General features: G+C 43.8%; 1 protein-coding gene across 1 annotated transcript; it reads left to right on the top strand.

Annotated features, from left to right (window-relative positions):
* Positions 1 to 31,969: 31,969 nt before the first annotated feature.
* Positions 31,970 to 32,235, top strand: LOC121282221 (40S ribosomal protein S27-like). The gene has a single exon (XM_041195817.1). The coding sequence runs from the start codon at positions 31,981 to 31,983 to the stop codon at positions 32,233 to 32,235; it is 255 nt and encodes an 84-aa protein (XP_041051751.1). The 5' UTR covers positions 31,970 to 31,980.
* The last annotated feature ends 39,854 nt before the right edge of the window (positions 32,236 to 72,089 follow it).

Here is a 72,089-nt window from a genome sequence, read left to right as displayed (position 1 = left end):
GGAATACAAATCAAATTTATGCAGCCTGTGTAAATTTAACTATTTAAGTCCCGGTATCATTTTGGTGAATCTTGTACTCTTTCCAAATATTGGTGCCAAAGATGGGGTCTGACTGAGTCTCTGATGCCTAACCAAGGAAGCACCATTTTTGTATTCTAATATTACATGGGTCTTTTTGCTTGCATTTTAGCGCTGTGCACTTTCAGCGATTTGTGTACATGGGGACATAAATCGCTTTACTCCTCCATGGCTTGTAGTCCCTTCCCCATTATACATAATTTGTCATTCTTGGATTCAACGTGGATCTCTTCACACTTGCTCACATTGAACTCCATCTGTCATTATTTTGCACATTCACTTAGTCTGTTATGTCCCATAATAACTTTTTGCTCCCACCTACACAACTTACTGTGCCTCCTAACATTGTATCATCTGCAAACATACATATTAATTAGGAGCAGGAGTAGGCCAATTAGCTCCTCAAGCTGCCCTGCTATTCAATAAGATCATGGCTGTTCTGATTGTGTCCTCAATTTCATTTTCCTTCCTACCCCTATATCCTTTGACTACCTGTTTCAATAAAGAATCTCTCTAACTCAGCCTTAAAAGTATTCAATGACTCTGCCTCCATCAGCCTCTGGGGAATAGAGTTCCACAGGCTCACGACCCTCTGAGAACTCTCCTCATCTCCAACTTAAATGGGAGATCCCTTATTTTTAAACTGTGTCCCCTAGTTCTAGTCTCTTCCACAAGGGGAAACATCCTTTCAGCATCCACCCTGTCAAATCCCCTCAGGGTCCTATATGTTTCAATAAGATCACCTCTCATTCTTCTAAGCTCTAATGGATACAAGCCCAACCTATCCAACATTTCCTTGTAGGATAACCCCATCATCTCAGGAATCGGTTGACTGAAGCTTCTCTCAACTGCTTCCAATGTAATTATGTATTTTCTTAAATAAGGATACTAAAAATGTACACTGTGCTGTAGACTTGGATATATATCTCTATTCCTCCATCCAAATTCATTGATGTATATGATGAAAACCGTAGCCCTATTACGGATCTCTGTAAACACCACTTCTCACATTCCACCAATCGAAGAACATTTCTTTTACCATTAATATTTCCTCATCGCTGTAAGTGGCTGTCCTTTGATTCCAGGATGATGTCCACTGAAGGTCGCAAGTTTCTGCCATGGGTATTCATGTAATTGAACAGTTTGATTCTTGACACACAGATCTTTGGGCACATGGGACAGGATGTCGCATGAGGTAGTGCTTCCTTTTTGCCTTCTCTGCCACCACTCTGCCTCATCATTAAGATGTTTAGGCTCAAAGCAGGATGCAGCTTTATGGACAGGTTGTCACCAATTTGAATGATTGGTAGCAAACTACTCCCAGTTATTAATGTTAATGCTGCCACGCTTCAAGGAGAGCTTCAGGGTGTGTTTGAAGTGTTTCCTTCGCTGGAACGCTGGCCATTTGAAAGTTGAGGAAACAGGGCCTGGTGGGGGAATACACTTGTTGGCCATCCAGATACATGGTCTAGTCCATTGTAGTTGATTTTGCAGGAGTTTTGCCTGAATGCTTGTGGAGCTGGCTTGAAGACGAACTTTAACTTTGTTCGACGGTCTTTCTATTGAATCCAAAGGATGCGGCAAAGGCATTGCTGATGAAATTTCTCTAATGTTTTTTACGGGTCGCTGATACAATTGAGATCTCACTCTGCAGTATATGAGTGTTTTGGTGACAACTGCTCTGTACACTATGAGTTTTGTTGACTTGCAGAGGTCTTTGTTGTCAAACATTTGCTGCTATAGTTTGTAGGAAGCTGAGCTGTAGGAGGTGTTTGATCTCCTCATCAACAGGGGCATTTTGAGAGAGATGGCTGCCAAGGTATGAGAAGTTTTCAACATATTCCAGTTCCATGTCCAGATATAGGTTGAGATTTTTTTTTCCAATAATTTATTTAGATTTTTCTTTTCCCACCTATTTCCATTATTTTTTAATGTATTTACATCCATTGTTTTACCTCTACCTTTTAGCCTATTTCGATCCCTTCCCTTCATCCCACCCTAACCCCACTAGGGCTATCTGTACCTTGCTTGTCCTGCTTTCTACCCTTAATTAGCACATTCCTTAGATAATATCACCACCTTCAACACCTCTTTGTCCTTTTGTCTATGACATCTTTTAGCTATCTCCACCTATCACTGGCCCTCTATCCAGCTCTACCTGTCCCACCCTCACTACCTTTAAACCAGCTTATATTTACTTAGTTCTGTTAAAGAATCAAATGAACTCGAAACATTAACTGTGTTCCTCTCCGCAGATGCTGCCAGACCTGCTGAGTTTTTCCAGGTATTTTTATTTTTGTTTTGGATTTTCAGCATCCGCAGTTTTTTGCTTTTATCTTAGGTTGATATGAGTTATGTTTTGGCTACATTCAAGGAGAGGCTAAGTCCCTTGTATGCAGAATTGAAGAAAATGAAAGTGGTTTGCAAATCTGGTACAGATTGGGTAATAACACTGCAGTCATCGGCAAACTGTGGATCACATATGTCAATAGTGGTCAATTTAGTTTTGCCACAAAGGTGACTGAGGTTAAAGACACTTCCATCTAGATGGTATTTAATACTCACACCAGAGGGCAGTTGATCTTAGATGAGGTGAATAGGCCATGTCAAGTAGATTGTAACTAGTAGGAGAGCTATTGACTCCAGTCCAGATTATGATAGCATCTGTTTCAGATCTCCAACTCAAGACAGTTGCAGTCATATCATCGTGAAGTATTTTAGAATTGTGACGAGGTTTCTTGAACATCCAAATCTTTGGAGCACAATCTCCAGAGCCTCAGGATTTGCTGAGTCAAATGCCTTGGTCAGATCAATGAATGCAATGAAGAGTTCCTAGTGTTCTTGACATTTTTCCGGGGTTTGTCTGGCAACAAAGACCATGCCAGAGACCTCTGAAAGATCTAAAGTGACACTGTGGCTGGGATTTTCCAGCCCCGCTGTAGCGGGTTTCCTCATGGCGGGTGCGTTGAGCCATTCAAATCCCTATTGCTTTCGGCAAAGGATCGCGCTGGCGGGAGGAGCCAGAAAATCCCACCCTGTGTCTCTGGGAGGATTTCCTCAGCCATAGGAAGTAGGCGATTCAGGAGAATACGTTTCAGATTCTTCCCTGCTATGGAGAAGAGCGATAGTTGCAATAGTTTCCGCAGCATGATTTTCCTTTCTTCTTGAAGGTAATTTTAATCGTCACATTCCTGAAGTTTTGGGGGAGGAGTGTTCTTTTTCCTTCCAAATCCATGGGATGAGTGCATGGAGTCTTGATGTGAACATAAGTCCAGCAGCTTTGAAGACCTCAGCTGGAATACCATCGGGGCTGCAGGCTTTGTTGTTTCTCATCCATTTGATTGCTTGTTGCAGCTCTTCTATTGATGGTTGTTCACCTGTGGATTCTACCACAGGGTACAGGGGGATATCATGGAGAATATCAGCTGCCAGTATGGATTCATAGCTGAGGAATTGTTGAAAATGTTCTTTCCAGCATTGACAGATGGCAATGACATCCTTAAGAATAGAAACAACATCCTGTTGGACCTTGGTCTACCAGTCGCCCTGGTGACTTCAAAAATTCTTCACTTCATGATGGTCAGAATATTGTTGGATCTCTTGGGTTTTCTCTTCCCACTACATGTCCTTTAATTTCTGGGTTTGTCTTTGGGTGTCAGCCTTGAGCTGTTGGAATGTTGCTTTCTTGGCTTGCAACATTGGGTTGTTCTGCCAAGCAATGAAGGCTGCTCATTTTAGTAATTCTCCTACATGCCAATTCAGATCACAAGGTTATGTTCAATTCCATGCACTTTCATTTTTTATTATCTCTTGTACAGAATCTTGTTGAACATCTTCTGAAAGTCCCTGTAAACAACATCCAGAGACATCACCTCCACACCAAGCCAGAGACCTCTTCAAGAAATTCAACTTGATTCATCAGACATAACCTCCCTTTACATATGTTTTATTGTGCTCATTCTTGCCACTTTGTCCCTGAAGGCAAATTGCAGTAACTTGCCCTAAATTGATGTCAAACTGAGAGTTGGTTTTTTTCTCCTTTCCTTATAAATAATCAAGTGGAATTTGTAAATTTCAAACCATAATTGCAACTCCTGAATCTAGAGAGATTTGAAAATTATTATTAATCCCTTTGTAAGTGCCTCAACTATTTATTTTAATACACAGGGATGGAGACCTGTGTATCTTAAGTTCCATTATTTCCTCCATTACCATTTACGTATCCATAATAAATCAACCCCTTGAATTATTTTTTTAAGTTCCATCTTACTGCTGATATACCATCTTTTTGCTCCACTGTGAAAATGAATTCAAAGTACCCATAGACTCAAAAGTACAGAAGGAAGCCCTGCAGCCCATTGTGCATGTGCCAGCTCTTTGAAAGAGCTTTCCAAATAACAAGTATGCTATTTCTTTATTGTCTATTATAGTTTAACTTGTACCTGTTTTGAGTTGTCCCATATTCCCTTCCTGCCTTTCTCTCAATAAATTTTATAAGAACCTTTGCAGTTGGCTTTCTCATTACTTGCAAGATTTTAAATATTCTCTTTTTCAAATCTTATGACTTTCTTGGGTATTCTTTTTATTGTTTTTTACAGCTCTGAGTTGACTGGATCTCTTCTTTATCATGCATTTGTGTAAACTTTTCTCTTAGCGTGAAACTGTCAATTACCTTAGTTTCTTCACCATGTTTGTTTGGCTGTGCTAGAGCAGCCATTACTTCTAGGGATTATAATACAAACTTTCTATTATCAATTAAAATTAAAGTCTTTGCTCTTCAAATAGTTGTCTTAGCATTAAACATTCTATCAGAGCTGGATTTTCTTTCCATCCCAGTATAGAGTCAAATTAGTTTGTTGCTAGATGTTTGCTTACTCTCTTTAATTAGAAGAGTCCAGAAGAATAAATACATTTAAAGTGCAGTGTTAGAGCTTATACTAGGCAATGAAAAATCTATTAGTTGGCAACTAGGTGCAATTTAACCAATACTTTGTATCCTTTAGGCACCCTATGTTGTTACATTCATGACATATGTCCTTGCCTGAGGTTTCTTTCAGTTGAACCAAATTAATCCACCTCATACAGGCTTGTCCAAAACTGTGGCCCAACCCTCAAAAAAATGAAAATTCAGACCCTTCTTTGTGCCAGTAACTCTTACTTGATTTTTCATATTTGAACAATGCAGACCTGGACATTTATAAAAGTTGTTTTTAGTGTAATTACCTTGTTGCTGGACAAACTGTCAAGGAGGTTGTCAATGTCGCTGCTTTCAATGGAGAAGTTTTCAGGAAGAGAAGTCAGCTGTGCAATTATATCTTGCAATGGTACACCATTCTAACTCATACTGAGCAGCTGAAGTCAGGCAATGATGGGAAAAATACGTGTGTACTGAATGTAATAAGTTGTAGACACTGCAAATGCTTCTAAATTATATTAGAATCTGTTTGCTGAATGTAAAACTACAAAGAACTGCTGCAAGGGATAGAATTTCATGTGAGGGCTTTCATCAGGCAGCAGTTAGGCAGAGTGAACCCAACACTCACCCAGTGGAAGCAGTCCAAGACCTGACAATTTTTCATGGTTATGCTTCATTGAAATTCCAGAGTTGCATTGCTCACATATTTAGAGCAGCTTGTTAATCAAATAAAGATGAACATCCAATGTAACCACCATGGACCCAGCTGGTTCAGGTGAGTTAAAGAGTGCATCCCAAGGGGGTGGGGGGGGGGGGTGGGTGGGGGGCAGACATCACTTGGGTGATCTTTATTGGCCCAGGAAGAATACTGATGATCCTCCCACCTCATAAAAAGTATTCGCAAACCTTTTAAAACTTTTTCTAAATAGCCTGCAGAAGTCCCTTTAAGAGCTACTGATTGGGCCATTCAAAACCAAGTACCAATTAACCAAGCATGCCCATGTTCACCCTGCCCATATTTATATCATAGCATCCTCAGGGGTGAGTGTGGCCAAAGGTAAAAGGTCTGAAAATCTTTTGGGACAAGGAATTATGTAATTATAGCACTTTTTACAATCTGTAGAGAAATGTAATGTTTCTAGGCCACTTCAAATAAGTGGAATTTTTAGACTTCAAGTGGGTAGAAACAATAGTTTTCTCTTTATTTACCTTCTATTTCTATCAAGATTGAACCAATGCATTTGTATCAAAACACCAAAGTCACCTCAGTACTTGAGCATTCCATGCAGTTAGTGCATGTAATACAGGATGAAGTCCACAGACCATGGTCTTGCTGGACTATGTACATGTGATGCAAACAAAGTTGCACAAACTATTTTCCAACCTGACCTTGTTTTAACTTACCACCACCTTTTCATGTAGGTTTCAGCCAAGTGCTCCATATTCCCTGTGACAGAAGACTCAGTGAAGCTCCTCTTCTTTTCCACCTTCTCTCACACACATACACACATTGTAATCAGCTCCTCTGATCCCACCCTCTCCACACCTCCCCCCACCCTACCACACACACTGCCAAAAAACTATCATACTCTTCTTAATATTATTGTGGGATATTTTAAAGCAGGCTTATGTGTGTGTGGGTGTATCTTTCTGTGTGTGGGGCTAATTTAATTAAACTAGTGACCATTATCGACTGCAAGGTTTAAATTATCAAAAAAGTGAGGTGTAAAACGGGCATTTGAAATGGAGATAAGTAAAGCTAGGGTGAAGTCTCAGCAGAGACGGTGTGAATGAAATTTGCATTTTTAGATATGTGGAGAAGTGTTTGATTTCCAAAGGGACATTGAAGGTGTTTACAACTAGCAAGATAAGTAAGGCAAAGTGATTATGTTTATTTTTCCCAAAAGTACTTGCCATAATGATAACGTGAAAGATTTTTATATTCTGGGAAAAGTAACTTCTAAAGACAAGTTGAAACAATGGGATTTACAGATCAAAAAGGGAGAAATATACTTAAGAAGGATGGAAGGGTGTATGAGGTGTGGCCATGTGAGATCTTGAAAGGTGACTGTGTGAAACAGACTTGGGGGAAAGCCTCTAGCCACCCTGCAGAAGTTTGCTGTTCCAGTAACCAAGGTTGTGTTAAAAGCCTTTAGAAGTCCATTGTTCAGTGGGTGCTTGTGGTAAAATTGCTGGATGACTTTATAATTTTGGAATCTATTTGGACTGTTGCCTTAAAGGGGGTTGTAGTTGGGAGTCTGGTTAAGTGGAAATTTTGGGGACTGTTATAACTATGTAACTGTAATCTTGTGTGTGTTTAAGTGTGTTCTTCTTTTTGTTAACAAATGTTTTAATTTAATCTTTAAAATTTCTAAAAGGTGATAGTGGACTCATTACTTCTGACTTCAGTGCACAAGCCTTCTTGTAATAAATACAAATTGCAAAATCATTGTGGCCAAGTTTCCCTTGTAGATTTGGTCAGCGTGGCAAATACCACCTGCCATATCATAACAGCACACATACACATCCCAATCTCCACTCATTCACTCACTCAGCAGACCCCCAACGTCCAGATAATACATTGTTCCTTCCCTTTCACTGGGTTTTCTATAACCTATTGCTCGTCAATATGAAGAAATGCACAAACCAATTATTTATATAAATGTTAAAGAATGTCCGATATCCACTTGATTGACTCTGCTATCTGACTCTCTCCTCATTAAAAAACATGTTATTTGCAGTATTTCTGTTTTTCACTAATCTTGCAAAAGTTGAATGATTTCCTGAATGCACTTGGCCTTAAACTCTGTCCTTAAACTCTGTCCTTGTCGCCCTCGCAGGTGCAAGTGCACAGATTGTACCACATTGCTGTGTTTTGGCCATCCCTGTGTTTTATTTTTAGGTTGTCACAGTTTTCATTGTGAGGCCACATCACATAATACCACAATTGTGATGTGAACCTGGGTCATGTGCCTGCCAGCTGTTTGGGGCGCTTTAAGGTGGGTGATGAATAAGATCCAGACCTGAGATACAGACCTCACTTACTCATTCAGTAGCTCCTCTCCCAAAACCCCACACTAACAATTTAAGATAATCAATCAAGCTCATAACCTGGCTTATTTATGCTTGCTAGAAGCGGCAGACATTCATACACAAGGACAGGCTCGCTGCAAACAAAGGGAATATGTTCGAGCTTTGCACCTTTTTTGAATTAGCCAGGAGGTTGGTGAGCCTATAATTCCCTGTTGCTTTCTCTATGGCAATACCTTAGTCAATCAAAAGTCAGCTTATCAACCAGTCAGCACCCTTTATTCCTGTAGTATAAATTGTTGGGGTCGTTTGAAATTTGGGACTGAATTCTAAGATCCACCACATTCCCTGCCATCCTCTCACTGCTGGTTAAAACATTAGTCGGGAGCCTGCCCTGGGGAATAATGGCTTCCCCGGTGCCATTTAATGGTCAACTGGCCATTAACAGGATGGAGGTGAGACTTCCACCCCTCAGAGAGCTGCTGGCCAATTGGATGGTCAGCAGCTCTGTAATCCCAACAGCACCAGGCAGGAGTGTGACTACTGCTGGGACTACAATGGAGATTGTCACTGGGACGGAGATGTTTGCTGGGATGAGGCTGCGAGGCCAGATTTGAGAGGCCAGGAGGGGAGGGTAAAGGGGCAAGTGTGATCTTGGGGGAGCAGGATGCCTCCAATGAGCACAGGGGACCTGCAAAGGAGGTTCCCGTCTCCCCCCATCTTTGTCCGACACCAGCCCGCGCAGCTATAGCTACCAGGTGTCCCATTTGGCGAGGCTCTCCCTCTGCTGGGAGTACAATAGCACCAGGGGCAGGATGAGGCCATTAAGTGGCCATTAATTGCCTGTTTAAGAGCCTCAATAGGCCCAAGGTTAGAGTGCCTTCACCGCCCTGTCAGAGATGGCAGATAGGCAGGAGGAAGGCCATACACTGGATTTTAGGAGGCCCCTGCCTTCAAACTTGTTTTCGTTGGAGCAGAGAAGACTAAGGGGCGACCTAATTGAGGTGTACAAAATTATGAGGGACATGGACAGGGTGGATAGGGAGCAGCTGTTCCCCTTAGTTGAAGGGTCAGTCACGAGGGGACACAAGTTTAAGGTGAGGGGCAGGAGGTTTAGTGGGGATGTGAGGAAATCCTTTTTTACCCAGAGGGTGGTGATGGTTTGGAAGGCGCTGCCAGGGAGGGTGGTGGAGGCGGGTTGCCTCACATCCTTTAAAAAGTACCTGGATGAACACTTGGCATGTCATAACATTCAAGGCTATGGGCCAGGTGCTGGTAAATGGGATTAGGTAGGTAGGTCAGGTGTTTCGCACGTGTTGGTGCACACTTGATGGGCCAAAGGGCCTCTTCTGCACTGTGTGATTCTGTGAAACCCACCAGCAGGGTGTTTAAATTCCAGGTCATGGCATTCTTTGCATTTGATGAGTACAAGATGTAAAGATTCAATAACATGTCTCTCTCTTCAGCAATATTAATGTAAACTATTAACTTGGCATAGTAATTTGCAATCTACATATAGAATGAACTTAGTTTTACTTTTTTCACGACCACACACCCCTCCCCCCAAGATCTCCTTTATGCATTACAATAATCTTGACGATGCATTTATTTCTCTGGATACCAAAGGTATGACACAGACCCCTGGAATTCACTTTAATTCTCTTCAGTATTCCAGCTATCCTCCAAGGTATGAGTGTGTGGGTGTCCTTCTCTTAGCTTCTTGGCTATGCAATCCTCCACCTTTTCTTTACACATCTTACAACTGTGGGTGCCACAGCTCTTTGTTTGGGTTGCTAGCAGATACCCAACTGCCTTCCCACAGCTATTCAAGTTAATTCTGTTGGCTGCTTTCTGCCAAGATTCTGTGAGGACCACTGTAGATTTCTTCCACTAACTGCAAGCTAGAGCAAATCTTCCAGCTACTTTTTCCTCATGAAATCCAAACTGAGATATAGCCCCACCCACACTCCACGTGGTGAACAATGAAGTTAATGTGTTTAATATGAGACATGACTGATTATCATCTCCTGTGTGATGTCTAAATATGGTGAGATGCAATCGATGGCACAGAAAACTGCAACTGGCTGCGTTTGCCAGCAAATACTAAGATAAAAAAAAGAACCTTATGCCCCCATAACACATCTCTATGACAATAGGGCATGCTTTTGGGTATTTTCAAACAGAAATTTAAATTAATTATTTTACCTTCAATGCTACTCTTTGATTCTGTAACCCATATGAATAATTTGTCTTGCTAATGGAGTTTTATGACCCTTTCTCCAGACTCCCTGGATTAATGAAGAAACCCCATGTTTACAAAGCTGCTTTCATTCTTCTTTCAGCTTTATTGCTCTCTTTTGGGTTGTTGATGTTATATTTTGTTGATGTGAGGGCAGACCTTTGGCTCTATTATGTTAAGATAGAAGATCCTTTATTACTTATGGTGTTCACACTGTTAACTCTGACCTTGAAGATAAGCATAAGACCATAAGACATAGGAGCAGAAATTAGGCCATTCAGCCCATCGAGTCTGCTCTGCCATTCAATCATGGCTGATAAGTTTCTCAACCCTATTCTCCTGCCTTCTCCCCGTAACCTCTGATCCCCTTACCAATCAAAAACCTATCTATCTCGGTCTTAAATACACGTTACCTTTTTATTGTAATCAATGCCAAGCTTGTTTGAATTGCATTTACATCAGATTTATTATTAGTTTCTCAATTAGGGTTTTCCATTTATCTTACATTTAACACCTTAACCTAAAAGTTATATTCAAAAATATAAAAAACCATGAACCAAATTTTTTTGCAGCATGCTGCAGGTCTTTTAGATCCTATAGCAGATCACAAATCTCTATCCCTGAATTACAAGCTTACAATCAGAGACAGTAAAGCTGCTGGCAGCTTACCTGTACAATTAAAATTCTGCTGATTCCATTAATTACAGCAGGGTTAGGCCACTTGGGCTTCATGAGTGATGCCTCATCATTATTCCATTCATGTTTTTATCATAGCAGAAACTCTAGTCCAATGTGGCATAACTCAGTTATTCTGGAGTGCCTAGCACATATATCCCAAATGAATTTTTTAACGGTCACTATGTAGAAAATGTAGACTTGTAAGATTGGTAGCCAATTCCATTCAAGGAAATTAATTAAGAATGGTGAAATCATTAGTGTCCTTGACAACAGCATGCCCTATTTATGTATCCCTTGATGAGGTTTCACTGCCATACATTTATCATCATTGCTCTCTATTGAGTTGTCCGTAATACCACATAGCTTTACCAGTTGTGCAGGATGCAAAAGACAAAAGTGTAGCCCCAAAGCTTCTTTATTATGAGCTATTTCCCATGATTTCAAAATTGTCATTTATAAAATCCCAACCTTACATTGTGGGGCTATCTCTATACTAGTTGAGCCCCATTATAACAAAATGAAACACGTTTTTGGGAAATTTGGTTTTGAGGTCACGAAGCATCACTCAAGACTTTGGTTACTTTTGCTGCCCCTAAAGATAGTGACATTAATAGAATATGAGACAATTAACAATGCATAAGAGACCAAGACCCATATGGGAACATCTTAATTGGCAGTCAGTTCTCTTTATTGAGTCTAAAATTAGAAAGCTTAAGTGAGCTAGAGGTGTCGCCAGCATTTCTAGCATGCACACATCCATGCTGACGTTTCTGACATTGAATACCTGCTGCACTTTCATCACATAGAAACCTTCTTGTCAATATTAACATGTTTGTTGCAGGTGCAAAGATAGACATATGCGTACAGACGATGGTTGCAAATACAACAAAGAAGCCAGAAATTCCAAATAAAACATTCCTTTTCATTCTTTATTGGTACTGTCAGGTTTCGGAGAGCTGATACATGCTCAGAAGCAAAGTGGCAGTAACTTGACAAATGACATTAGGCATTACTGACTAATAAATGCTGAGAGTTGCTCTGCCAAGTGCCTAAAATGTGCTGCTGGCATAGAAGGAGAACACTGCTCACACTGCCAGGGCATATTTGGTGTTAGCATGATGCTATAAATCCTCTTATCTCATCACACAGCACTTGCGTATTAAATCAAAAATGCTGAGAACGGTGATTGTTAGTCCAATCCATGAAACGAGTGTTTTGCCCTTCTGGATCTTAGATGCCTATAAGATCAATCATCACCATCCAGTTTGAAATTGGCATAAAAGAAAGGATATAACATAAGCCATTTGATGCTCTGCCTCATTTGCTTCATGGCATAATAGAGTTAAGGCTTAAACCGAAGGTATAGGTTTTGAAATTTTTTCAACAGAGACAAATCTGCTGAAAAAGGTCATCAATTCATAAAAATATAGTTAACTATCCTGCAAATCCAATAAACACACATGAAATCCCTCAAAATTTACTCAGGATACCTTAGTATAGAAATTAGTTTTATGAATGCATTGCACTCTTTCATTCACAAATGGTGTATTATATGCACAGATACACATTCAGCAGAATACTTGACATCAAATCTACTCATGAATAGTTCACCAGCCACAATTTGAGAGTTTTTTCCTGTTCCTAATGCAAATTAGGAGCAATGCAGTCATGGAAGCGTTGATTCAGGTGTAGTACATCATGAGCCTACTGATCATAATGGCATCACATAGCTACTGCTCCAAAGCCAAGCCATCCATAATGATTGCTCTATACCAAGGGATCCTGAGTAAATTTTGAGGGATTTCATGTGTGTTTATTGGATTCGCAGGATAGTTAACTATATTTTTATGAATTGATGACCTTTTTCAGCAGATTTTGTCTCTGTTGAAAAAATTTCAAATATAGGCTGAAAAACAGTTTTGTTTTACTATATTTTGCATTCAGGATAATACTACTGAGTTGTACTCAGCTTATTTTCAAATTGTCCTGATAGTGATTTTAATGTCAAAAAGTGTCTGAATGAATTATTGTTTTAAGTTGGCTGTGTTAGTTTGCATTATAAATGATGAAAAGTTAAAAAGAGCTCATCATTATTCCAGGTTTTTCATTAGTAAAAGAAAAACCTACATGATGCTCTAATTTATATGTATTTAGCATTGGCTTTACTTACCTACAAATTGAGGTCAACTTTATTTTCAATGGGATTATTTGTAACTATAGGGCTCATGTCCACCTGGCAGAATCAAGAAGGTTATGTAAGCCCACTTATCTTCCCATTGCCACCTTGATCTTAACTCTATATTTGTGAATTTAACAGTCCTACAAGCTGAGGTTAGAAACGCACCTGCCAAAAGCCAGTGAGTGTTTGAAGATATCCAAATCGGAGTCCCATATGTAATTGCGGCTATGATGCTATTTTGAATGGGTGGGGCGGAAGTTCCCACCCCTGGCTAACTGGCACATTTAAACCTCATGGGATTGGCGTAAGCAGATAAATGACATGAATAGAAGAGCTTTTTAAAGGGGCATTCACTTGCAGTCATTTGGATTTTTTGGATCTCTGTTTTTCTGATTAGTGGATTGCCATGGCATTTCAGAGTTTCAAGATTGCTTCTTTTTGATTTGTTTGCTTTACGCACCTGGGATAGACTTTTTCAGTTCATCATGGCCATCATTATTGCTTCTTTATTCTGGATGAATGAACAGATGAAGATCAGCATTCAAAAGAACCAGGAAGAGCAACAGCTGAGCCTGTTAGAACAAGGCAGGAGAGAAGACCTAACCCAGCACAAAGGCTAAGAGTCACTTTCCTGGATATCTCAGAAGAGCAGTATATGACGAAGCTGTGCTTTATCAGGTAGGGCATTACTGATTTCTGCAGCTGGACCCAAGGTTTATGCTTTTCCAGCCAAAATTACCAGTGCCGTGAATATTTTCTCCTCAGGCTCATTCCGGACTTCTATGGGACAAATCACCCATATCTCCCAGTCTGCCATGCACAGCACTATTAAGCAGGTCACCAATGCTTCCTTATCCAGAGGCAATCAGCACATTACTTTCTCAATGGATACCAACAACCAGTATGAAAGAACTCTTTAATTTTTAGCAGTGACTGGCTTCACTTGTGAACGTTGCAGCTTTGACTGGAAGCATATGGCTATCAGGGCACCAGAAGATGAGGCAGTGCTTTTCTCAGCAGGAAGGGCTATCATTCTTTCCCTGTACAACTGGCGAATGCTAATTGCTGAAAGGTCATGCAGGTCTGTGCCAGATTTGCTGGAAGCTGCCATGATGCTTTGAGTTGAGAAATTCATTAATACCCCTACAAACCTACTCTTCCATAAAGGTCAGAAGGTGACTGCTAGGAGACATGGGGTTATGTGATGTCACCCTCACCATGTCTGTGTAGCAGAGGTACAATAGCCATGGAAATACCAGAAATATCACTGAACACAGCATTAGCATCTTTAAGGTAAGGCTGCAGTCTTTGATCAGCTTTGGGCTGCCTCAAATATGCCCTGGACAAACTGGATCATATCATAATAGTGTGCTACATGCTCTACAATATGACTATGCAACAAGAAGTGGAGTGGATGATGCTGTTGTGGTGCCTCCTCCAATAAGAAAGAACTGCGTGAAGGTGAGGAAGAACTGGATGAAGGAGGGATAGCACAGCACCTGGCAGCTAGAGATACCAAACAGCAGTTGATCTCTTAGTATATTTATTGAGCTGCTCGATGTGTTCACACAAAAAGCGACAAAAAATCCTTTTGCATTAACAGTCCTTGTTACATCCTTCAACAATCCCTTTGATCTGTATTAAAGAAGTCAACCATTCAACCAACATCTATATCAGTGACATTCAGACAATACAGACTAATAAGCTGCAATGAAACAAGATCATATACCAAATTCTCAAATGTGAAAAAGGGATTTATTGATTTTCAAACTATTCAACTAAAATCTCTTATCATGCAAATGATCAACTACAGTTGGGCAGGATTGTCCCCCCAGTGTACTGAGTGTGGTGGAAAAACGGCATTTTACCCAACGGCTCCAATAGCAGGTTTTCGCACCATATCATCCGCTTCCCGCTGCATTAATTATGCACATATGGGAAAATGCCAGATCGTGGGCGGGCAGCCTCTCATTCGCCCGCCCCGCCATGTGCTCACCGCTTCCTCATTCTGGATGCCATATTTAAGTGGTGCCCGTGCATAGCTTTCTCAATGTCTGCAGCCCAGGACTGCTCAATTGAAGACTTGGTTCCCAAAGGGAAGAAACATGCTGCTCAAAAGTTCGGTGACGCCTTACTGGAATGCCTGCTTGATGCAGTCGAGACCCGCTGCAATGTCCTCTGCCCCGTGGTGGCTGAAGGAGGTCCACCAACCTCACCACTCTGGCTTGGGAGGCGTTGGCAGTGCTGGTCAGTGCCAACACAGCACAGAAGAAGTCAGCCACCCAGTGCAGAAAGAGGATAAATAATCTCATCCATGCCAACAGAGTAAGTCAACTATTTCATTACTCTCAACTCACACATTCACAAGCCAGCACACATTCACAGGGGTTTCACACAGTGCCAGGTTAAGGGACATCACCACTCACTCGCACACACACCTTCACATCTCCATTTGGACTCATTTCCTCTGGAGATCGCATCCCCATCCCGTCCATGGTTCCACTCATCACCCCCACATGCCAGGCATCCTTTTCATCATGTGTCCTGCTCACACTCTCCATCTGTCTTTATGCAGGGTAAGCTTGCATACAATTGCAGGGAGGGGTCCCTGAGCCAGGGTTGGAATGCCAAAATTCAAGGTCCTCACTGGCTTCAAGAACCGAGCCATCAAGCTGTTTAGAGAGGATATGGACCGCGCCTGCAGTGATCGTGAGATCGGTGGCAAACACACACATGAGGATCTTGCACCAGTTCATCCCTCAGAAAATGATACTGAGAGTGCATTTTCCCATTTTAGACTTGCCTGCCATGCACTGATTATCTCTACCTCCTTTCATAGGCACCTCTGCCAAGCATACAAGGCCCACAACCAGGCAGGCCCTTAGCTCGAGCAAATGAGAGTCCTGAGGACAGCACTGTTGAAGACCCATCACCCATGCCCTCCACCAGCACAGAGGCACACTTCGATGGGACCTAGTTCTAGAGCAACCTTGGAGTCAAAATCTGGTGAGCACAGCACACAATCTTGTCCACAGCAGGCAGACATCCGAGGTCGCCTGCATTAGGAAGACTGTTGGAGGCCAGGAATCTGCGGAGTCCGAGTCAGATGATGAGCCTCCGGACTTAGTCCTTAATCAGTTTGTGGAGCTGCAGCAGCAATCACGGAAACATCAGGAAGGGATGTCAGCTGCAGTCCTCAGATTGCAATGGACAATGGATGAATCCATCCACCTTCAGTCTGAGGTGATAGCACCAGCATGCCAATGCACAGAGGTCAACACTGCAAGAGCAACACTCCATCGCTGTAACCATTGGTGACATCTATCAGTGGCTACTCAAGAGGAGGCGGGGCACCTAGATGTCACTCCAGCTGCCCCTTCTCCTCAAGGATTCAGCCTAGGGCTTTCAGTACCTAAAGGGATGAGGACCAGCAGCTGGACACAACAGGGTCATCCACCCAGGTGACTCAGGGACTGTCCAGTTGATTCCAATCCCCTCTTCCTTTGACCCAATTAGCTCCAGCTCCATAGGCTGAGGAGGGTGCACCTGGTCCACTGAAGGAAACCCAAAGCAGGCATGAGCCCTCTAAGTCTCGGCCCTCCAGAGGATGCCCGCCAAAGTCATCCCAGACAACAGGGCATAGCATTCAGCAGGCTGCCTCCACCTCCGCTGTGGATGTCAGGGGAGCGCCAAGACATAGGTAGACTTAGGAAAGTTAAAAGCATTTAGGGGCACTAAGATGGCACGGGTGTTCACAACATGTATATAACGTTCACAAATTTAAATAGAATCATACCCATTTCACATCTCCTCTTGTCTATGCCTCCTTTTTATGATGGGCTGTGTTGCTGTCAATCAGGTGTAATACCTGTCATGATAATAGTTGATTGTGGTTGTGGACTCCAGTATTAGCTACTATATGGTACTCTGTACTAGAATGGTGTCACCTGATCTGGGATTGAAAGTCAGATAGCACATATTGAAGCCTATCTTGATAGAATTCAGTTTCTGCAGAGATATGTGTTTATGTTAGGAAAATGTGTTATCAATAAAGATAGCTCAGCTACAATATTGACAGCCAGGGCGCATCATTGAAACAAAAAACAAGAGGTGGTGTCAGAAGCAAACTAAACACAACAATGGAGGTTATGAAACCACTAACACAGCTCAGTTTGGAGGGAAATCTTGCCGAAAACTGGAGGAGGTTCCGGCAGCGATTCGATCTGTACTTCACAGCGACGGGCAGTGATAAAAAAGATCCTCAGGTACAGTCTTTCATCTTTCTTCATTTAGCAGGGGAAGATGCCCTAGAAGTCTACAACACATTCATGTTTGAAAGTGATGAGAAGCTAAATGACTTGAAAGAAATAATGGAAAAATTCGAAGCCTGCTGCAGCCCTAAGAAAATCGCCACATATGAAAGATACCGATTTTCTACATGCATGCAAGGCAGTAACAGCATTGTTCAGTATGTAACTGAGCTGAGAAAACAAACTAAATCATGTGAATTTGGAGAGCTTGAAGAATCACTCATCCAAGGTAGAATAATTTGCGGAATGGTAAATGACAATGAGAGAATGGTTTTTGAGAGAAGTTGGTCTCATGCTGGCGAAAGTAACAAATATCTGCAGAGTGACAGAGACAACAAAGTGCTAAATTAAACAGATGGCAGAAGATGATATGCTGCACATGGTCAAGCAGTTAGATGCAGTTAAACAGAAACAGCCCCGGATAAGAACAAATAGACAGTCTGAAAGTAAAAAGAACAATACAGATATTAAAACATTTAAATGCAACCGGTGAGGAACAGAGCATTTACTATTAGTTGTCCAGTCTACGGAAAGCAGTGTAAGAACTGTGATAAACTAACTCACTTTGCTAAAATGTGTAAATCGAAGAAATTGCACATGATTGACACAGACACTGAAATAAAACTTTGCATTGGTGAAGTAACAACAAGTTCCAAAGATGATGAATGGAAGGTTGATTTAAAAATTGCCAACATGATGGTGAATTTCAAACTTGACACAGGTGCACAAGCAAATGTCATTCCCATAAGCCTGTATCGTAAGATAAGCAAAGAAAAACAGTTAACTAAAACAGAAGTGGAGTTGGCTACTTCTACAGGTGAAAAAATTGCAGTAGAAGGCAAGTGCACACTTAAAGTGAACTACAAAAAGCAATCTCAAGCATTTCCATTCATAGTGGTGAAAACTTATGCAAAATACATTCTTGGAATCAAAGCTTGTGAAAATCTGAAGCTAATCAAGAGAATAATGATTGTCACCACTGATGACACCCTAAGTGAGTATAAAGATGTGTTCCAAGGGATTGGTTGCCTAAAAGGAGAACACACCATCAAGATTGATGAAACTGTGACACCCAAAATATACCCGCCCAGGAAAATACCAGTAATGCTGAGAGAACAACTGAAAGCAGAGTTGGACAGAATGGAGAAACTGCACGTCAAGAAAATTGAAGAACTGAAAAAGTGGGTTAATCCAATTGCAATTGTAGAAAAATCAGATGGGAATCTGCAAATCTGTCTGGATCCCAGAGCCTTAAACCAGGCAGTACAAAGACAGCATTACCAGCTGCCCACAGTAGAAGAGATCACGTGTAAGCTAGCTGATGCCAAATACTATTCAGTCTTGGATGCAAGTTCAGGTTTCTGGCAGGTCAAGCTGGATAAACGCAGCTCCCATCTCTGTACCTTCAACACACCATATGGGCGATACAGGTTTTTACACTTACCTTTTGGTATTAATTCAGCTTCGGAGGTGTTCCACAAAACAGTGAAGCAGCAGGGTTAGAGGGCGTGGAAACCTATATCGACGATGTGCTTGTCTGGGGAGCCTCACGAGAAGAACACGACCACAGACTGAGGCAAGTGCTGGCCAGAGCTAGAGAAAGGAACCTCAAGTTGAAGAGGAAAAGTACAAAACAAGTCTTCATGAAATCAAGTACTTGGGACATGTGCTAACAAGTGAGGGACTGAAGCCAGAACTAAGTAAAATCAAAGCAGTCATGAACGTGCTACCCCCAGAACGTAAGAAAGACTTGCACAGGTTTTTGGGAATGGTGACCTATCTTGGAAAATTCATTCCGAACATGTCAGACCTGACAGCGCCTCTCAGAGAACTTCTATAAAATGACAAGGAATGGCACCAGGAACAAAGTCACCAAGAAGTTTTGACCAGTCTGAAGGGAATGCCGACCCAGACACCAGTATTAGCTGATGTCAGTCAGCCAGTCAAGATCTCAGTGGACACTTGAAAGACAGGCCTGGGAGCTGTCCTCTTGCAAAATGAGACACCAGTGGCATACACTTCAAAGGCAATGATTGAAACATAGAATTGATATGCCCACATAGAGAAAGAAATGCTAGCAATTGTGTTTGGCCTAGAACGTTTCCACCCGTTTGTCTATGGCAAAGGTGCGGAGGTAGAGTCTGATCAAAAGCTTTTTGGAAGCCATACTTAAAAAGCCCCTGAACAGGGCACCACCAAGAATCCAAAGATTACTAATGCATCTGCAGAAGTACCAGGTAAGAGTTAAATACAGACTGGGTATGGAAATGTACATCGCAGACACTGTCATGTGCATACTCTATCCATCACAGAGGAAGAGGTTAAAGAAACAGAAGCACAGGTTCACATGCTGACAAAGAACTTAACTGCGGCTATAACCCAACTGGGTGAGATCAGGGAAGTGACCAAGAATGACACCACCCTGAGAAAACTGCAGCAGATTGTGCAAACTGGCTGGCCCACACATCGGAGCGGAGCCCCTTCTGCTGTACAAGAGTAGGGGAACTTTCGTGAGGAACTTCATGTAGCAGAAGGAATACTTTCCAAGGGAGAGAAGATCAAAATTCCTGCAACACTGAGGGAAGAAATGCTGCTACGCAGACATGAAAGTCACCTCGGAATAGAAACATGCAGGAGAAGAGCTCGAGATGTAAGGTATTGGACTGGAACGGAAGCACAAATCGAGGAAATGGCGAATGCGTGTGCAGTGTGCCAAAAGTACAATAAATCGCAACAAAAAGAACTATTTCAACCACACAGTGTTCCACAGAGGCCCTGGTAGAAAATTGGAGTGGACTTGTTCACATTTGACAACAGTGAGTACCTACTAGCAGCAAATTATTACTCAAAGTTTTTTGAGTCTGTGCTGCTGAGAAATGATAGTAAGAGCATCACTGTAATAAATCATTTAACATCAATTTTTGCTCACCACGGCATACCTGAAGTGCTCATCTCAGATAACAGTCCACAATTCTCAGGCACTGAGTTTTGCAAATTTGCACAGGACTGGGAGTTTTGCCACACTATGTCAAGTCCCAAATATCCACAATCCAATGGAATGATGGAACATACCATGCAGACCATGAAACATCTGTTGAAGAAGACAAAGGTGGATGGAAGAGACTCCTACCTGGCTCTTCTGGATTTTAGGAATACTCCATTAGAGGGCATTGGGTCATCTCCAACAAAGCTCCTGATGGGGAGAAGACTAAGAACTAAGCTTCCAACTGCACCCCAACTGTTATTTCCACAGCCAGTGAGCTACAGTGTGCAGGACTTGCTCAAGCTGAGACAGCAGAGGCAGAAATAGTGCTTTGATCGAGACACCCGACCTCTGCTTGACCTGAACATGGGAGAGACAGTGAGGGTTCAGCATGAAGGGATCTGGAATCCTGCTGTTGTCACAAGAATCACAGGAGAACCAAGGTCTTACACAGTGCAGACTCCAAACTGACAACAGTGCAGATGAAACCGGAAATTCTTACAGCAAACAAATGAAATGCAACCCTGCTCTGAACCAGAAAGTGTAGCTGAAGGTCAAAAACCAGAAAGCACTGTGAAGCAACAGATAGCCAGACAAAACCTGAGAGTCCTGAAAACTATCTCTGATAGTGACTCAGAGCTGGAGAATGGAATGGTGTTCCCGACGTGCCGTGGCAGGAAACAAGGCTGCTGTGCACAATCACAAACTGCTTTTATGATGATGTAAAACCGATTTTTGGCCTACTCACAATATTTTCTGCTCCCTCCCACCATGACTCCTGCCACAGGAGGGAGAGGAAAATCCCAGCCATTGTTTTTCTGAATAGAAGGTTTTCCTCACTCCCTTACACCTCCAAGTTGCTCCACCAGTGGCTTCAGCACAGCTGGTGCTGCTGTTGCTTATATGGGTCCCTTGATTTCTAGTGACTTTTGGGTGCCTGAGCCTGAAAGGACCTGGCTGCAAATTACTGCACTTTGCCTTCTTTTGGGACAGAGGAGAACGCTGAGAGTAACTGTGGTGTGAAGAGAGCAAGGAAGATATCAGTAATTGTTTGTAATGAGTATGAGAGGTGATGCAGTGTCGTTTGTGCTGAAGAGAAAGGAATCGTTGAGACTGCTGTTGGGCAGGAGGTGCTGAAAAGCTGGTGCCTTGTGTCCTGTAGAAAGGGGAATAAATGAAGAGCGCTATTCATCTTGCTACTTAATGCGATCACTGAAGTGACCAACAATGCATAAAGCTGTGTCTTCTGGACCTCAATATTTCTGAAACAGATAAACAAGCTATTAATATTAAAATAGCTATAGGCAATGAAGGCCTTCACAGACTGAACACTTCAGGTCTGTTAGATGATGACCTTGAAAATCCAGATAAAATATGGTCAACACTCAAAGATCAATTACCACTGAAGCTCAGCTTCCGAATATACCATTTAAAATTCATGTTCTTTAGCCAACAACTGACAGAGACCATTGATCAATTCACAAGTAGATGCAGAGACAAGGGGTCAATACAGGCAAGCCAAGCAAGCAATGCAAGCAATACGGTCTTATAGATGCACCCAGAAATTGCAATGTATGCAAGGCATGCAGCACAAGAGGACACTGGAAATGCCAATGCAGAAAGCAAAGGCCAAAACAAGTGGTTTGATGTCACAAGAAGCCAAACACAGCATTCCAATCAAGCAAGAGCACATAACAGATATTGTCCAAATAAGATCCATGAAATGTTTAGTCAAGCTATATGTTCAGATGATGAGGATGATCAGACCATCGATATACAAAGTGAGCAGACATTCAACATGGTGAACATCAAAGAATGTATTGGCAGGGTGTTATCAACAGAAGCCTTTGCCACCATCCAGATTATATGCCCACAAATGCAGGGACAGCATAATTTATATCCAAAACCGGATACCAAGTCCAAATGCAGAGTACAAGTGCAAACATCCTTCCGCTTTGTACACTGAAACATATGTACCTATTGATGTGGCAAGTTATGATTCAACCAACCACTGCGAAACTCACCACATACAGTGGCTCGGAAATTCCATCCCTGGGATCCATTACCTCAAGTGTTCCAAAAAATCACTCTGGTCACTACAGATGCTTTATGCTACGGACACCACAGGTCCAGATATCAAAGGCCTACTAGCATGAAGAGATCTAACCCTGGTCACCATGCACAGTGTTAATGACTCAATGGCGGAGGCAACAGAACACAAGGACACCCCAATCATCTCAGTAGCCGACCTAACATCCCTAAACCTGGACAGGATCGAGAGGATGGAAGTTTCAAGGATGATGCAGTATTGCATCTATGTGCAGATGCTACTCCCTACATCAACCTGCCACGCAAGTGTAGTGTTCACATCCAGAACAAGATGAAAGCTGAGCTGGATAAGATGGAGAGAGATGACATAGTCTGAAAATCCAGCACCACACAGATTGGTGTAGCACTATCACAAGCATCGTTAAGAAAGATGACTCTAAATGCACTTAATGAGACTCAAGAGACCCGAATGCAGTTCTAAAACAATGCCCTCATAAAATTCTCACACTTGAGGAGCTGAACCTCAAATTTGTGAATGCCAAATTCTCCTCTAAACTCAACACTAAAAGTGGCTACTGCTCAATGCATCTGGAGAAGACATCTCAGGAGATAACAATGTTCTGTACTCCTTTTGGGAGATACTGTTTCCAAAGGTTACCATTTGGGCTTTCCATAAGCCAGGATATTTTCCAACATATAGATCACATGTGAGATTCCAGGATGTGTCTGCATCACAGATGACATCGCCATTGTTGGCACAAAACAGGTGCACATACAAAAATTACACCTTTTGATGGAAGCTGCATACAGAGGTCTTGTGCTTAGCAGTCAGAAATGCAATATCAATGTTACACAGATCAACTTTTTCAGATCCATTTACACTGACACAGGCATCTGTCCTGACCCTAACAAGCTAGAAGACATCAGTGCAATGCCCACTCCGCAAGACAAAAATGATCCACAACATTGCCTCAGTTTATTTAATTTTGTTTCACCATATATACTTAAATTTGCCAAGAAAGCCACATCTCTTAGTGAACTTCTGAAAAAATAAGTTTGACAGGTGATCACCAATACATTTTTAATGACCTTAAAGTCATTAATAGAATGACTATCAACTCTTCAGTTTCATGACCCAGCTAAGGAGACCCGCTTGAGGTTGATGCATCCCAAAAAGGATTTGGAGCATGCCTTCTCCAGAGAGGGAAGCATATTGCTTTTACCTTCAAGAGTTTGTCCACTAACCAGGATAATTACTCAAATATAGGACGCAAAACTTTAGCACTGGTATTCAACATCCAGCGGTTCCACATTTACTTATTTAGAAAGAAGGTTATCATGGAAACTAACCAAAGAGCCCTTTAAAATGATCTGGCAAAAACCCCTAACTTGTGCACACCAAGATTACAGTGTCTACTGGTCAAAATACAATGCTATGATTGTGGTATACACCAGGTAGTACTATAATTACATCCATTACCCTGAGCCGTCCACCTAACCCTTCAAAAATTGCAGACATCTTCCTACATCTGCAAGTGGATCTTGTGGAAACTGAAATAGAAGACGTTCTGCACATTAACCTGTGCATTTTGACCAATCTAAGTGCCAAGTACTGCACCAGGAAATGTCCACTAATCCTATACTACAGCAACTATGGAAGACAGTGATTGCCAGATGGCCAGGATGTTCCAGAGGCCGTAAGACTATCTTGGCGCTATAGAGATGAATGCGAGATAACTCAAGGAGTCATCTTTAAGGGAAAACAAGTCATCATCACAGGGTCCATGCAACCTGAAATCCTCCAACAGATGCACCAGGCACACATGGGAATTGATCAAACCAGAAGATTGGCAGAGAGATGGTGTATTGGCCAGGGATCCACCCATACATTAAAGGGTGTGAAAGGAATGTGCGGCACGTCAAATATTCATGCCTAGCCACCAGAAAGAACCACTATTTCCCCATGAGGTACCCACACATCCATGGATCAAACTCACAACTCATTTCTTTAGTATTGTTGGAGATGACTTCTTGGTTGTAAACGATTACTTTTCCAAATTTCCCATTACCTGTCAATTACATGACACATCTAGTGCAACCATAGTGCAAACACTAAGTTTGATCTTAAGTCTATTCAGGGTACCACAGGAGGTTGTTTCCAACAATGGACCCCAATACACTGGACAATCCTTTAAGACAATATGTGAGAATTGGGGAGTCACTTTACCACTTCATTGCTGCATTACTCCAAATCCAATAGAATGGCAGCAGGATGTATGCTTAATACCATAAAATCCTTAATCATCAAACAAAACATGACCTACATGTAGCCTTGCTGCATCTTAGAAAAACACTGCTCGCTGCAACTGTTCCCTCAACTGTAGAATTATTATTTGGCAGCCACATGCAGACAACCCTTCCCAGTTGTCACTCGGCAATACTCCCAAGTGTACATGGTGTATTAATTGAGAAACAGCAGAAGATTAAAGATGCCCATGGCTGGCATGTGGGTAATGAATTACCCCCCTGAATGTCAGACAAAAGGCTCGAGTACAACACCCAAATGATGGCACTTGGAATCCAGCAGAAAACATCCACATGTGCCCAGAACCAAGATCATACCAACCAAATGGCATGCCAGTGTGATGAAACAGATGTCAAATCAGAACAATGCCACAACCACTTAGTAATCCTATTGTGAACAGAACATGGTCTAACACAAACACAGCACTCCTAACCAGCATTCCAAAACCATACAGCAGCCTCCAACCAAAATCTCCATAACTAAGTCTGGACAGATAAGCAGACTGGTGAAATGTCTCAGAAACTTGTGAATCTATTGCTTTGTATAATAGTATATTCAGACACAATGTTATTTTCTTTTGCTGTCATTGAAATAGTTTGATTCTTTAAGGGTAAACCTCTAGTTTTGACAAAAGGGGGAACATTGTAATATAATGTACATGTACCTTTAAGGGAACATATCTTAAACTGTCAATCACTACCACTGAAACAGGATGTGATGTATTAATCCCATGACTATGTACTCAGTCCGCAGCAGCAGTAGAACTCAGGTGTGCCTTCTAGTCACCGTGTGTATATAGTCTTATCTTCTAATAAAGAATCCACGTTATTGTCTTACCAATCCTTGTCATATGACTGGTGAAAGTCAGACTATTTGCTGAGGGAAGGTATCCTGTGAAAACAAGGTTTGACATTAAATACAGCGGTACAAATTTCATTGGCAATGAAAATTATCATTGGCAATGAAAATTATCAAAGTGTAAGTTGCACAACGAGGAAATGGAAAAATTCAGATGGTATACAACAAAGTGCTTAAAAATAAATGAGAAATCTGAAAGGAGAATATTGTGAGGATAATGCAAAATGCAACTTATATACAAAAGGTACCAGCTTTTGGGAAAACGTGCATGAAATGTGACCACTATGCAAGATATTACAAATCACTAGATAGAGAAAATCAAATACGTACTATGGAAGCAAAATCACCAAGAGTTTTGCGAATATTGTAGCTGAAAATCAAGCAAATGAAGGGGATTGAATGCTTTCGTTTTTAGAGAATGAGGAAGGTTGTATGTTTACAAGTTGTTTAGAAGTCATTTGTGGTAGTTGCAAAATTTTATTTTGGAATCCTTGTGGGAATTAAACTTCATCTATTAGAAGTTCAAAATGACAGAAGGATGAAACACTTGTAAAAGAATACCCAATGCTTGGGAGGTCTTACTATGTTAAAGGCACTATATAAATGTAAGCTAAAAGTTGTTCGAAGGTTTTCATGGTAACAGTAAAAGTGGTAGTTGTGTAAAGCGGAGAGTGGGAAATATAGGCAGGATCTTACTGATGATTGGTCAGGCTATTGTGTTTGTAATATGTCAGTACATGCTAATGTAATATAAGTTAATGTAAGGATACAGAATATTATTTAAATGATTGGGTTATATCCCATGGAGTTTCTGGATTAGAATTGATAAACCAGATATCTCATTCATGGACACATAGTAAAGGCAACTGGTTAAATATCATGAAAATATTACAATGGATCTTGGCAGAATGGAGAACTTAGATGTCATATTGATGGAACAATGGAATAGATGAATGTACTACCATTGTTGCCAAAAGGAACAGTAATATGCATTTTGATTCATGCCTTGAAAGTTAAACAGGGCTACTAAGTAGAAGGTATTTCAAACTTGTCAAGAAATTGCAGTGAACTAATGTAAAATATTTTAGCCAATTGGATATGTCCTCAGGTTTGGACATTTAACACTACTTACGTAGGATAGTTTCCCTTTAACGTTGCTTCACCTCTGGTGATAAATCAGAAAACTATCCATATGGCACATGAGCACATTGAATGTGTCAATAGATCAGTGGATGACATAATTGTGCTGGTTTCATTCAAAGGTAAACTTGATTATAGGATCATAAAGTACATGATGTTGTTAAAAGTCAACTGAAACTTAATAAAGACCAATGTGTAACTGGAATCACTATGTTGATATTTGTTAGTTATGCCATCACTGATGCAAGCATTGATTCTGATAATATAAAAATGTCAGCTACATGCTCATTGTACAAGAAAGGCCCACAGAGACGCATATGAATGGTCAATTTGGCGCATAAATTCATACCAACATCTTTGGAAAAAATATCATCTCTTGTTAGAAAGGGTCACTGTATGAAGCTGGACAGAACAAAGCATGGGAATATTCAAAGCAAATCATTCTGCAGTTCCAAGATTCTGAAAGACCAGTAAAATGTTATCAGCTGTTTCAGAGAGGATTAGGGGGCCTTGCTGATGGAAAAGTGTCAGGATCAGTCTCCACCCCTTCTATATAACTTCATATTCATTGACTGACAGATGCAAGATAAACACTGCTTGAAAGGGATCTGAGAAGTATTTTGTGTGCTTGGTTCAGTTTATGTATGGCCATAACATTAATATTGAAATGGACCAAATTCTGGCACTGTCCCGGCAGATTGGAGGGTGGCAAATGTAACCCCACAATTTAAAAAAGGATGGAGGGATAAAACAGGGAATTACAGATTGGTTAGCCTAACATCAGTAATGGGAAAAATGCTAGGGCAGAATTTTGCCCTCGTCAGGCGGGCTCGGGCGGGAGCCGTCGGGAAACTGAGTGCCACCTGCGACCAGGACCAGTCTGCAATTTCACACTGGTGGGCCAATTAGGGCCCATCCAGCAGGAACGCTGGCTGTAGAACCTCTGAGAAGGGGTGGGCGGAGGCCTATTGTTCGCTGGGTCCAATGGCGACCCAGCAGCCGGTTCTAAGATGGCGCAGGCAGCCCCAGGGAGGCTGTCCGCGGCGGAGTTGCAGCAGCGACATGGCTGCATAGGAGGATGCAGAGACCAGGCGGGAGGTGAGGCTGGCTGGGCACTCGGTGCCCCGTTTTTCCGACAGGTGCCTTGCCATCCTCCTGAAGGAGGTGGCTGCCAGAAGGGACACCCTTGTCCCCAGAGATGGAAGGAGGAGGCCACCACACCACACAAAGAGGGCATGGGAGGAGAAGGCAGCCCGGGTGAGCAGCCTACAATATGGTGCGCGCACCAGGGTGCAGTGCCAGAAGCGCTTCAATGACCTTCTGCGCTCAGGAAGTGTAAGTACCGTGTTGGCATGGGTCAGTGTGTTAAATTGTTTTGGGCTGACCATCCCCCCGTGGAGCTCAGGGGTGTTAGAGTCTGAGTGCCAACTGTCAATCACACTGGAGCTGCCAAGGGGCTGACCTTTGGCTACTTTGACTGAGTGCCTAGCAGCTTGAGGGCCACAACTGGGATCTGCCCTGCAAGGTGCTCCTCAGCTGGGGTTGGCCAGGTTGCAATGGCCCTACAGGTAGAGAGTGTTCAATCAATGTTCCTCTGTCCTTTCAGGAGAAGACATCCCATAACAATATTGAGAGGTCGCGGACTGGCGGTTGACCCCCCACACCTCCTAATCGATATGAGCAGGAGGCTTTGGAGCTCGAGAGGTTCCAAGCACCTCAATCAACCGGCCACGGGGAGGCTGGGATGTCAAACGAAGGTAAGAGTGCACTGCACTGAGGTGAGAGTTTCAGATGGTTTAACCATCCTTGTGCAGTCTCATCATTAATGGGAGCCTCCAGACTGGATTCCTCATTGATCATTGAAAGATGATGGCACCATGATGCACATCTCCATTGTCTCACCAGGGTGTCTGGCATGCATAGTAACAGTGTCATGATTTAAACTCCCTTAGGTCTACCACCAAGCAGTGAAGCCCACCACTTCCAGGAGCTACCCCTGACCCTGGAGGACCACAATGCGCCCCAAGGACCTGTGTCACATTCACTCTCTGAGCCAGGCACCAGCACAGATACCAGCACCTCAGTGGGCATTAGTTCAGCAGCTAGTATCTCAGTGCACATTAGTGAGGGCACTTCACACTCGCTTGAGGTGCAGGCAGAGGCAGAGAGTGCCCAAGGCGCCAGCAGTCAGAGGACTGTTAGAGACTAGGACGATGCTCAGTTGAAGGCTGATAATGGGCCTCTGGAGTCGTCCATTAGGAGCAGATGCTGGATGTCCAGCGGGGTGTGCAGGAGGATCTGAGATCCATAAGGTTATGCATGTCTCGGTTGTGGAGCTCCTCAGCCCCTCTGCCAGTGGCCATGGCATCTGATGAGGCTGCGGTGACTGGGGAGATGCCAGCCATGGCACTGGCCGCTCCCTCCCAGGGAGGGCCAGCACACGCTTCACTGGCCAAAGGACGTGCGCCAAGGTCAACAAGATAGCAGAGTAAGCAGGCTGTCTCCAATGCCAGTGCCAGCGAGGGGGGGCGCGTGGAGCAACTAGACGTAGCACGTGTAAATGCAAGTTTAAAGCACCTTAAGCACAAGAGGGACTGGTCACGGGTGATCTTTTGTTCCCCAATTTTCTTTTTCTTTTTTTCATGATGTGATTACCAACACTGGATATTGTTCCATTCGATACTATGTGAGTTCCAACATTAAATTACATTTGTTTTTGTGTTATTGGCCTGAGTATGCTTCATATGTTTTGTACATGTAGGGTAGGCCAGTACGTAATGCTGGACGTGGGTGGCTCAAATCTTTATTGCACAGGCACTGAGTGTATCTTGGGGGCCAAGGAAAGAGTCACTTCTGTGATCTAAGATGGAGGCGGCAGCCCTGGCATGAGGTGGCAGTTCTTATTTGGCAGCCTAGCTGAAGGAGCATTGGATCAAGGCATCTCTGGTGTCCCTGCCTCCCTGAGGGCTCCACGCCCTCAGCATTCTCCTCACCGTGCTCCTCTTCTGACTCACTACTGGATTCATCATCTGGGGCCTGTGCAGCTGCGTCAACATCCTCTTCCTCCAGTGGGTCCCCCTTGCCAGTGCCAGATAGTGGATAGCGCAGTATGCGACCACTGTCAGTGATACCTCTGAGGGATATTGCAGTGCACCCCCTGAATGGTCCAGGCATCAGAAGCGCATCTTGAGAAGCTCCTGTTGTACCACTGCTCTGCCTCTGTTCTTGGGTGGTGGAGAAGAATAGCTCTTGTCACCCAGCAGCCATCCATCCAGTCGGGCTGGAGCACTGAAGAGCCTCAGCAGCTGGGAGTGTCTCAGGATGTATGCATCATATGAGCTGCCAGGGTACCTTGCACAGTTTGCAGAATCTGCATCCTGTGGTCACACACTAGCTGCACGTTCGTGGAGCGGAATCTCTTCCTGTTCACGAAGGCACCCAGCTGACCCACTGGAGCCTTAATGGCCACATGAGTGCAGTTGATGGCACCCTGGAATGGGGGAAACCCTGAAATTGCTGCAAAGCCTCTGGCTCGCTCAGCCTGGCTGGGGTCATCCATATGGAAATGAATGAAAGTCAATACCAGCCTGAACAGAGCTTCTGTCACCAGCTTGATGCAACTGTGGACAGCTGATTGGGAGACTCAACACTGATCCCCTAAGAGCCCTAGAAAGAGCCGGAGGCATAGAAGTTGAGGGCCACCGTTACCTTCAGAGCCACTGGCACAGGGTGTCCACCCAAATAGTTGGAGCTGATCTCAGGCCCAATCATCTGACAAATGCAGGTCACGGTCTCCCTGAAGAAGCCTCCTTTGGCATGGCACGTCAAGCATACTGAGGCAGCTGCATCACCGCCTGTAAACCCTGGCAGCAGAATAGTGGCATCTTCTGCAGCCCCTTCCACCTTGGGCTACCTGCTGGTCGTGCGCCCCTTGTGCCTGTGCCTATCCTCCCACAGGTCCCTCCCCTGGAAGCTGCATTGGGACATGTGACCTCCTCTCCCTTCTGTCCCTCTCTTCCTCCTTAGAGGAGGTGACTCCAGCAGAGGTCACAATCCCCATTACCTGGGTACAGGAAGGCTGTCTGATACCTGGAAGGGGCCACATGGTCTGAATCCTTAGGAGGCCTGGAACAGACCAATGAGTCCAACAATGAAGCCTGGAAATGCTAAGAATGAAGCCCCGATCAGAGTTTCAGCTGACAAGCACCAGTAAGCCACCAGCAGCAAGTTATCTCCAAAACTCCTCACTACTCACATTGACAATGCTGCTGACCCTTCTTATCCCACCTGTCGATGAGGTTTTGCAAATTGTGGGCTGCCCGCCCGCCTGTTCTGCCCATGCGACAAGCAAAAAATAGCACAGGTTAAATCGCTGTAAATTGGATTGTCAAGGGCCTTAATGGGCCACTTAATTAATGGCAAGTGCAGCTCCGACTCCCACACGTGCTGACCAAGCGAAATATCACACGAGTACGTGATGATGTCGGGTCACTCATCCGATGTCGTCACGCATCATTTTATGCTCGTTCCGGTCGGGCACACGCCCGCCCGATGAGCAGAAAATTCTGCCCCTAGAGTCTTTATAAAGGATGTGATAACAGGACACTTAGAAAATATCAACGGAATTAGAGAAAGTCAACATGGATTTGTGAAAGGGAAGTCATGTTTGACAAACCTACTGAAGTTTTTGAGGATGTAACCAGCAGCACAAATAAGGGAGAGCTAGTGGATCAGAAAGCTTTTGATAAAGTCCCACATAAAAGAAGCTCATGTGTAAAATTAAAGGGGGTAATATATTGGCACGGATTAAGAATTGGTTAGCAGATAGGAAACAGAGTAGGAATAAATGGATCTTCTTTCGGTGGCAAGCGGAGACTAATTGGGTACCGCAGGGATGAGTGCTTGGGCCGCAGCTATTCACAATATATACATATCAATGATTTGGATGTAATATTTCCAAGTTTGCTGATGAAACAAAATTGGGTGGGAATGTGAGTGGTGAGGAGGATGTTAAGAGGCTTCAAGACAATTTAGATGAGTTAAATGAGTGGGCAAGTACATGGCAGATACAGTATAATGTGGATAAGTATGAAATTATATGCATCGCTAGGGAAAACAGAATGACAGAGTATTATTTAAATGGTGACAGATTGGGAAATGTTTGATGTACCAAGGGACCTGGGTGTCCTTGTACACCAATCGAGTCCACACTAAAGATGCCTCTGGCAAAAGATTTGTTGCATCCATCTCCCGAGGAGGAGAAGAGGAAACACAAGGAGAAGCGTGTGGTGCAAAGTCCCAACTCCTGCTTCATGAATGTCAAGTGCCCTGGTTGTTGCAAAATCACTACTGTGTTCAGCCACACACAGACTGTAGTGCTGTGTGTCAGATGCTCCACTGTACTCTGCCAGCTCACCAGAGGAAAGGCCAGGTTAACAGAAGGCTGTTCCTTCAGAAGAAAGCAGCACTAAAAATTAAAGTTGTCATTTGAGGATGGGTGAGACTACACACAGCTGGGCTTCTGGAGTCTGACTGAGGGATGTGGATTCACTTCCTTGGGATCCAGATGGCAGTATGGGAGAGATGTAACTGGGAGAAGGAGTGGATGCGTCAGTGTCCCAAAGTCTTGGCCATTTAGTTTAGATGAGTTTTTTTGGACCCTCCTGCTGGTATTGAGTTACTTGTTAGAATTGTCAAATAAAATGACATAACGTATATTAAAAAAATCACGGAAAGCAAGCATGCAGGTGCAGCAAGCAGTTGAGAAGGCAAATAGTGTGTTGGCCTTCATTGCGAGAGGACTTGAGACCAAGGATGTCTTACTGCAGCTGTACAGGGCCTTGGTGAGACCATACCTCGAGTTTTGTATGCAGTTTTGGTCTCCTTACCTAAGAAAGGATATACTTGCCTTAGAGGGTGTTGTGGGGTGGCTGAGTTGATCTGCAGACACTTCTTAGGTGGAAACATTAAGTTTACTTACAACATACTCAGCAGCAACTACACACGTGCTTTCAACTCCAACTCTATCTCTACAATGATTCCGAGGTAGCCCATGCTACCCTCCTATCAGTTACTACAGATCATGTGATCCTCCTTAACACATATTATTCTTAAAGGTACATTACACACTAAATAAAACCATACCTACTACATTCCTCCTCCTTTAACTTGGCTATACATATTATATTTACAAGTACATATTTTTCAAGACAACATAATATTTACACTGGGTAAGGAATTTACAACTTCAGTGGTTTCCTAGTACATGTGGAACGTCGCAGCTCCACAACTTCTGATCCTTTGTCAGGAACCTCTTTTTCCGGAGTTACCTGATCAGGTGTTTCAGTGGGCATTTGCAGTTCTGTATCCTCAACTCTTGCAGCAGCACCATCAGACATGTCAATCTTGGGTTGAGTATTCTCAACAGGAAACGCAGACCCGGTCATGGTCACTGGTGGAACCAAATCTTGATGATTTGTCTCTCTCTTCCTTAAATGGTCCACGTGTTTATGGATGATCTGGCCTTCCACTTCCACGTGGTAAGATAGAGGTCCAGTCACCACACTTATTTCACCCGATAATCACTTCAGTCTTTCCCCGAAGTTTTTCACGTATACTAGCTCTCTCATGGTAAATTTCTTCTCATGACTATGGCAGTCGTGTCTAGTTTTCTGGTTCCTATCCACCTTCCCCTCTAAATTCGGTATTATTAAGCTCAATCTGATCCTGAGACAGCATTTCAATGATAACTCCGCAAGTGTGACAGTATGAGGGGTGGTCCTGTAATGAAAAAGAAAGCATGCTAGCTTGATTGCTAAGGAATCACCAGTTAGCTTTTTCATGCCTGCCTTGTACGTTTGAACAACCCTTTCAGCCAGTCCTTTTGAGGAAGTATGGTACGGTGCAGTTTTCACATGAATGATACCGTTGAGGTTGGTAAACCATTGAAACTCAGCACTTGTAAATGCCGTGCTGTTATCAGAAACAACTATTTCTGGTAGTCCGTGAATGGCAAAACTCTGATGTAATTTCTCAATTGTCGCAGCTGACTTCAACTCATATATGTCCAACCATTTTGAATGCGCATTGACAATGAGCAGAAACCTTATACCCAGGAAATGTCCAACGTAGTCAATATGTAACTTCATCCAGGGCTTACCTGGCCACTCCCATGAGTGTAACGGAGCTGTCACTGGCAACTTCTGCAGTTGCAGACATTGCACACAGTGCTTGACTAAACTCTCTATTTCACCATCCATCCCAGGCCACCATAGATAGCTGCGTGCTATGGTCTTTATTTGGGAAATGCGTGGATGCGCACTGTGTAGTTCAATTAAAAGTGGCTCCTTTCCCTTTAGAAGAACTATCACTTGTGCAACCCACAATAAAATGCCTTCCTGGCTTGTTATTTCATGTCTTCTGTTGAAGTATGGTTTCATATTGTCAGATACGGGCTCCTGTGACCAACCATGTAGCACTTGTTCTCGTACCTGAGGTAGGACTGGGTCTTGGCCTGTACAGGATCTGTCGAGCACATACCGGCGATTAATCTAAGAAATTTAACAGTAAAACAAGTTCCTGTGGAACTGGAACATGCTAATTATTTTCTTGTAAAGGCAAACGACTAAGGGCATCAGCGTTTGCAATTTGATTGCCAGGCCTATGTATGAAAGTGCATTTGCATGCTGCCAGAATTAAAGCCCACCTTTGTAGCTATGAATGGTGTAGTCTTGTCCTCACTAAACAATTCTAGCAATGGTTTGTTGTCTGAAATGATTGTGAAATGACAGCCATTTACATACTGGTGAAATTTCTTGACACCAAAGACGATGGACAGGTCTTCGTTTTTTATCTGTGAGTATCCCTTTTCCGCTGTGTGAGCGTTCTTGACATGTAACCTATTGGCCATTTGTGCCATCGTCCATCCGATGAGAGAGCCTTGCTCCCACTCCGTAGGGAGATGTGTCACATGTCAGCGCCATTTCTTTCATATGCACGAATAGATTGGATGAGTGCAACAATTGTTTCACCTTTATGAAAGCTTCTTTCTGGGGCACCTCCCAAGACCAAGATTGGTTCTTTTTGAGTAGAGAATGCAGGAAGGCCAGCACTATAGACAATTGGGTAAGAACTGCCCATAATAGCTGATCATTCCGAGGAATTATTTAAGCTCTGAAGTGTTCTTCGGCACCAGTGCCTCTCTTATGGCTCTCACTTTCTTCTTAACCAGGTGGAGGCCTTGTGAATCTACCTGGTGACCCAAACAAATTACCTCCCTTGCTGGGAACATGCAGTTTTCTTTTTTAAATGCACTCCAGCTTGCAAGAAATGTTTTAAGACTTCTAAATTTGCCAAATGCTCTTTTTCAGTGAATCCTGTCACCAATACATTGTCTAAATAGGCTACAACCTGGGGCCGTCCCTGCAGTAAGCTTTCCATTGGTCTCTGTAAGATGGCACAAGCGGAGGAAACACCGAAAGGCAATCATGTATATTGGTACAACCCTTTGTGGCTGTTAATTGAGACAAATTCTCAGGACGCATTATCCTACTTTAATTGTTGATAAGCATGACTCATGTGAAGCTTTTTGTACAGTGTCCCTCCTGCCAGCTTGGCATACAGGCCTTCGGTTTTTCGAATAGGGTGCCTGTCCAGCTTAGCTACTTTATTAACTGTCAATTTGTAGTCTCCACAAATTCGGATACTTTGGTCGGGTTTAAGGACAGGGACTATGGATGCTGCCCGTTCTGAGAACCGAACAACTTCTATAACGCCCAGTTTCTCTAATCTGTTCAGTTCAAGGTTGACTTTTTCTCGCAGGGCATATGGCACCAGTCTCGCCTTCGGGAAGCGAGGAGTTGCTACTGGTTCCACATGAATCTTGGCCTGTAGGCCCTGGATTTTCCCCAATTCATCCTTAAAGACAGTGGCGTACTTCCTAAGTAGCTCTGGTAGCCCACTTGCTCTCAGCTGGAAGATTTCAAACCATTCTAACTTAATCTCCTGCAACCAATTTCGCCACAGGAGGCTTGGCCCTTCACCTGCTACCACCATCAAGGGTAGCTTCGTCGATTGGCTTCCATAATGAACAGTTAATCTGCCTATTACACGAATGTCTTCAGCCGTATAGGTTTTTAGCTTGGCATGTGTTTCTTCTAAACTTAATTGATGTTCACCGTTATTCAACTATCCGAAGGTATGTTCCCCAATTACTGTAGTAGAGGCTCTCGTGTCCACTTCCATTCTAACAGGTTTGCCATTTACTTTCACCGTGACAAATATTGGTTCTGTCTTTCCAACTAGCAGATTAAACAAAATGTCAGAATTTGTTGTAGATTTCATTGGGCTTCTTCCTTTGTTTACAAGCCTGCTTGAATCTCTCCTTGCATTGCCTCATCATATGTCAATTTCTATGACAATAGTAGCATTCGATTTTTTTAAACCGTCAATTGCTAAAATTATTCTTCGATTTCGCTGCTAAATTATTTTTCTTTATTTTTCGCTAGCGGGGGCTGTTTCCCGATTCTTGGCTGAGTCTCACTTTTTCGCTCCTCCTTTGACTGAGGTTCCCCATCTGATGTGGAGAACAGCGCCATTTTGCGCATCCGGTTTTACTTGTGAATCTCTTACTGCACTCTCCATGGCCAGCAATATCTCTAGTGCCTTCTTGAAATCCAGATTACCTTTGGACAATAATCTTTTCTGAATAGTGTCCTCTTTCACACCACACACTAAACGATCCCTGAGCATGTCATTCAGAGTCGTATCAAACTCACAATGTTCCATTAGCCGCTTCAAATTTGCCACGTAGCATGCAATTGTCTCACCCAGGGCTCTATTTCGTGAATTAAATCTGAACCTCTGCATCATGACTGAGGGCTTTGGTTGAAAATGACCCTTCATGAGGTACACCAATTCATCAAAATTCTTTGAACCTGGGGCACTGGTGCCATCAAACTTTGAATCAGATGGTGGGTTTTCCTCCCACAATTATTCAAGAGGATCACTCTCCTCTTCTCTTCCCCCATAATCTCATTTGCTTGAAAAAATAACATGAGGCATTCTATGCATTGAGACCAGTCATCTGTGGCTGGTTCAAAAGGATCAATTCTCCCAAACTGTGGCATTTTGAGAGTGGCATTTCTTCAATTTTAATGGAGCTTGCTACTTACAATCACTGGGCGAGGTACAGTGCCGATTTCTTACTAAACTGATTTCTTCTGTTCACTCATGTTTTATGCTCATCGCCAGTTTGTGATGGGTGGCCGAGTTGTACTAATAATGATAGAGTTGATCTGCAGACAGTTCTTTGGTGGAGACATTAAGTTTATTTACAACATACTCAGCAGCAACTACATGTGTACTTTCAACTTCAACTCTATCTCTACATTGACTTTGAGGTAGCCTGCGTTGTTCTCCTATTGCTTACTACAGATCATGAGATCTTCCTTAACAAGTATTATTCCTACAGGTATTTTACACATTAAATGAAACCATTATTACTACAAAGGGAGTGCAGCAAAGATTCACTAGACTGATTCCTGGGATGGCAGGATTGTCCTATGAGGACAGATTGGGTTGACTAGGCTTGTGTTCACTGGAGTTTAGAAGTACGAGAGGGGACATCATTGAAACATATAAAATTCTGACAGGGTTGGACAGACTGGATGCAGGGATGATGTTTCCTCTGGCTGGGGGCTCTAAAACAAGGGGTCACAGTCTCGGGATATGGGGTAGGCTATTCAGGGCTGATATGGGGAGAAACTTCTTCACTTGGAGGGTGGTGAACCTATGGAATTCTCTAAGACAGAAGGCTGTGGAGGCCAAGTCACTGAATACATTTAAGAAGAAAATAGGTTGTTTTCTGGACTCTAATGGCATCAAGGGGTATGGGGAGAGAGCAGGAGTATGGCGTTGAGATAGAGGATCAGCTATGATTATATTGAATGGCGGAGCAGGCTTGAAGGGCCAAATGATCTATTCTTGCTCCTATTTTCTCAGTTTCTAAATTCTCAGCTGTCATATTTGTAAAACCATCAAATGGCTGACCTGAAGGTTTTATACACACAGGGTGTATTTACATTATAATTAGACCATCAAGGACAATGGATCAGAAATTAAAAGCCAATGAAAACCTGGCGAAAGTATTCCTTCTTACAAAGCTGTTATGACTGTGCCAGTTTGCGACTCGAAAATGGATTTCATCAGGCCTGAGACAAAAACCAAAGATGCAATCTTTATCATCTTCAAAGAAACAGCAATAGAATGATGGCCACAAGTGAAAAAATTCAAGAGCACTAGAACTAGTGAAGTTAACTATGACGAATAGAATGGGGTAGTAATGTAGTTCTAAAAGGACGTATTTCAAAAAATTCATGTGGGACATATAGGTACAGACAAATGTAAAAGATAGTTATGTTAGATTGTGGTTGACCTAGAATGAATCATGACATTACTCATATGGTAGTAAATTGCTCAACTGTTTAAAAAACAGATGAAACCAACACACAAAACCACAAGGGTCTGATTCAGTACCACAACAAGTCTACTAAGAATGAAAATAGAAAATGTTGGAAATGCTCAGCAGGTCTGATAGTATCTGTGGAGAGAGAAACAAAGTTAACGTTTCAGGTTGATGACCTTTCATCAGAACTGGTAAAAATTAATAGGTTTAAACAAATGAAAGGGAGGAGAGTGAGAAAAAGAACAAAGGGAAGATCTGTGATAAGGTCACAAACAGGAGAGATTATAAGACAAAGGGTTGATGTTCTATTAAGAAAGTTGATACCAATTTGTTTATATGACAGGTGAAGGGCTAATTCATAGTTACTGTAACAATATTATTATTACTTACTATTTTGATTTACAAACTGGTGGAGTAGTTCTTCTGTTCAGTGTGTTTAACAAAGTTCTAAACCTGGGTTATAAAAAAAAAACAGGTTTAGAATAAGTTTCTTTTTGACTTTGTTGCAGGGAAGAAATCTTCTATTACTGCGAACTCATAGCGAGAGATTTTTCAATTTTGCGTACTTTGTTCTTGAATGTTGAAGTCCATGTGATGTAAACATTAAGAACATCAAATGATATCAACAGATGATTAATTAGAAATAATATTGTCATTATATATTTGCATAGATTAGATTTAGCATGCAGAAGTACCAATAGAGTTAAAAGCATTAATGCATTGTCTAAACAGTTTAGTATGCAAGATGTCTCAGCTTCAATAAAGCAAAGCCAAAGAGAAGCAATCTTACATGTCCAATACATTAATTTTCAGTCTAATTTACTATTAAGTTAAAGCATGTGTTACTGCACTTGTACTTTGCTTATCACAACTTCCCATGAGTTCTGCCTAATTGGCTGGTTTAATTAGAAAACATGTTGTCTGTGCATTTGTTTTTATTTTGTGGGCGATTTTACGGCTCAGAAGCGACACTGTTTTTGGTTAAAGCCTCAGTTCTGGTTGTCAGTTGAACTGACAGGCTCCAAGATGTCAAAACAACCCTGTTACGTCTCATTGGTCTGCTGACATGAAGTAAGATGCCCTGTTCCATTTCATTTCGAATTTGCTGTTTCATTTCTTCATTTTTTTGACTGTCTTCTGTATTTATTTGTTCACGTTAATGAGAAACCAAGGTTAAAAGTCGAGACCCATTTTACAGCATGTCAAGAAGGGTAGAAAGAATAAAAGAAGACGAGGTAAATCAGGATACAGTGATTAGAGGTAAATCAAGATACAGTGATTACAGGTAAATCAGGATACAGTGATTACAGGTAAATCAGGATACAGTGATTACAGGTAAATCAGGATATATCAACATCCAGGGAGTTACCATTGACCAGAAATTGAACTGGACTAGCCATATAAATACTCTTGCTTTAAGAGCAGGTCAGAGGCTAGGAATTCTGAGGCGAGTAACTCACCTCCTGACTCCCCAAAGCCTGGCCATCATCTGCAAGGCACAAGTCAGGAGTGTGATAGAATACTCTCCACTTACCTGGATAAGTGCAGCTCCAACAACACTTAAGAAGCTCGACACCATCCAGAACAAAGCAGCCTGCTTGACTGGCACCCCTTCCACAAACATTCACTCCCTCCACCACCGATGCACAGTAGTAGCAGTGTGTACCATCTCAAAGATGCACTGCAGGAACTCACCAAGGCTCCTTAGACAGCACCTTCCAAACCCATGACCACTACCATCTAGAAGGACACATGGGAACACCACCAACTGGAAGCTCCCCTCCAAGCCACTCACCATCCTGACTTGGAAATGTATTGCCGTTCCTTCACTATCGTTGGGTCAAAATCCTGGAACTCCCTCCCTAACAGCACTGTGGGTGTTACCTACACCACATGGATGGTAGCAGTTCAAGAGGCAGCTCACCACCACCTTCTCAAGGGCAATAAGGAAGGGCAATAAATGCTGATCTAGCCAGCAATGCCCACATCCCATGAATGATTAAAATTTATAGTGATTCGAGGTAAATCAGGATAAAATGATTAGGTGATACTGTAATGCTTGAGGTTTGAAATTGTGAGGGTTACAAAAGGATGGAAAGGTAAGGAGTTCCAGAGTTTGAGATATGAGAAAAGAGCTGGAGACTGTACAATGCACCTTCAATGGTGATGTGAGAAGAAAAGTGTGCATATAGAACAGTATTTTTGGAATTTAGAAGGATCTATTTATTTCTGTTTATCTGAAAAGGAAGAATGTGCAGGGTTATGGGGAGAAGGCAGGGGAATGGCTGGAAAGGCACTGGAGAGCTGGTGCAGACTCAACAGGCCAAATGGCCTTCTCCTATAACAAATTCTGATATTCTGTAATTCCGTTTATCAAGAAGGAAGAGTTCAGAGAACTAACTATTGTGGAGACATAAAGAGTTGCAACAGAGAAGAGGTTAGACTAGAAGTGAGAGAAGAATCACCTGTTAGATGACAATTTTCTTTCTTAAATTTGATCCATGTGTTTAAAAAAAGAAAAGTCCCCAAAGGTGTGACAATTGTTTTCAAAAAGTGACGCAATATTTCATCTTTTAGTGTTGAATGCAGTTAAGTGATCTACAGAATCCTCCCCAGTTTTTAACATCAGTATATTGTTCACAGGGAGCACATTAAATTTGAAATCTTTCATTTTGTACTTGGCGATGCCTCATCTAACTGCCCCCATCCAGAACTGATAAAGCTCATCAAACTTATTGGCACTCATGTCCTAACATTAGCTACTGCTGAGATTCAAACTGCCAACCATGCATTTTATTTCACCAAGAAAAACAATAAATTATTCTACGAGGACATGTTATTTTCATTACATGGAGATAATTTATCTACATGAAAAATAAAAATGACAATAGTCACATGCAAATTAGCATTTAGTAGTTGGTAGCCATTCACATTATCCCTAAATTAATGCCTGTACTAAAATTTCACAATCACCCAATCCCATTGAACAAACAGAATATATTCACACAGCTAACTAATCACCTCATAAAAGCTTAGTAATTTTTTTTCCCAAAGGCAATAATTCAATAAAAACATTGCATTTTCGCAATGACGGTTTATCATGGTGGAATTCTTGAAGTAGAAAGAAAGTTATAAACATGCTGTGAGTAATGGTGATGACACAGTGGAATGTGCTGGAACCACCAACCTGCTTCATATATTACCTAAATTATTAACGAGACCAAACACTCATGTTGTAAAACAATATTGGATAGAAAATTAGCAGCTGCTTATGGCACGTCTTTACCTCTATAATTTTTAATGAGGCAATATTGATACCTCCAGTAATTTTCTAGTTCATTGCTAGTTTTGCTAGCAACAACCTGACATTATTCTAGCAAAATAATTCAGGATATTGGTGATGTAAATATAATGCAAACCGGACTGAAATCTGTAACCTCCAGGTATTTCTTTGGTTATGTGAGAGAATTTAATAATTCAACTTTACCTGCGGCATTTGTGAGGCATGATTCTTTTATGTTTTTGAAGGAACATCAGTATTTGTCATCAATGAGGTGCCCTTAATTTTTTTTCAACAGTACATCAAAATGTGAGTGCAACTACTATAATTAAAATGGTTATTAATTTTTAACTATATTAGAGATAAATTACATAAATGCCGTTCACATTTCCTAGTAGGTTCCTGGAAATTAATTTCCTTGGTCTAGCCAGTATTACAACTTGCAACCCACACATTCTAATTTTGTAGGAAACACTAGCATTGCAGTAATGATACAAGAACAGACTTTGTTACTGTAGTATTACTTCTGAACCACAAAATAATTTGAATTTACATTTTAAAATTTAAAGATTTGTTCATCTTTTCTTGCCTCTTTCAACCTCCCTATTCTTTACTACTTGCTCTTTAATTCAACAACTTATATTTATATTGCACCTTTAACATAATGAAACATCCCAAGTTGCTTCAAGGAGACTTATAAATCAAAGTATAACACCAAACCACATAGGGCACATAAGGAGATGTTAGGTCAGATGACCATGGTCAGAGGGATAGGTTTTAAGTAGTATCTTAAAGTAGGAAAGTGAGGTAGAAAAGCAGAGAGGTTTAAGGAGGGAATTCCAGAACTTAGGGCCTTGTCAGCTAAAGACATGGTCAACAATGGTGGAACAATTAATATCTGAGATATTAAAGAGGCCAGAATTGGAGGAGCACAGTTACTTCAGTGGATTATAGTTCCAGAAGAGATTATATTGCTGAGGAGTGAGGCCTTCCGGGTATATCTGAACAAAAATCTGAACTTGAAAATTGAGGCATTGCATAACTGGAAGTCAGTTTAGGTTAGTGAATTCAAGGGTGATGGCTGAATGGGATTTGTTGTGAGTTAGAACATGTGTACCAGAGTTTTAGATGATCTTTACTTTACAAAGGGTAGATCCTTGAGGTGCTGGCCAGGAATACATTTAGATGATGAAGTGTAGACGTAACAATGACATGGATGAGTGTTTCAGCAGCTGATGAGCTGAGGCAGTGGCAGAATTGGCACAGTAATAGGTGATCTTATGGCACGGATATGTAGTTGGAAACTCATCCCAGGGTCAAATATGCAAGTTTGTGAACAGTCTGGTTCAGCCTCAGACAATTGCTAGGGAGAGGGATGAAGCTGGCAGATAGGGAATGGACTTTATGGCGGAGCCCAAAAGCAAGAGCTTTGACTTCCTCAATATTCAATTGAAGGAAATATCTGCCCATCCAGTACTGGATGTTGGCCAAGTAACCTGACAATTAAGTTGGGGGGGAGGGGGTTTAGAAAGTGGTTACGAATTAGAGAAACATACATTTGGAAACTGACATTGCACAATAAATTGTATAGCAACAATTTTATACTTACAATTAGTCATTTTGGGAATTTGCATCGGTTCAAATAGACGTCCATTACCATTTGTGGCCAGTCAGTTGGCTACGGATTGAATGTATCTTGCTCTGTTTGAAAATAGCCATCATAATAAGTAATGGGATTTGTCCATCTCCCTCATTTTATCTGGTTAATCCTTTGTATCCTGACATGACAAAAATCAAATGGTGTCACCTCAGCTACTTAATGACCCAGAAATTGCAAAAGTAAATCAAACAAGACTTTATGTTAATCTGTTTTTCCAATCTCTCTAACTAACTGCTTTTAATAAATGGCATTTCCATGACAGTATCCATGGTGTTATGTCAACGAGTAGATTATCAATTTCTACACATATCCGTATAACTTTCAATCCTTTTCATAGTTAGATATGGGCCCAGCTTTGATGGAGTAATCAATCGACATAACTTTCCTTTTGTTTTGACATGAATCTATTCCATCATTTACTGTAAGAAAATAAATCCAATCTTTAATCTTGCATTTGACGTGCTAATGTTTTATTTATGATCCCTAGATCTCGTGATCATAGTGGAGGGTAGAATGATAGGGGTCAAAATTGGATAGGACTCGAAACTGGGAACAATGAGTGTGATGCAGAATTACCCCATGCTTGTTGCTTGCCTTCGTGGTGCCTGTTAATTTATACGATTATAGTGAGCAGCCAGCAATAAAGTGGGCTGTTGAGTGGCTGCATGCCTGAGCAGAGAGTGAAAAATTGTGAGAGGCCAGCTGCATTAAAATAACCTGCATTACTTATAGCCAGGCTACACCTCTGAAATGGGAGGTGCTGGAAGACATTCTAAAAGTGATTTTAATATAGGGAACACTTAATGGGAGAGAGCAGGCTCCAAGATTTTTTGATGCTGCATTGGAGGCCTTGGCACAGGAGATGGAGAAGAGGAGAGCTGCGATTCATTCACAATGGCCCAAAAGGCCTGTCAGGCAAACTTGCAGAAGGCAGTAAGACAGCTGTGGTGATCAATGTTAGATGTTTAGCCAAGAGGATCTTGATGCAGTGTTGCAAGAAGTTCATTCCCACAACTGGTCAAGATCAGTAAATGTATCTCCAAATGTCATAGTTCCCCCTAGTTGCAGCACTAACCTCACACGCTGCACAATATACGACCACCTCTTCACTAACATACCAACAATCTCCATTAATCACAACTCATACCTAACGTTCAAAGCTTCACTTCAGCCCCACACAGTAATCACTGCTGCATGCCTCACAAACACTCCTCACAGTTGCACACAGCCAGCTAATTAACCATGACAGCCACATCACCCAAACAAGTTGCACCACACTGACTGTTACAATTTCCTCTCTCTTGCAGGACATGCAGACACATAGGCAGCAAGAGCTAACCTGAGGAGAACCTTCTACCATTTCCCCAAAGACTGTCCACCGTCTACAAGGCACAAGTCAGGAATGTGATGGAATACTCCCCACTTGCCTGAATAAGTGCAGCTCCCACAACACTCAAAAAGCTCGACACCATCCAGGCCAAAGCAGCCTGCTTGACTGGCATCGCATTCACAAACATTCACTTCCTCCACCAACGAAGCACAGTAGCAGTAGTGTGTACCATCTACAAGATGCATCACAGCAATTCACCAAGGCTCCTTCGACAGCACCTTCCAAACCCACAACCACTACTATCTAGAAGGACAAGGGCAGCAGATAGATGGGAACACCATCACCTGTAAGTTCTCCTCCAAGTCACTCACCATCCTGACTTGGAAATATATCGTTGTTCCTTCACTGTTGCTGGGTCAAAATCCTGGAACTCCCTTCCTAACAGCACTGTGGGTGTACCTACACGACATGGACTGCAGCAGTTCAAGAAGGCAGCTCACCATGACCTTCTCAAGGGCAACTAGGGGTGGGCAATAAGTGCTGGCCCAGTCAGCAAAGCCCACATCCCGTGAATTAATAAAAAATATCTCCAAATGATGTGTGTAGTGGTTTCATTTTAAGACAACAAAATTGAAATAAAAATGATTTTGTATACAATATATAGTATATTATATATATAGGAGCAGGCTCTGAAGTAAAATCAATTTCCTAGCAAACAAGAAGTTAATTTTCGCAGGTTTCACTCATCCGCTATATGTTTCAGCAATGAAAATCCCATAGAATGTCTGCTTAAATAAAGCCTTTCCTATAATTTACTAGGTAATTTACCATTCTCTCTCTAATAAGCACTTCATATCAGGAATCCCTATGCTACTCTGATTCAGTAGTGCAACGGGAGCTTCAGAAATTAATTGAAAATCAGTAAGTGATAGATATCTGGTCATTTTCTTAGTAGTGGTGTTTCATATTTATCAAAAATGAACGAAAAATCAGTCAAAGATTCTCTGATATATACCCATTAATTTCAAAAGATGGCTAATGAGTTATGAACTGTCAGAAAATTGCTTATCTGAAATTGCTCCCACTGCTTCTAACTAATTTCCCATTTTTGTTTCTATTGACCAGTGAGACTCCGCATATAATCTAATGAGACAGGCAAGGAGGGTTGCTGGTCAGCTGAAAACACGAATAATATTAGACTGTACTCACCAAATGGATTGTCAAGAGATGACTCAAGCGCAAGGAAGATTGCTTTGGTACACTGGTCATCCAGGTGCTATAGCCCATATTGGAAAAAAAGTCCAAAACTAATTCCATATAACATGGTATTTCAACAAATTAGGGCTGATTTTGAAGTTGGTAAACATGATCAAGGCCTATGTTAAATACATGGAATACACAGAAATTCTGTACTATATCATAAAAAGTAGCAGCTTTATTCTTTAGCTGATCATCTGGGAAAGGATTATTCTGCAAGGCAACCCTAAGGTGAACTTTCACTTGTGATGCACAAACACAGCACAGAAGGAAGCTTTTGAACTCATTGTGCCTGTGCCTGTTCTACAAAATATATATCTACTTATCTCAATCTCTTTCCCCATTCCTGTTCAAATGTTTATTTTTCAAACATTTACCTGATTCCCTTTTAAAAGTGATTATGAATTCTACTTTTACAATTGTTTCTAGTAGGACATTCTAGGGACATTCACATTCCCAAGCCACTCAAGTTGGAAATTGGCATGCGAGGCAGTTGAAAACTGAGAATTAAAATCCTGGTCACTGACTGCCTGTGACCTGCCTGACTCAATATTGACCATGTCACAATATGGTCGGCTAACACACCGGCCCAAAACAGGTAGGAACCTTCGTAAGGAAGAACATATTTTACACAATGTTTTTTCAGCTATATGCTTCTAACAGCTATGCTGAATTTGCATTTTTAAAAATTGTTTTAACAAATTGCAAAATGCGCTTGTTACAAATGTAAACTGGGAACTTGAGAATTTTGTATACAAAATTTGCAGAGGGTGGCTGAAGATGACAGATCAAAGAGGCTGCTAAGTACAATGGGAAAATGGACAACTTTGTAAATGTGCAGAGTGACTGGTTCTGCAATAGGTTAATGGGTGACCTTTTATTGCACAACCTTGTGGCACAAGGACTGGAGAAGCGATAAAATGATTATCAAACAGGTCCTGTGACTGGAGGAGAGGAGGTTATTAACTTTAATTGACTCAAGCAGCAGACGTCAAGGAGAACAATCAGGAGTTTTGTCTTTGACATGAAAAATGGTTTTGTCCAAAATTGTGTCAAGATAAAGGTATGGAGAAACCACAAGGGAGACATAAGGCAGAGATGACTATTTCAGCAGTGTTAACTATATCAGCTAAATAATGACAACTTGAAGAAGACATGTGCTAGGATCTACAGCCAAGCTGTATAAAAGTGTGTGCTTGAAGACAATAGAAATTGCGGTCAGGAAGAGTGAGAGCTGGTCAGTCACTGAAGATGCAAAAAGAACTTCTTTGGTGGACTGACAACCAGAGGACAAACTCTTGCAAGTGAGGTTCCCAACAACCAGTATAGTGAGTATATATCTTGCGAATAGGGTAAATAAACTAGATTGTGCGAACAAATACTTGTTATGTGCCATTGATATCAAATAGTAAGGCAAGAACCTGCAGTACTTGGGAAGTTGGCTGGTAAAAGAGTGACAGAGCTACACCTAATTAAAACATTTAAATCAGGGTCCTACTATGGCCATAGAACCCCACTATAATTTTAAATACCAATGGGTGAAGCATGCACCAATTTGCTCTGCCCATTGACACCAGGTAATGTGTGGCAGTCCTATAGAGACACAAATCCAAAAGCCTTTTTAGAATGATATAGTGCACACCCACTAGCCACTGTAGAGGCAAAAAGACAGAAAAAAAATCTTAAAGCAAGTTTGCGAAAAAACCTTGACCCTAATCAAACAAGTTCCAAAAAACATGGTGAATGAGAGACACAACTTCAAAGAACCACCTATCATCTGTATACATTTTTAAAAATAAAGCTGAAAGTAAAGATGGCTCCTCAGAGCTACCAGACAGTTTTTGTGGACTAAACTGCTGTAAAGTTGTTTGCTGTCTCACAGAGAGGTCTGGAGGCTTGTATGGTTGAACATTAAGTGTTTATTAACAATTCATAACTATTTACATTTCCAAGGTATAACCCTGCTTGGGTGCTGTCTCCATGCTGACTCATTCCAGACTCTTCTACATATAGTCCACTATCATGTGACGCTCTACATCAATATGTGGGCGGTATTGTTTATCCAGACCCACATGAAGCCTTGCACTGCCTGAATACCATTATACTATACCTGCCCCAAAGTCCTTACCCAATATTATTTACAATACAATCATCCTTATGTGTTACCCCCTCTCCCCACTCTGTCTCTAACTTTATAAATTCAGACAGGCTGGAGGCTTTACGATTTTTCCAGATCTTGTTCTTTTCACATGCGGTGGAGTCATAGACTCAGTTACTTTGGGGAAACTTTGTTGGTTCAGAATGACATCGTAGTATTGTGTTTCTGGTACTTGGATGCCACCATTTGATTCACTTTTTGCACTCCTTCGAGGTGCATTTTTCTTTATCGATAATCTGTCTTCTTTGAGCGGATACTATGGGCTTATCCCGTTCCTGCCAAAGGAAATGCTTGCTCGTTTCATTATAGAATGAACTCTGGTTTTCTTTTTCTGTGGGGTCTGTCATATTCTTCTTCAAAGTTTACATTTCAAAATGCAATCTTCATTTCCACTTGTTTCATAATTTCACCCAAATATCTGTTTACTCTCCTATTTTCCAATTCTTTTTCAAGCTTATGAATCCTTTCATTCAGCTCAGTGACTACACTGGTAAGTTCCGCTGTCTTTGTTACAGAGTTATCTGCAAAATCCTTATACAAGCTTAACAACTTCACCTGGGGCAGAACCTTGCCCTTGTTGGGTGGGCTCAGCGGGGCGGGTGGGGGCAGTTACAAAGCCAACCATCACCCGTGATCGAGGCCGGAAAGCGATTTCATACTGGCGGGCCAATTAAGATCCGCCCAGCATGAACCGCGAGCGGCAGTGCTCAGCTCTGCCTGTGCGGGTGGGGAGAGAGGAGGGTGAGCGGGGCAAGCCCAATCTGTGGGCATGCATGCAAGTGCACACTTGGTAATGTCCCTGAGGCAGCTCTGTGCCTCAGGGAAATTATCAAGTGTGCACTTGCATGCATGCACGCAGTTTGGGCTTGACTTGCTCACCCTCCTCCCCCCCACCCGAGATGAAGAGTTTTAAAGTAAAATGATAAAGAAATTAAAAATGTTATAAAACATGTCCCCTCATGTGACATGTTATTAATTAAATTTAATTTCTTTTACTTTATTTTTATTTGCTTTAGGAAACCTCATCCTGCCTGTAGATGAGGTTTCCTAAAAAGTGCAAAGGCCACTTGGCCTTTTCGCTGCCCACCAAACCTAAGATTGGATAGGCAGTGAAAAATTTCTTTTAAATACAGTTAATGGCTTTAATAGGCCTTTTAATTGTTAGTGGGCATGCTGCCAACTCCAGTGCATCCCCGCTGACTGAAATATTGTTCATCTGCGCATTGACATCAAGATGCTCGCCCGACGTCAACGTGTGTCATTTTACACTCGAGCAGGTCCGGCATGCACCCGCCCACCAAGGTAAAAATTTTGCCCCTGGGCATTCGGTTCTTTTTGGAATTTATCTTCCATGGTTGCTGACTGGTCCTTAGAGTCTTTCAATTCACTCATTAGATCCTCAATCTGTTTCTTAGAATTCTCCTTTTCTGCTTTTAAAGTCTAGATTTGTTCTTCCAGACTGTGCATCTCATCTTTCATGTTCTTCAGGTTGGATTGAAGTTCAAGAATTTCATCAGTTTTGGTTGTTAATTCTGCATTCAACCAATTGTTCCAATTTATCAGTCATTCCTTTTCCTATTCCAGCATCAATTTCATACTGTTCGTGTTAGCTGAAGCTTGAAATTTATGAGTTTTCATTTTGCTAATTCCTCTGTACTATCCTTCAAGCTCATCTTCTGTAATTTTACTTCTGCTAATTGTCTCTGTGACAACTCATGTTCCTTTGTGAGAATTTCTACTTTGTCTTGCAACTGATCAACTTTTTCTTGACCTGCTAGGTTCTTGATTTTCATTTCAGCCATTTCATTTTTAACAACTCGTTGGTTTTCAGTGCATTCTCAGTACATTTTCTTCTAGTTGCTTGAGCTTCAGCATTGCATTTACGTTTTCTGATCCTATTTCTGTCTTTTCTTTCTCTGCCTGCAACAAATTGTCCTTGTCCTTCATTTTAGTTTCACTGTTGGCCAGGTGTGTCTCTAGTGAAGCCATAACTTGTTTCAGTTCTGTAACCACAGAATCACAGAATTGTTACGGTGCATCTTGTCTGCACCGTCTCTCCAAATGAGCATTATGACTCAGTGCCATTCTCCTGCCTTTCTCCTATAACCCTGCACATTGTTTCTATTTAAATAATCATCTATTGCCCTCTTGAATGCCTTAACTAACCTGCCCCAACCACAATTCCAGGCAGTGCATTCAAGACCCAAACCACACACTGTGAAAAATTTTTTCCTCACATTGCATTTACTTCTTTTGCAAATCACTTTAAATCTATGACCTCTTGTTCTCGGTCCTTTCACAAGTGGGAACAATTCCTCCCTGTCCAGCCCTCTCATGATTTTGAACATCTCTATCAAATCTCCTCTCCAAGGAGAACAGTCCAAACGATCTTCATAAACGGAATTTCTCTCCCTGAAATCATTTCTGTAAACCTCTTCTGCACTCTCTCCAATGCATTCACATCCTTCCTAAAACGTGGTGCCCAGTACTGTACACAGTACTCCAGCTGAGGTCCAATTAGTGTCCTATGCAAGTTCAGCATAGCCTCTGTGCCCTTGTACTCTATGCCCCTATTAATAAAGCCTAGGATACTGTATGCTTTATTAACTGCTCTCTCCACCTGTCCTTCCACCTTTAAGGACTTATGCACATATACACCCAGGTTCCTCTGCTCACGCAGACCTACACCCTTTAGAGTTGTACACCTTATTTTATATTGGGCAGAAGTTTCCGAGCCTACTGGTGGCAGGCGTGATAGGTGGCATGTGCGAAAAATATGGCAGGACCCACTTCACGACAGCGTGAAGGCAGGTCGTGATCTTCCGCTCAGTCCGCTGATGGCGTGCAGCATTTCCCGCCATCGGTCAGTGGGGAGCTAATTGTAATAAATTAGCGTAAAATTAAAAGGCTATCCCACCATGCTCTTGAAAACCCGCCATATTGTCCATCCACATCAGCAGGAAAGCATGCCAATGTGTTTCACAACAGCACGCAGGTGACGTGTACTTGGTGGCCTTCACTCTGGGGGAACTGAGGTGAATGAACAGCCGTGTTTTCCACAGCTCGCCTGTCGTGTACAGGTCTCAGGGGCACCGGGGGCAGGGGAAACTGATGCCTGGCATATAGGTGACTGCTAAGGGGGTGGGTGGGTGGGGGGGTGGTATCTGGGGGCAAGTGCTGGCCAGCCTCGGAGGCAACTGCTGAGGGGGGCGGGGGTCAAGTGCTGCCCCGGTGCTGGATCCCGCGCACAGGCAATCGAGGTGCGGGGACAGGGTAATCGAGGAAAATGGCCACCCATTAAGGACACCTGTATAAACTGACCATGCCACTGCAGCGAAGACAGATCAGGCACAGCCACAGTGATGGGATTGGGATCAGGTTCCTAGCCAGCCTGCCTGCCCACGCAAGCATCACGGAATCACGGAGGCACCAAAGGGCAAGTGCTCGAGGCGTTACCGCGCAACCCCCGCCCCCCACCCACCCCCACCCCCGGCATAGACTTTGCGTCCTCCACTACTTTATTGGACCGCGGAGCAGTTGGACTGCACATGTTGTACAATCTCCTTGCCAACGCTGGTCATGTAGTAGCCACTGCTAGAGGTGCTCACAGCCCCTTGCAATCTCAGCATCCTGGTTTTGACCAGTGTCCCCCATGTCGTAGGTTGACAGGGCAGCCATGCAGCGTACTCATCTCTGATCATCCAAAGGGTGACCAGCACTCTCCAGGAAGCATTAAGGGGTGGTCACACAGAGCCAGGAAAGCTGCCAAGTACAGCCAAGATAACCAAGTCTTTCTCTCTTTCATGCCCCAGGAGGACCCTATCAAGATCCTGGTGACCTAGCTGTATGCCTGATGGCCTACAGAGACCATGGAAGAGAGAGAAGAGAGCGACTGAGGCACCTGGCTATGCAAAGGCAGGAACAGCAACCTCATGAAGAAGGGGCAGCAGAGGCTCCCGCACACGCTGCTCAGTAGTGACAGCGAGCAGTGACTGGTCGGCACCTAGAGACACCCAGGGTCTATAGATGCTGCCTGCCACTCCTGCAGATGACTGAGAACCAGTGTCACCAACAATTGCTCATGTCTAGGGACCTCGTGGCTCACATCTGCCACTCACTGCAGGACTTGGCAACAAGAGAACATGGAGGGCATCCACTGCCAGTGGCTGTGAAAGTGACCACAGTGCTCAATTTCTATGCCAGTGGCTCCTTTCAGGGCTCCACAGGTGACCTCTATGGGTACTTCACAGTCTGCCACCCACAAATGCATCCATGCCATCTTCTCCATGGCACACAACTTTGTGCATTTCACCTGGGACCAGGACAGTCAGGATGCAAGGGCCATTGGATTCGCCCTGATCTCGGGATTCCCACAGGTGCAGGGTGCGATTGACTGCATTCATGTGACACTCGAGTCTCCATCGCTACACTCAATGGACTTCATCAACCGCAAGGGCTTCCACTCACTGAACGTGCAGTTGGTATGCTAACACCAGAAATGCATCCTGCAGGTGTGCGCAGTTTCCAGGGAGTGTGCACGATGCCTACATCCTGAATCGCTCGCAGATCTCTGTCATCTTCCAGGGTCCACAGAGGCTGCAGGGTTGGCTCCTTGGAGACAAAGGCTACCTGCAGAAGCCGTGGCTGATGACATCCTTGTGGCGGCCTCAAGCTGTAGCAGAGCGATGCTATAATGAGGCTGATGCAGCAGCTCGCAACTTGGTGGAGCAGACCATCAGGATATTGAAGATGTGGTTCCAGTGCCTGGTCCGGTCTGGTGAAGCCCTGCAATACAGTCCGCAGAGGGTCTCACGCATCGTCGTTGTCTGCTGTATCCTTTACCACCTGACGCTGCAACAGGGTGAGCAGCTGGCTAAGGAGGAGATGCAGGAGTTGCATGTCTCCTCCAATGAGGAGGACACTGAAAGGGATGAGGGTGAGGGGGTTCTTGGTGGTGACAACGATGGGGATGAGGCTCTCGCACTGTCTAGACGAGGCAGGCGCACTCAGGAGGCCCTCATAGTTGCCAGATTTGTGGAGGATGATGACAACATGCAGTGGAGGTGTTCCCTGTAGATCTTCACATCGCAGTTGTGAATGTTTGACTCCAGTCTGGCTTATCTCAGCACCAATACCCTCTGAGAGAATGCTTCTGTCATGGAGATGCAGTGGAGGCCCTAATAGTTGCTCAATTGCAGGAGGATGACAACAACATGCAGTGAGGACACTCCATAGATCTTCTGAGAATGTCTGACTCTTGACTGGCTGAGGGCAGCTTGCTTGCGCTCCATGATTAGGACCATCTCAGCCATGAAACTTTAGATGCATCTGATGCTGTGTCCGCCTTAGGCACCTCAGCCCTTCAGGAGCTGCTACACAGCATCACTGGTCGCAGGTGCTGGTGTGATGGAGGCCAGCCCCACCTTAAAGGTGCTGAGAGAACGCAGAAAGTATGAGAGAACTCTATGGGACTTGCCCACTACATTCTGGCAGCAATGACCAGCACTGCTGTGATGCAGGCATCATTAATGTTTCCAGGGAGCGTGGGGCTGGGCCATCACTGTGGTCTGAAGGCCGCACAGAGCACAGGGAAGAGGCCCTGGACTGAGACACCTGTCTTTTATCTTATGCAGAAAAGTTTCACATCTGAGTGACAAGGACAATGCTCATCAGAACAAGGAGCAATAGGCAGGGAGACATTCTTGGGAGTTTATTGATAATAGTGAACATGATGTACAAGTGACTAACAGCCATGCCCAGGCTGTGGAAATAATTCTCCTTAACTGATCTAACCTTGCTGTTATGTCTTGGTGCTCCCAGACATCCACAGCAGAGGTGGAGGTAGCCTGCTGACTGTGACACCCTATCTGTGATAACCTTGGTGGGCATCCTCTGGAGGGCCGAGACCTGGAGGGCCCCGGCCTGCTTTTGGGGTCCTGCTGTGTGGCAGTGGCACGCTCCTCAGCCTGTGAAACTGGATATGTGGAGGTCACAGGCAGAGGGGAGTCAGATGGGCCAGTCATTCCCAGAATCATCTGGGTGGATGGCCCCGAAGCGTGCACCTGCTAATCCTGCTCCCTATGGGTGCCCGAGGGCCCATGGCTGACTCCATGAGCGGAAGGTGTAGCTGGAGTGAGATCGAGTTGCCCAGCACCCCTCTCGTGTTGGAGGCCAACTATGGCGACAGCAATGGAGTTAAGCCCGCGCAGCAGTGCAGGAGTGATGTCCTGGACCAAGGTCTCCATGGCAGCCACCATCCTGCCAGTGTTGACCTAGGTGCATTGCAATACCTGCACTATCACCTCAGCCTGAAGACTGATGGACTCCTCCATTGTGCCTTGTAATCTTCCCTTCCTAATGTTCCTGAGCTTGCCTTTGCAGCTCCAGCAACTGTGCCATGACCGAGTCCAGAGGCTCGTCATCTGACTTGGACTCAGCAACGTTCTGGTCTCCAGCAGTCCTCCAAGTGCAGGGGACTTGGGAAGTCCCTGTCTCCGCCTGCTGTGGATCAGAAAGTGCAATGTGCTCCCCAGATGATGGTTCCCGAGGCTACTCTAAAGCCAGGTCCCATCGAGGCATGTGTCTCTGCACTGATGGAGGGTGTAGGTGAGCGCTGTGACGGGACTTCAGGGAGGATGCCTTCAGATTCCTCTTCGGAGGTTTCTTCGGAGCTTGTTTGGAGGCTCTGGGTCATGGACTCTATGCACTAAGATAATTAGTGCATGGCAGTGGCCTGTGAAAGAGGACACAACACTCACGGCATGGTTATCTGATGGATGTTGCACTGCTGGATCCTCATTTGATAGAGCAGCGCCGACTTCACCGTCAGCACAGGACCGGCCCCAGTCATCGCCGGCCAGCTGGGTGGCTCTGTTTTCAAATTCTGAGAGAACTTTGAATTCTGGCTTCCTTCCCTTTGTCTGCGACCTTTCCCTCCTGTTGTATGCCAGTTTGTCCTGCATGGATAGATGTGGGGAGAGTGTATCAGGATGCCTGCCGGGCCAGATGATAAGTATGCATGGTCTGTGTGGGTGCTGAGTGGTCCCATGGACGGGATGAGGACAATTATGGTGTGTATGAAAGTGTGAATAGTAATGTCCCTTGCACTGGCAGTGTGTGAGGGCCCTGTAGATGCGTGATGGGTTTGTGAGTGTGTGAGTTGGGAGTGATGAAAAGAGTGACTTACCCTGGCGGAATGGAGGAGATCATTCATTCTTTTGCAGTACTGGGTGGCTGTTCTCTTCTGAAGGACGTTGACGCTGATCACTGCTGCCACCGCTACCCATCCTGCGGCCAGAGTGGGGGTAGAGCACATCCCGATGGGCCTCCACTGCATCCAACAGTCGTTCAAGGGACTCGTTGTTGAAGCAGGAGGCTGCAGTTTTTTTGCCTTTGCAAGCCATGTCTCCCAGGCAGCGGTGGGGAGCTGGTGGTGATGAGCACTTTGCTAGCGGCTGCCTTTTAAAGATGGCAGCCAGCATGATGCAACAGCTGGGGTGATGGCGAGCAGGTGAATGAGGACCCGCCTGCTATGGAAATGGCGTATTTCGTGAGAGTGAATATATAATGAGGCGGCTTGGGAAGATATGGCACGAAAACCCGTCATTTTCATCAGCAGGTAGGACTCCATTTTACTTGCCCATTACCGCACTTAGTGCAATTCTGGGAAAATTCAACCCATTGTCTGTCCATGTTCTTCCTACCAAAATGAATCACCTCACAATTCTCTGCATTGAACTTCATCTGCCTTCTATCCGCCCACTTCACCAACTTGCCTACGTCCTTTCGAGGTTCTACACTGTCTTCCTCACAGTTTACAATGCGTCTAAGTTTTGTATCATCCATAAACTTTGAAACTGTCCCCTGTACACCAAGATGTAGATCATTAATATGCATCAGGAAGAGCATGTGTACCAATACCAACCCCTGGGGAACTTTTTTAAAATTTGTTTATGGGAGGGGGTATCGTTGGATAGGTCAGCATTTATTGCCCATCCCTATTTGCCCTTGTTCAGAGGCTACTTAAGAATCAACCACATTACAGTAGGTTTGGAGTCACATATAGGCCAAACCAGTAAGAACAGCAGATTTCCTTTCCTAAAGGACATTAGTGAACCAGATAGGTTTTTACAACAATCGGCAATGTTTTGCGATCATTATCAGACATTTTATTTCTGGATTTTTACTAAATTCAAATTTCACTATCTGCCATGGTGGGATTCAAACCAGGGTCCTCAAAGCTTTACCCTGGGTCTCTGGAATACTAGTCCAGTGACAATACCACTTGCCACTGCCTCCCCCACTATGAACCTTCCTCCACCCTGAAAAATATCCATTAATGATTACTCTGTTTTCTATTAATCAGCTAGTTTTGTATCCACATTGCCAATGTCCCTTTTATTCCATTAACTATAACTTTTCTCACAAGTCTGTTGTGCAGCTCTGTATCGAATACCTTTTGGAAGTCCATGTACACCACATCAACAGAATTACTCTCATCAACCCTCTCTGTTACCCCTTCAAAACCTCCAGCAAGCTAGATAAACATAATTTTCCCTTAAGAAATCCATGCTGGCTCTTCTTAATCAAACCACATTTTTCCATGTGACTATTAATTCTATCCTAGCTAATTGTTTCTAAAAGCTTCCCCACCACCGAAGTTAAACTGACTGGTCTATAATTGCTGAGCTTATCCTTACAACCTATTCTGAACAAGGGCTTAATGGTTGCAATTCACCAGTCCTCTGGCAATTCCCCCGAGTCTAGGGAAGACTGCAAGATTATGACCAGTGCCCCTGTGATTTTCACTCACTTCCTTCAATATCCTTCGATGCGTCTCATCTGGTCCTGGTGCCTTGTCAACTTTAAGAACATAAGAAATAGGAACAGGGGTAGACCATTCGGCCCCTCAAGCCTGCTCCGCCATTCAGTAAGATCATGGCTGATCTGCTTGTGTTTCGATTTCCACATTCCCATCGAACCCTGATAACCTTTGCCTTCCTTGCCTAACAAAAAAGCAATAGCCTGGGCCTCTGGATTACTAGTCCAGAGATATTACCATTACGCCACCATCTCCGCCTTTATGTACCAACAGTTTATCCAATACCTCATCTTTATCAATTCTGAATCTTTCTAGTGACAGAGTTTTCTCCTCTGTCTCCATGGCCTAGGTAACCTCTGCCTCCTTGGTAAAGACAGATGCAAAGTATTCATTTAGCACCTCAGCCATGGCCCTGCCTGCATGTTTTAATCCCCTTTTTGGTCCCTAATCAGTCCTACTCCTTTTACCACCATTTTACTATTTACATGCCCATAGAAGACTTTGGGATTCCCCTTTTGTTGGCAGCCAGTCTTTCCTCATAATCCCTTTTCTGTTCTCTTATTTGCTTCTTCACCTCTCCTCTGAACCTTCTGTATTCAGCTTGGTTCTCAATTATATTTTCTACCTAACAATTGTCATAAGCACACTTTTTCTACTTTCTTCTGTCTCCCTTTTCATCCAGGGAGCTCTGGATTTGTTTGCCCTACCTTTCCCTTTTGAGGGAATATATCTTTACCATGCCTGAACCATTTCTTCTTTGAAAGTAGCCCATTGTTAAGCTACAGTTTTTCCCGCCAACCTTTGGTTCCAGTCTATCCAGCCCAGCTCCATTCTTGCCCCATTGAAGACGGTGCTCCCCCAGTTAATTATTCTCACTCTGGATTGCCCATTGTCCTTTCCTACTGTCATTCTAAACCTTATGATACAATGATCCCTGTCTCCTAAATGCTCCCCCACTGACACTTGACCTACTTGGCCCACCTAATTTCCAAGAACCAGGTCTAATAGTGCCTCCCCTTTCTTGTTGGACTGGACACATACTGCTGTAGAAAATTCTCCAAAATACGCCCTAGGAACTCATGCCGCTCTGCTCCTTACACTACCACTATCCCGGTCTATATTCTGATAATTAAAGTCCCCCATTATAACTATGCTATAATGTTGGCATCTTTCTGTAATTTCTCTGCAGATTTGTTCCTCCAAATCCTTCTCACTATTTGGTGGCCAGAAATCTATTTTCTTCTTAAATAGATTCAGTGATTTGGTCTCCACAGCCTTCTGAGGTAGAGAATTCCATAGGTTCACCACCCTCTGAGTGAAGATATTTCTCCTCATCTCAGTCCTAAATGGTCTACCTGGTATCCTGAGATTGTGACCCCTTGCTCTAGACCCCACCCCACCCCTAGCCAGAGGAAATATCATCCCTGCATCCAGCCTGTCCAGCTCTGTCAGAATTTTATATGTTTCAATGAGATCTCCTCCCATTCTTCTAAACTCCAGTGAATACAGGCCTAGTCAGCCCAATCTCTCCTCATATGACAATCCTGCCATCCCAGGAATCAGTCTGGTGAACCTTCACTGCACTCTCTCCAGGGCAAGTATATCCTTTCTTAGGTAAGGAGACCAAAACTGCATACAATACTCCAGGTATGGTCTCACCAAGGCCTTGTACAGCTGCAGCAAGGCACCCTTGCTCCTGTACTCAAGTTTTCCCACAATGAAGGCCAATGTACCATTTATCTTTTTAATTGCTCACTGTACCTGCATGCTTGCTTTCAGTGATTGGTGTACAAGGACACCCAGGTCCCTTTGTTCATGAGCATTTCCCAATCTATCTCCATTTAAATAATACTCTGCCATTCTGTTTTTCCTACCAAAGTGGATAACCACACTTATCCATGTTATACTGCATCTGCCTTGTATTTGCCCACTCACTAAACCTGTCTAAATCGCTTTGAAACCTCTTAACACCTTCCTCATCAGTTACATTCCCACCAATTTTCGTGTCATCAGCAAACTTGGAAATATTACATTTGGTTCCCTCATCCAAATCATTGATATATATTGTGAATAGTTGGGGCCCACACACTGATCACTGCGGTACCCCACTAATCACCACCTACCACTCTGAAAAAGACCCATTTATTCCGACACTGTTTCCTGTCTGCTAACCAATTCTCAATCCATGCCAATATATTACCCCCAATCACATACGCTTGAATTTTGCACACTAACCTCTCATGCGGGACTTCATCAAAAGCTTTCTGAAAATCCAAATACACCACATCCACCGCTTCTCCCTTATCTATTCTGCTAGTTATGTCCTCCAAAAGCTCCAATAGGTTTATCAAAAGTGATTTCCCTTTCATAAATCCATGTTGGCTTTAACTAATCCTATTGATATTTTCCAAGTGTCCTGTTATCACATCCTTTATAATAGGCTTTATCATTTTCCCTACTACTGATGTTAGGTTAACTGGTCTGTAATTGGCTGTTTTCTCCCTTCCTCCTTTTTTAAATAGTGGGGTTACATTTGCCACCCTCCAAACTGCCGGGACTGTTACAGAATCTACAGAAATTTGGAAGAATGACAACCAACGCATCCACTATTTCCTTTAGTACTCTGGGATGTAGATTATCAGGCCCTGGGGATTTATCCACTTTCGGTCGCATTAATTTCTCCTGCATTATTGTTTTAGTAATACTAACTTTCGTCAATTCCTCCTTCTCACTAGGTCTTTTGTTTCCTAGTATTTCTAGGAAGTTACTTGTATCTTCCTCTTTTAAGACAGAAATAAAGTAGTTTTTAACTGCTCTGCCATTTCCTTGTTCTCTGTTATATATTCTCCAGTTTCAGACTATAAGGGACCTACATTTGTCTTCATTAATCTTTTGCTTTTTATATACTTATAGAAGCTTTTACAGTCTGCTTTTATGTTCCTTGCAAATTTACTCTCATCTCTATTTTTCCCTCTTAATCAATCTCTTGGCTGTCCTTTGCTGAATTCTAAACTGCTCCCAATCCTTAGGCATACTGCTTTTTCTGGCAACTTTCTTTGACTCTTCTTTGGATCTAATACTATTCTTAATTTCTTTTGTTAGCCATGGTTGGGCTGCTTTTCCTGTTGTGTTTTTGTGCCAGAAAGGAATGTATAACTGTTGCAATGCATTCATTCATTCCTTAAATATTAGCCATTGTCAATCCACCATCATGCCTTTTAATGAAGTTCCCCAGTCTATCTTAGCCAACTCATGCCTCATACATTTGTAGTTTCCTTGTTAAGATTTAGCACACTAATTTCAGGTTGGATTACTTCAACTTCCATCATAATTAAGAATTCTATCATGTTATGGTCACTGTTCCCTAAAGGACCCTACACAACCAGATTATTAATTAAATCCTTCTCAATGCACAATACCAAATCTAGTATAGCCTGTTCCCTAGTTGGTTCCTCGACATGGTGGTCTAAAAAACAATCTTGTACACACTCCAGGGGAGAATTTTCTCCCCGTCAGGCTACCCGTGATTGGCTCCACGCCGCCATTTTACGTGGATGAGCTAATTAAGGCCCGCCCAGCATGAAGCTCAGCTCCCAAGGAGAGCGGGAGTGGGTGGACAGCAACAGGAGTGCAATGACCACCAGGTCCAATGGCAACCTGCAGCCTGTTCAAATAGAGTGCTGGCAGCCTTACAAAGCTTTGTACTGCAGTAGAAGGGCTCCCCAGAGCGTTGCTTGGAGAGCAGGCTAGGCAGGAGGGTAGGGAAGCAGGGCAGTGTGCCCCTCGGTTTTCTGATGAGTGCCTAGCTGCCCTCCTGGAGGTGGTGGCAGCGCGGCGGGAGGTCCTCGTTCCGAGGGCCGGGAGGCGGAGCCCCCCCGCCTGACCAAACGTGCCTGGGAGGAGGTGGCAGACATAGTCAGCCCCCATGATGTGGTGCGACGCACATCGGTCCAGTGCTGCAAGCAATTCAATGACCTCTTGCGCTCAGGAAGGGTGAGTACCATGTTGACAGAGGTCAGTTAACACAGCAGGTAGGCTTTCCACCCAAGCACCCACCCCCAACTCTGAGTGCAGTTACAGCATTGAATCCTTCACGGTATGCTTCCCTTGCTGAGTAGGCCAGCAGATATTGCCCATGCCTAGTTCACCCAGCGAGGGTAGTGCTGAGATGGGTTCTGCACCCGCAGCATGTGTGACACTGACACCCAGACTACTGTTTTGGGGGCAACCTCAAGGATCTGCACCTAGGCACAGTGATGGAACTGCGAAACATGTCAAAGTCAGGGTGCAGACATGTTGGGAGGACAGCTTCAGGTTGCGGGGCACCAAAACATCTGCTGCCCTTGCCGTTCCATGTGCTTGTGACTCCTTCCATTGCAAGGTTAGACCGTGTGGTGCCAAACATGATGGAGGCAGTATGTGGGCAAGGGGAAGTGTTCAGCCCTGGCTTCTTGGTGTGAGTGAGTGGCAGCTGCAAGGTGACGAAGCACTGGAGCCCTGCAATGTCCCACTCTGGTTGGGGTAGCAGGGATGCGAAAGGAATCCAGGTACAGGGTGGACTAATCAATGCTCCTCTTTCCCTTTCAGGAGAAGACTGCACACAATGCTGCCAAGTGGATGTGGACTGGCGGAGGCCAGGCCCAGTTGGCCATCGGCACCAGATCCGAGCAGGGAGGCAATGGATCTGTGGAGCCTCCATGCCTGGGCAGGCTGTGGTTCCATGGGGAGGTAAGATTGCCGAGCACTGAGCTCACCATGTGTGTCCCAGTAGCCATGGCACTGAATTTTCAGTGATTGAAGCTTGCAACATGGGTTGACCATTGATTACAGAAGGATGAGTGTATACTGAACCGGGGAACAGGCATGCACATTGACATTGTCTCCACTTTAATTAATCAAATATCCTTGTTCTTCCTTTCAGCATCACCAGGGCAGAACCACCTCTCACACCTGAGGGCCCTGAACAATTGGATTCACCAGTGTCACACCATCTCTGCCAGGCTGGCACCAGCGCAGATGCTAGCACCTTGGTGGGAATTAGATCATCAGCTAATGTCCCTGGGCACAGCGGTGAGGGCACTTCACACTCACTTGAGATGTGGGCAAAGACAGAGAGTACCCATGGTGCCGGCAGTCAAAGGACTGCTGGGGACCAGGCACATGCTCAGTCGGTGGCTGATGATGTGCCTCTGGAGTCGTCTGTGAGGCAGCAGATGCTGGAAGTGCAGCAGGGTATGTGGGAGGATCTGGCGTAGATGCATGAGACAGGGTGCCCATGCTGGAGGAGTTCATGTGGAGCATCACTGATGCAATGAGCCTCATGGCCAAACGTCAGGCTTCCTCCATGGAGAGAGTGGTGACTCTCGTGGAGAGGTTCCTCCTGGAGAACAAACAGGACCTCTGCTTGGACCTGCAAGCCCTCACAGCGGCATTGACCTCAGCTGGTCAGTGCCAGTGTAGGAAATGGTTTGGGCACCAAGTATCCCAGCTCGGTGCCCATCCATCAATGATGAGCAGGGAGATCTGAGGCGACCTCACGTTGGTGCAGGAGCTGCCTGTCGTCCCTGTGGTCTCCTCTCAGGGCGCTCCAGATGAGGGCAGCAGCTCCTCTGCCCCTCTGCCGGTGACCATGGGATCCGATGAGGCTACGATAACTGGTGAGATGCCAGCTGTGGAACTGGCTGCTCCCTCCCAGGCGGGGCCATCAAAGCCTCCAAGGGCCAGAGCATGCCCGCCAAGGTCATCGAGGCCAACAGGATAGCACAGTGAGCAGGCTGTCTCAGATGCCAGTGTCGGTGGGGGGGGGGGGGGGGGGCGCACCTAGACGTAGCACCCAGATATGTAAACTTAAGGCACCTTAGGCACACCACGGGTTCCTCACTGGTGGTTTTATGTTGCCCCACTATTAGTTGATGATCACTCAGTGAGATGTGCAACACCTTTGTAATTATTTTTTCTTGCACTTCATTTTGTTAAATCATTAAATTTTGATATGTGAGAATGGCTCAGGGTGATTCCTTACTTATGCAGGTGGATGGGAACCCATGATGTTATGAGTGACTTGTTTGACATTGAGCTTTCTTGACAAGGCACTTAGTTAATGTTCCTACCCAGGCAGATTTTGCACTCAGGCATCAAATATGGAGCCTGCAGCTCTGGCTTGTGTTGGATGTCCATCTGTGGTGGGCTAGCTGAAGGTTCATTGGATTAAAGCCTCCTGGGTATACCTGCCTCCCCGGAGGATGCCTGGGTCAGCGTCTACCTCCTGAGCGATCTCCTGTGAATGCTCATCCTCGGACTCACTGCTGGACTCTTCGGGTGCAGCCATAGCATTTGCGTCTACATCCTCTTCGTCCACTGTGTCGCCCCTTTCCAGTGTCAGATTGTGGAGAGCACAGCATGCAACCATTATAAGTGACACATGATCTGGGGGTTATTGGAGTTTGCCCCCGAACGGTCCAGGCATTGGAAGCGCATCTTGAGAAGACCAATGGTTCTCTCTACCACAGCCCTTCTGGAGCATGGCTCCTATTGTACCGTTGGTCAGCCTCTGTTCTTGGATGGCGGAGAGGCATCATGAGCCACCATTTGAGAGGATAGCCCTTGTCACCCAGCAGCCATCCATCCAGCTGGGCTGGAGCACTGAAGATCCTCAGCACCTGGGAGTGTCTGAGGATGTAAGCGACATGGGAGCTGCCTGGGTATCTTGCAGAGACTTGCAGAATCTGCATCCTGTGATCACACACTATCTGCACGTTCATGAAGTGGAAGCCCTTCCTGTTGACAAAGGCACCGGGCTCACCTGCTGGCACCTTGATGGCCACATGTGTGCAGTCTATTGCACCCTGGACACGGGGGAAGCCAGCAATCACCGCGAAGCCTCTGGCTCGCTCTGTCTGAGTGGCCTCGTCCCAGCAGTAGTGAATGAACCTCAATGCACGCCTGAACAGAGCATCTGTCACCTGCTTGACACAAGTGTGGATAGCTGATTAGGAAACTCTGCAAAGATCACCCGCCAATCCCTGGAAAGAGCTGGAGACATAGAAGTTGAGGGCAGCCGTGACCTTCAACGCCACTCACATGGTGTGCCTACCCACACAGTTGCCACAGATCTCAGGACCTATAATCCGACAGGTGGAGGTTACTGTCTCCCTTGAGTGATGGAGCCTCCTTCGGCACTGCACCTCAGACATATTGAGGTAGCTGCTTCGCCACCTGTATACCCTGGCAGCAGGTTAGTGGCATCTTCTGTGGCCCCTTCTGCCTTGGACTTCCTGTTGGCCCTGCGCCCCTTGTGCCTGCACGTCTCCTCCCAAAGGTGGCTTCCCTGGAGGCTGAATGTGGACTCCTGGCCTCCTCCCCCTTCTGGCCCTCCCTTCTTCCTCAAGAGGAGATGCCTCCAATGGAGAGCACAACTCCCATTCCCAAGCCAAGGGAAGGCTTCCTGAAACCAACAAGACCCAGAAATGATATTTACTCAGAGCCCTGATCTGAAGGCTGTTACTCTTGCCCAAACAGCTGTGAAGAGTTTTGAAATAGTCCTGCTCACACAGGCAAGTATCAGTAACTTTAAGCATTAAATGTCTGACAAATAGCACTTGTGACCCCACTCACCTCTCTTATGCCGCCCATGGATGAGGTTTATACAAGTGTGGCCTACCCGCCTGCCAGTTGCGCCCGTGCGATGATCTGAAGATTGCACGGGCCCCAAAAATCACCGTCAATTGCTGCCTCAAGGGCCTTAAGTGGCCCCTTAATTAATGGTGGACGCGCATCGGACATCATCGCCCACCTGCCCACTGAAATATCGCGATGGTGCGTGGTGACATCGGGACGCTCGCCCAACATCGCTGCGCGTCATTTTACGCGTCGGCGTGGGGGTCCTGCCCCCGCACGCCAATGAGAAAATTCCGGCTCAGGAATTCATCTACCACAGTATTATTGCTAATTTGCTTTGTCCAGTCTATATGCAGATTAAAGTCACCCATGATTACTGTAGCACCCTTGTTATATGCATCTCTAATTTCCTGTTTAATGCCATCCCCTACCTTATCATTACTGTTTGGAGGCCTATAGACAACTCCTATGTTTTCTGCCTCTAGTTGCTTCTTAGTTCCGCTCAGATTGACTCTGCATCTAGATTTTTTGAGCCAATATCATTTCTCACTATCCCACAGATTTCATCCCTAACTAACAATGCCAAGCCACCTACTTTTCCTTTTTGCCTGTCTGTCCTAAATATCAAGTACCCTTGAATATTCAGTTCCCAGCCTTGGTCACCCTGCAGCCATGTCTCCATAATCGCAATCATATCATACCCAATTACATCTATTCGTGCTGTTAATTCATCTACCTTATTGTGAATGCTCCATGCATTCAGATAGTGCCTTTCGACTTGTCTTTTCTACATTTTTACACATCTCTTTTTGTACTACGGCCCTATTTGCTGCTAGCCCTTGTTTCCTCTGCCTTCCACTTTTACTTTCTACTTTTCTGTCTTTCATTCCTATCTTTGCTTCTCTCTTCTTGTGTCTCCCACTCAGGTTCCCATCCCCCTGCCAATCCCTTTAAACCCTCCCCCACAGTACTAGCGAATATCTCTGCGAGGATATTAGTTCCAGTCCTGCTGGGGTGCAACCCATCCAGCTTCAACAGGACCCATCTTCCCCAGAATTGGTTCCAATGACTCAGAAAGCTAAATCCCTCCCTCCCTCACCACCTTTCTCCAACCACACATGCATCTGGTCCTGATCTAGCTCTCACGTGACACTGGGAGTAATCCTGAGAATACTACCTTTGAGGTCCAGCTTTTAATTTATTTCCTAGCTCCCTATATTCTGCTTTCAGGACCTCATCCCTCTTTTTACCTATGTCGTTGGTTCCGATATGGACCACAACCTCTGGCTGTTCACCCTCCCCCTTCAGAACGTCCTGCAGCCACTCAGTGATATCCTCGACCCTGACACCAGGGAGGCAACATACCATCCTGGTATCACATCTGCAACCACAGACACATCAATCTGTTCCCCTTACGATAGAGTCCCCTATCGCTATTGCTTTCCCACACTTTTTTCCTCGCCTCTGTACAGCTGAGCCACTCGTGGTGCCATGGACTTGGCTCTTGCTGCGTTCCCGAGAAGCCATCTCCCCCAGCAGTATCCAAAACAGAAAATCTGTTGGAGAGGGAAATAGACCCAGGGGACACCTGCACAACCTGCCTACTGCTTTTACTCTGGCAGTCACCCATTCCCTTTCTGTACTCTTTACCTGCGTTATTACCACTTCAGTGTACCTGCTATTCATGAAGATCTCATCCTTGCAGATGCTCCATGGTGACTCCATGTGCAGTTCCAGCTCCAAAACACAGATTTCGAGTAGCTGCAGCTGGAGACACTTCTTGCACATGTGGTCACCCTAGACAATGGAAGTGTCCTTACTTCCCACATCGCACAGGGGGAGCATTCCACTTGGCCAAGCTGTCCTGCCATGACTTACCCTTAAATTGCTCCCTTTAATTTTACTTCCTCTCGATTAGAGAATATTAAGGATTGAAGGAATAGTTACCACGTCGTACTTAGTAAGGCTGCCACCCTTCTTACTAAGGAAGGGTAGAAAATTAAAGGATCACCTCCTTCTCTCTTCACCAAATTCCCCCTCTCACCAAACTCCAACTGAAGCACATTAATGCAGCCTAGTGGCTTGCTTTTATGCTGTCTGAATCTAGCTTCTGAAAACCTGTTTAAGCCAGTTAACTAATTTACTACCTGCAGCTGCAAGCAGAGACTGCTTAACCCCTGTTTTAAAGCTGGACTAAAACTCACCTTCTCCCAATCTAAAGAACAACTTTTAGTTAGCTGTTAAATTTAAGAAATATTAGACTTTAGATAGAAATTAACCCTTAAAAGTCCCTCTCTCACCAATTCCAACAGAAGCCCTCTAATGCAGCCCAAAGCAGCACTCCAATTGTCATCATCCTCCACAAATCTAGTAGCTGAGGGTCTCCCGAGCACACCAACCTCATCTGGCCAGTGTCATAATCGCCGTCATGATCAACTTTGAGGACCTCCTCACCCTCATCACCATTGACATCCTTCTCATCACAGGAGACCTCCAGCTCCTCAATCTCCTCCTCAGCCAGCTCCTCTCCCTGTTACAACCTGGTGCTGCAAAGGGTGCAACAGGTGATGACGATGCATGACACAATCTGTGGACTATATTGCAGGGCTCCACCAGACTGGTCTAGGAACTGGAACCTCATTTTTGGCACGCCAATGGTTTGCTCCACCAAGTTGCGAGTTGCAGCATGATCCACATTATACTTTCGCTCAGCAGCAGTCTGAGGCCACCACACGGGTGTCATCAGCCACTTCCTTTGAGGGTGGCCCTTGTTCCTGAGGAGCTATCGCTGCAACCTCTGTGGACCCTGGAAGATGTCATGGATCTGTGACTGACTGAGAGTGTAGGACCTGTGGACACTCCTTGGAAACCATGCGCTGAACTGCTGCATACATTTGTGGTGGTCTCACACCAGCTGCACATTCAGCAAATGGAAGCCCTTGCGATTGACACGGAGATCTGAGCACCACACAAGCGCAGTCGATGGCACCCTGCACTTGTGGGAAGCCCAAGATCTGGGCAAATCCAATTGCTCTTGCATCCTGTCTCTCCTGGTCCTGGGGAAAATGCACAAAGTTGCATGCAAAATGCATCCGTGACCACATGGATGCATTTGTGGTTGGAGGCTTGTGATATCCCAGAGAGGTCAGCTGCGAAGCCCTGAAAGGAGCCACTGGCATAAAAATTAAGTGTGACAGGCACTTTCACAGCCACTGGTAGTGGATGCCCTCCATGTCCCCACGGTGCCAAATCCTGCAGTAGCTGGCAGATGTGACCAACCAGTTCCCTAGACATGCGCAGTCTTCGGCCACACTGGTTCTAGGTCATCTGCAGGAATGAAAGGCAGGGTCTATAGAACCTGGGTCTGGCTAGGTGCCAACCAGCAATGGCTCACTGTGGTTCTTCAGTGGCATGTGCAGGAGCCCCAGCCATCCCTTCTTTCTGAGGGTGCTGCTCCTCCATCTTTGCAGCCAGGCATCTCCATCTGATGAATGGTCACTTTATACAAGGTTTCCCTAATGAATGGCTGCTCCACTCCCCCCACACTGCATGTGCTTGTGTACTACCTTCAACTGCAGGGCACCCCTTGTCCCCATCCCCAAGTCACTTCAATCACAGGTCAGCCCTTGCTCTCATCACACCCACCCCAAGTCACCTCAACTGCAGAAGAGCCCTTGCCACTACCACCCCCCCAATGAGCCTCAACCTTGAAGTCCAACAGGTGATTTGAGCGAGCGCTGCATAATGTTACAATGCGCTCGCTTCCGAGTTCTCCTCAAAGTGCAGCCCGCGAAGTGCACACCTTATATATGCTGTTTTATGCTGTTGTGAAACATGTCGGCATGTAACCACATTGACTTGGGCAGACGATCCAGCGGAGGCCAGTGGGGGGAATGATTCTGGTGGGCTGGCCTTATAATGATATGCAGATGTATTACAACAAGGTTCCCAATATCCGATGGCGGGGAAAGCAGACAGTGGATGATCGCAAACTGATTTCTGACCATCTCCCTATATTGTCCACTCATGTTGCCAAGCACGCCCGACACCAGTGGCATAGAAATTCCACCCCATGTCTTAGGATTACTTCATCCACAAATACACCAAATAAAAAACATATTAACTTGTACTTCTGATTTCTCACTTAACCCTGATGTTCTCCTGTAATGTAAAAGTTATCTTCTCCCTGACACCTAACTTTGGGTCTGATTTGGCTCTTGCCTTAGCCTAAAATGGTCTGGTAATGTTACTTTGCTATCCATGGCTGTTTTTCCACACAGGGGAGTGTAGCATTAAATGTTGTTGCTCTTTTAGAAATGGCTGTGCTGTAACCATTTCTTTTCTTCTCTTTGTTCTTCCCAAGCTTGTCAGTTTTGATGGGCTCCCATTGCTCTGACAGGGTCAGTTTTTAACCTTATTCTCTCTGCAGGAAACCTTTTAAACCAGAAGTTTTGGCCATCTAATGAACTTTTAAATCAGAGGAGATGTACTGGAAGGTGTTTTTTAAGCTTCGCCTTCAGTTTTAAAACTTCCTTTGTTCCATTCATTTTAGCTTGGCCACCATGTGTTACGGGGCTGGCTGATGACCCTTGCTGCAGCTTTCTTCCAGCTGCACTCCAGAATGCGAGTGCTGATCCTGATTGCGGCCTGCCTTAAAAGGTAACTTCTGCCTTTTTACTATATTTTGTTCACCCTGCTACTTCCTTCGACTCTGTAATCTGTGGATATTCACAATGGACATCTGTAGAGTCCTCAGCAGCACAATGGATTTCTCTTTTGCTTGTCAGCCTTTTTTCTTCTTTGAATTTTGCTCAGCTTTTAGTGATCTGCCTAGGTCCCTTGACTATGCCTCTGCGATCGATCAGGTCTGGAAAAGGAACTTTTTTTAGACAATCTCTAGCTGTCTCTTTAATTAAGGTGCACTTCTCGCAGCTCAGACTACAGTTTCTTTACTTTTTCATGCTTTAGGCATTTCAGGGTCCCTCCTTCATTGCCACCATGTTGTAAGGATAGTTTAGTGTCTCATTGACAGGTCTGGATGTTTGTATGGTTGAACATTAAGTGTTTATTAACAACTCATAACTATTTACATCTCCAAGGTATAGAATTGCTTGGGTGCTGTCTCCATGCTAATTCCTTCTAGACTCTTCCATACACAGTCCACTGTCATGGGGTGCTCTACATCACTACACGGGTGGCACAGTTTTTCCAGTCCCACATTAATCCTTGCTCTGCCCAAACATCCTTACACGACAAAAATGATCTCTCGAGAGGACAGAGATATCTTTTCTGATATTGACTCACTGTGGTTTCTACACAATCATAAAAATGCAAATTTGTCTTGTCAAATCTAAAGGCTTTGGCCATCTAAAACAAAACCTGTAGGTGGGAGAAGACTTCAGACTATTAACTAAATTACCACAACCCCTTATTTGGGGCCATGGCTTGACACTGATGTAAGGTCACATGATATAGCAACCGTCTTGGCTCCCTGATAAAGATATAGCAGAAAATTCAAACTGTTTTTCAGAGACATCTTCAGAGATTCAAACAGAATTCCATTGGAGAGAGAGTGGGGGGATCCAACAGACAAAACTATCCACCACTGCAGCCAGTTAAGCAGCAAAAGTAAACACCTACAATATTTTGAAAGAGAAACTAAGCCTCTCTCTCTCTCCTCTAACCTATTCCATCTTCAAGTCTACCCCTGAAAACAATCTCCAGGCAGATTGACTCTAAGAACCATCACCATTACTGACAAACCTCTGCATTTTTGCTTCAGCTAAAGTAAAAACTCGACTACAAAACATCAAGGCTGCACTATAATAGGGACCAAGTTAACTTCCATTTTTATAATCACTGTTTTACCTTCAACCGTATCTAGCTTGCGTGTGTGCGATAGTGTGAGTGAGTAGTGTGAGAAAGACGTCATGTTTTCATTAACCTCCAGGGCAAATGTGTGAGAAATAAACTAACCTTCTTCATTTTTAAGTTCAAAAGCTTGCTGCTGGATTATTTAAATTGACTCAGTCACCCCAAGAGTAAGAAAATACACACATCCACATACAAATATATTTGATCATGGGCAATAAAAGGTAACACCTTAGAATTGTCAGTGACACTGACCTCAATGCTTAGGTATCTTCTACTTATCCCCCTTGGCCCTCACTAAGCCATCTAACTCAAATAGTCTATGCACTTAAAACAAACCTAAGCCTTTAATTATTTCAAAGACCTCAATTAAATTTCCTCAAAGTCTGCACTTTCCTAGAATATAAAACTCCTGCTAACACTGGCATAGTAAGAAAGCCTTTAAATTAGGTACTAATCTAGTGGCCTTTTTTTCCAAACCTGTTCTAGGGCCTTCATATCACAAGTGAGTGAGCTAACATTGAAGGTTGTCAACAATTTTAGATCAGCCTTCTAAATGATGCCGAACCAATGCCCTGTACAAAGACAGTATTGGATTTCTTGTTCTGTATTTAATCAGCCTGGCAATACATCTTGGGGAAATTATTTTCATGGTAACCTCAGAGCACGAGTTGTGGACCTTCAGAAATTCATACAGCATAACATCTGGGTCTTCCTCCCACTCTGCATCCTTCATCAAGCAACCTTACATGGTGCACATATGCTTGGAGTTCCCCTACCCACATGTATAATATTATATTTATCTGCATTAAATGACAACTCTCAGATGTGGTTCAATTTCCTTATCGCATCCAGATCGGTTTATAATTTATTTTTCTCATCTAAGGTTCTTACATCCATACCTTTCTTTATATCATTCACAAACCTGCAGCAGTTGCCCTGACATCTTCACCCAGATCGTTATTCAGTTATGAAGATAGATTGGAGAGGTTGGGGCTCTTTTCCTTGGAGTAAAGAAGGCTGAGAGGAGATTTGATAGAAGTATTTAAAATCATGAGGGGCCTGGACAGAGTAGATAGGGAGAAACTGTTCCCATTGGTGGAAAGATCGAGAACGAGCAGGCACAAAATAAAGATAATTGGCAAAAGAAGCAAAAGTGATATGAGAAGAAACTTTTTCGCACAGTGAATGGTTAGAGTCTGGAATGAACTGCCTAAGATGTGGTGGAAGCAGGTTCAATCACAGTATGATTATTATGGGACGAAGGCAAGAGAATGGCACTCGGTGAATTGCTCAGAGAGCCAATGCAGACACAATGGACTGAATGGCCTCCTTCTGTGCTATAATAGTTCTGTGATTCTGTGATTAATAAAAGACAATGAACATCAATGGTCATTTTGGATACCAAAGCAATATAGGTATAGTGTTGAAAGGTGAAATTGAGGTAGAAGATCAGCCATGGTCATATTGAATGGCACAGCAGGTTTGAGAACTACCTACTCCTGCTCCTATTTTTTTTTATGTTGGTATGGTCCTAACAAGAGTGTCAAGGCAGATCCACTACCAATAGCACACCTGGTAAGTTCCTCATCCTCAAGTAACCATCCAACACCCTTTTAAAATTATTATTGAAATCATCTTCCATCACCTTTTCAGGTGGAGGGCTCCTGAGTGAAACTCTGAGTGAAAAAAAGTCCTCATATCCAGTGAGATCTTCCTGCTCCAGTTGCCACGGTATTTATGTGCTTAGGCCAGTTGAGTTTCTGATCAATGGCAATCTGCAGGATGTTAATGGTGGAGGAATCAATGATAAATGTGAAAAGGAGGTGGTTGGACTCTCCCTTGTTGGAAATCATTGTTGCCTGAG

This window comes from Carcharodon carcharias, chromosome 9 (assembly GCF_017639515.1).
Source record: "Carcharodon carcharias isolate sCarCar2 chromosome 9, sCarCar2.pri, whole genome shotgun sequence".
NCBI lineage: Eukaryota > Metazoa > Chordata > Chondrichthyes > Lamniformes > Lamnidae > Carcharodon > Carcharodon carcharias.
Note: the sequence above shows the minus strand (reverse complement) of the source record. Positions and strands in the feature narration are given on the sequence as shown.

Bases quoted from the DNA above. Each gene is read 5' to 3' on its own strand.
- LOC121282221 (XM_041195817.1), top strand. From the start codon at position 31,981: ATGCCTCTGGCAAAAGATTTGTTGCATCCATCTCCCGAGGAGGAGAAG.